The sequence below is a fragment of the Sus scrofa genome, chromosome 13 (assembly GCF_000003025.6).
Source record: "Sus scrofa isolate TJ Tabasco breed Duroc chromosome 13, Sscrofa11.1, whole genome shotgun sequence".
NCBI classification, from domain to species: Eukaryota; Metazoa; Chordata; class Mammalia; order Artiodactyla; family Suidae; genus Sus; species Sus scrofa.
This window is the reverse complement of record NC_010455.5, coordinates 101,805,913-101,878,001: the sequence shown is the minus strand read 5'-3', so window position 1 is coordinate 101,878,001 and position 72,089 is coordinate 101,805,913.

Sequence of the window (72,089 nt, the reverse complement as noted above, 5' to 3'; positions counted from 1 at the left end):
TGTTGCCTTAATGTAATTTTAAACCCCAACCTAGTTATTTTATATAGTAAGCAACAAACAGTGTTTACTAAATTACAATGATTTATCTCATTCTTCCTATTCTGTAAAAAGTTAATGGTACAATATTCTTACTCAAGTTTTCAACCTTTCTTCATTAGTAAGACTCACTTGTAGCCATTGATCACCATCATGCTGCAGTGAAACTAATAAAACAGTGATCCCAAAGCTACTGTTAGTTTTATGTATCAATAAGGAGATAGATACAAATTAGTTACTGATACTAATCAGCCTCTCTTTGACATTTACAAACCCACAATTGTGCCAGCACCAAAAATGTGTTTACTATGTAATTTTATCCCAAACCTCATGAGCCACTTAATTCTGTCCACATCTTGGACACCTTGCCTCTTTGGTCACTTGTTAGAATTTCAACCACTTTTATCTCTAAACTCTCTCTCTCTTTCTCTCATACCACATACATTTTCCTTTCTTTTCTGACATTTTCTATCCCCACCCCACCACTAATCTTGATTCAGAATATTCCTGTTTGTGTTTATAAAGGCAAAATTCTCCAACATCTTTCTTTCATTTCATAGAGTATCCTCCTTCTCACTGACAGGGAGTTCTGATTCTCCTCCAGGACCTAGTACCCCTTTACAGCATTGATTTTACTCCAAACTCAAGTTTCCGCTATGTCAGCACATGGAACAGAGAGGAAACAAAAGGAGAAAAAGCAGAATTCTTCTCACAATATCATTCTTCCTTCACAGTCTCATGAAAAACAAAACAAAACAAAACAAAACCATTTTGTCCATATATCAGTCTCGACCCACTGTTGACAAAAAGGTGAAAAATTCTGCTCTATGTCTTGGGACCATTTGCTCTTGGATCAAATTCTTCAGCTACATTTGAATTCTGTTCATTGTCATCAGTGACCTATCATTCATGATTTCCTCTATTTGCACTTTTAAATTCTAAACACAGCACATAAAAGATGAGGAGGTTCCACAAAAAATATCCATATGTTAAAAGATAGAGAGCAAGTTGCCCATCAGGTTCCTCTTAGGCTTTCTCTTGCCCTTTCTAATATTTTTTCAATTACTTCAATTATTTATGTGGTTTTTCTCTTGTATACTTTGTCTATATATTTATGAGCAATAGTCAAACTAGACCTAATATTCCAAAGATTTTTTTTTTCCCTTTTGCCCTCTCTTCCTTTCTTCCTGCCTTCCTTCCTCTCTCCCTGCCTCCCTCCGTGCCTTTCCTTGTTCTTCTTTCCCTAAACTATTGTAAAGGAGGATCTGAGGCAGTTAGTGATATTGTTTAATGATACAGGATAAAAGAAGTAAAGCATTTGTTGCAAAGGGAAAAATGAAGTAGAAGAATAAAAAAGAATTGTAATAGAGTAAAAGTTCCTCCATAAATTTATAAATTGAGGTCAAAATTTGTTTCTAAACTTACAGTGGTGAAAGCAAATGAAGCAGAATAATCTCAATGATATCATGAGGTAATTAATTTACTCAGAAGAAATGCATTTTTTGCGGGTACAAAAGTCTTGGGCCATTTTTTTTTTTGTGTATCTTTACTATGTATTGCTCATTGTTCTCAGTAACATCCTCGAATGCAATTATGATATGAAATCGAATACAGCTCCATCTTAAAACTTTGCTGGGTGAAAGCTGAGTTAAAAAAAAAAAAAAAACTATAGTGAAAGCAACAAGGCAGATATTCAGTATAAAATGATGAAGTCACAGAAATCTCTTTTGGTCAAGTTTGATTCAGGATAAATTTCAAACTGGTGAGAGCAAGAGTTTTCCTTTCAACCTACATAAAATAATAACCCAAGAAAATTATGAAAAATTTGTTTTATTTTCCACACTCAAAGCGGTTATCCTTGAACCCCAATTTGAATAACACTTATTTATAGTAACAAATAAGCTGTTTATCTCTCAAGATAACTTCCACAGTTATAACTTCCACATGCAGACTTGGATAAAAGCTTGCCTGAAGAGGGAGATCCCCTTGTGGCTCAGTAGTTAATGAACCTGACTAGTATCCACGATGGCAACGCAGGTTTGATTCCTGGCCTTGCTCAGTGGGTTAAGGATCTGGCATTGCCATGAGCTGTGGTGTAGGTCCCAGACACAGCTCAGACCCCACAATGCAGTGGCTGTGGTGGACGCTGGCAACTACAGCCCTGATTTGACCCTTAGCCTGGGAACCCTCATATAACATAGGTACAGACCTAAAAAATAAAAAAAAAGTTTGTCCAAAGAGAGTGTAAAATTAAAATTTGTGGTTAAGAACCCAGAGTACCAACATTCTGTGTTACTGATTAACAGTAAAATCAGTGGATAAGAATAAAGCTGTTTCTTTTCATTTAAAAAAAAAATACAGTTATGTACCTAATCAAAATTAATACCTGAGAAAAAGGAGGTTCTATAGGGGACAAAATTCTTTCTCAGAAAATAATTTGAATCTATCCCAAAACAAAAGCAGATGGGTGACTCTAAAAAAATCTATTAATTAAAAAAATGGATGAGTGATATTATAGAAGTCTCTAAATTTCAGCAGCTGTTTTGTAAAAATGTTTACCCCAGAAAACTCGTAGAAAAATTAATAGCCACCTATCAGGAACAATATATATACAAACTTCAAGCCACTACAGTATGCTGATAAAATCTCAAAAAAAAAAAAAAAAGGAAATCAACAAAAAGGAAACAATACCTGTTTCATTCTTCATCTTTAAAATAAATTGGCCTACTTATGCTATTGACTGTATCAGTTAAATGCTGAAGAATTTCAGTTATAGTCACCTTGGTTCTAAAGATGTTGTTGCTTATCACATACCAAACAACATTAACATTTCAACACCATTTGGAATTTGTTTTCTGTTTCCTTATTTTCCTTTTCTTCTCAGTCATCTTTTGGGTTTCTTACTGTAGGCAGGATTCCTCTTTTACTCTGGTCATCCAAACAAATGCTGAATATGTTTAATTCTTAGGTGCACCCAGCATAGCTACACTACCATTGTAACTGTCAAACCAGGTATGTTTAAGAGGAGCTAGCTCTGGTATCCATTGCCACATACAGACATCCTCAAGTTTAGTGAGCAACAATAACTATTATATTATGCTTCCAGGAATTCAAAGAGCACATAGTGGGGATGACTTGCTGCCTGAAGTCTGGAGCCTGCAGGTGGGACAGGAGTGGGAGAAGGGGAGGATGACTAGATGGAGGAGGGCAAGAATCAGAGCAGGCTTCTTCTCTCCTGTCTGGCACCGGGCTGGGGTGACCCGAAGTACCTACACATGGCTTATTTATAGCACAGTTACCTCTGAGTAGTTTGACTTCTTCCTGGGTAGCTCAGGGTGCAAACGAATAGTATTCACATAGTCCCTGTGACCTAACTCTACGACTTCACACAGTGTCATTTCTTTAAAATCACCACAGAATAAGGGACTTAACTGCCAGAAAAAAAAAAAAAAATCAGGACTAAAGATAGGGAGGGAGGTGGAAAAATTGGATACAATAGTCACAGTTGTTTCAATTATATTTCAAATAAGTAAAATGTGCCCTCTAAATGCATCATTTCACATAAAAAAAAACTGACAACTCTGGAGCCTTAAAATTATCATTCAAAATAACTGTCTGTGTACTTTAGAATTTATTTTTCTAAAGTATTTTAAATATATAGGCAAGTATGCATAATAATAAAATGAAAAGCCATGTACACAACATCCAGCCCTTTAAAATCTTAATGTATTCTTATATTTTCTTTAGAGATACTTTTTCAAACAATAAAAGAAAAGATAGATTTGAGGCACCCTGTGTAAACATCTTAATCCTATTTTCCACCTTACCTCCCTAGAATTAACAACAACAGTTGATTTGGAGTCTATTATTACATAAATTATATTATTACACATGCATACAGCCATAAAAATACACAGTAAGTCTAGGTAGTGTTTTCAACTTCGTGTACCCAGAAACAGATTGAGAACTTACACAATCCCAGATACTGTTCAAAACATTTCATATTTTTAGTTTAGGTAAGAAACAATGGTCTTATGAATAGAAAATATCACACACATACAACCCCCACTCCATCGCAGATGAGAAAAGTAAATTAGGCAAAGAGGCATTTGCAAAGAACTATAGAGGTATAAGATTCCACCCTACTTACAAGCTAACAAGTTAGCCTGCCAAAGAGTCTTGGATATTGTAGAAAACAGGAGACTCCTGGGTTAGATGAAAGACAATGTATTGCTCACAGTAATGCAGTAACCAGAGTACTAGTATTTCTTACATTGGCTCTCCAAACCCAGTTCCCACAGGCCTTCATGAGGAAGGTCAGATGATATCCGCACAGGCAGTGGATTGCATTTTAAAGAGGGGCAGTGAAGTGACAGAAAATTTAATACTGAGTTATAAGCATGCCTGCCCTTTGCTCCAGAGGGAGATACTATCTCTATCTTCAAAGGCTGTTCTCTATACAAATATCCTTGAAAATATAGTTCTAAGCCAAGTGATCACTCACAAGAGTGGTAGAAATGCATGAGACCCGTGGAGAGATGTCTCACACCAAGATGAAGTAGTTTGCTCAAGGCACATAATTGTAAGGGTTCTAAAAGGTTTGAAACAGAAGTGACTGATACCAGAACCCATGCTTTTCACTGCTGTGTTATCTCACCTCTTCACCAGCAAATACGACTTCTTGTTTTTCAAATACTGCCCAACATTGGGATGTCTTTTTTTTTTTTTTTTTCTTTTCTCTAATCTGATGGAACTAAAATGCTAACCTGATTAATGAGAATAGCAGTGAGTTTGAGCATGTTTGTTGGCCATTTAATTATCTTTTACTATGAACTGTCTGATTATATCCTTTGTTACTGCTACATACTTTTCTGTCTTCTTTTCTCCATTTATAGAAATTTTTATAAATTCTGGAATGCAAAACTTCATTGTTTGTGTGCTTTGGAAAAATCTTTTATGTAGCTTGTCTATAGCTTGTGCTTTTTTCTACAGGGTCTGTGTTGTATAAATATAAGGAAATGTAAAACATTTCATAGCAAGGAAATGCTTCAGTGTTTTCCTTTACAACCTGTACTTTCTCTTTTTAGAGAAATCATTTTAAGGAAATCTTTTCTTTCATCAAGTCTATAAACCTATATTTTTGTTGTTTCCAGTCATCAATAATCTTTGGTTAGGAATGACTGTTCTAATATGGTGTACCTCAAAATACCTAAATATTTACTTTAAATTATTCTCAATTGTATGTCATGAATGATAACCTACCTCTGTGGGCAGCTATCTGTCATGGCACAAAAATAGAAAAGAAGGAGAACCTGTAGGCCTCAGAATGAGTTTCTAAACACTGTTTTTCTGTGTCTGTGAGCTGTTACGATTTATATCTGAGGGGAGTAGTAAGCACAATTACACAATAAGAAAAGTAACTAGAAAGGTAGGTAAAGGTAAATAGTTACAACATTGAGTTTTATAATTCTTGTTATACCTACATAGCAATCTTCTAAAACAAATAAACAAAAAATAAGGCTAAATAGGAGTTCCCGTCGTGGTGCAGTGGTTAACAAATCCGACTAGGAACCATGAGGTTGTGGGTTCGGTCCCTGCCCTTGCTCAGTGGGTTAAGGATCCGGGGTTGCCATGAGCTGTGGTGTAGGTTGCAGAAGCAGCTGGGATCCTGTGTTGCTGTGGCTCTGGCGTGGGCTGGAGGCTACAGCTCCAATTCGACCCCTAGCCTGGGAATCTCCATATGCCTCGGGAGCGGCCCAAAGAAAAAGCAAAGAAAAAAAAAAAAAAGAATAGTATATAAAAAAAATAAAAATAAAAATAAAGCTAAATAATTAGAAGTCACATTTTAATATCAAAATTATTCTAAGAGTTCTAGTGTGATGTGCATAGGCAATTTCACTTTTTTGATACACTGTTTAATCTTTTCATCAAAAGACACTGATAATTAACAATAATTATATGTCTTAAAAATTTTAAATTGATCTATCACCAACTCACTTAGCTTTTTTCCTTCGCCTTTATCAGCTGGTGAGGTAATGTGGCACTGCTAACCTTTTCATTTTGATCTGTTTTGACTCAGCTCTTAAATCTAACATTTCAGGAATGCATGCCATTCCTTTTTTTTTCTTATAAGCTAACTACCCATATTGAATATGAATGTTTCTAAAATAGTGGACACCAGCTAAATATAGATTGATTTGGTTATATGTGACATAATTTCATTCATGTATATTTTTTTCCCTTATGGAATGTCACACTAACTTTAACTATTACTTTTTTGGAAGAAAAGAAAAATAGTGACCATTATATAAAGATAACCTAAAATTAGAACAATTATGTTGAAGGTGTTTCATCTTTTCAAATTTAAGAATGATATTAAAAATGTAAAACTCTATTATTTTCAATCTGTAAAAATAATTTATATATGGCTGTAGACATTACAAGTAACTTCATTTTTTGTTTTATTTTCGTACTTTTATCTGTATTTTTCTAGATTTGCTATGATTATGTATATTCTTTCAGTAATATTATTGATATTACTAAGAAAAATATATTTGGTTTGATAAATAAATGTTTATAAATTTATTTTTCATCTATGACATACATTAATATATCCTGCCACTCTTTGACTTGACAGGAAGGTTATAGAATCTATGATGTTTAAATTTAATTCTGATAAGGAAAAGTGCTACTAAGATAAAAGGAAAAACTCAAATAAAAAGCATAAAGAAATAATGGAAAAAATAAAAATCATTAGATAAAAAAGAAATATTTCAGTAATGGAGGGATACAGCATTCAATAGTGATATAATTTAACATGGAGAAAAAAAATAGTCATTGTCCCATGTTTATCTACAAATCCAGTGCTGTCACAAACTTGCAGCTGGAACACATATTGTTTCTTATAAAATACATGTGAAAATGTCTATAAAGGGCTAATTTAACTTAAAGTACAAAAATAATAACAGAGACACATTCTCCATGCCAAATACTAACCCATAATGCAGAGACCAAGTAATTAAGATGGTGTATAATGCCACATGAGGAAATAATTGGAATGGAATATAGAATTCTGATATGTAGTCAATATTGAAATTATGGTAACAATTTATAAAAGAGAGGAGTAGGAATTACAGATTGCTTAGTAGATTGATATATGTAGAACTAGCTTGTTTTGTGCAGATAATATTCTTTAATGTACATACTATACAAAGATAAATTGCACAAGGATTAAAACATATAAAACTTTTATAGAAAACAATAAACTGAGCAGTAGTAGAAGAACCTCATCTAGGAGTAGGAAGGTTTATGTTAAAAGATCCCCAAAGCACAAAATCTGGAGGGAAAAATAAGGATTCAAGTACCTCAAAATCAAGGATTTCTGTTCAACCACAAAGTTAAAAATTGATTAAAAATAAGATACAATATTTGTAATATCTAAAACTGATGATATTAATATCTAAAATACACCAGTACACACACACCCCACAAATACAAAAGATAATTATAGAAAATTCAGTAGAAAAGAAGAGTAAGAGAGATGAAGAATAATTTCAAAGAAAAACTAAACTGGAAGAATAGTAAAGAGATACTTAATCTCATCTGTCATCAGGGCAATAAAAATTGAGTGAAAAAGTTTTTTATGCCCAAAAAGTAGAAAAGGAATACCACTTAGTGTTAGCAACTGTATGGGGAACTCATGAATTTCTACACAGTAATTAGGGGTATGAATTGGTATAGCTATTCTGCAAGGCACTCTGGAACATTATACTGAAATTAAATATATGTGTATACTAAGACTTAGAGGATAGTATTGTGGGTATACAACCAAAAAAGTTCTTAACTACAACTGGGATCTGAACTTTACTGTAAGGATTTATTCTAGCAGGCCATCCCGCAGATATTGCCAAAGTAGTTTTATTAAGATGCCTGCATGGCATTAACCCCTGGTCAAGGCGTGAAACATGGCTTAGCAGTGTTACCTTGTGACCATGAGTCTGAAGACATTTGGAGCAATTTGTACCAATTTCCCAATATTGTTACCAATGATAGATTTAATGATTTGAACATTGTCTCAGTTAAGTGCTCCCCTAGGGAACTCTCTGGTTTAATTTTATTGGATTGTTTCCCTATTCATTTCTAACTAGCTGGATTTATATTACCCTAAGTTTTTGTTGTTGCTTTAAAGATCTCAAAATATGTATGTATGTATATATAGCAGAATATGTCCCCTGCCAAGAACTTTTATAGAATTTGTGCCACTGAATCCTCACACTGAATGCTGATGTAGATTCCCCCTTTTTATATGTAGAGTGAATTTTTTGGCCCAGATACTGCCACAGAAATATTTAATGTCCAGAAAGATCAACAAGGCATGAATCAGTTTTAAATGTACTTCAATCAATGTTTTTAAGACTATGAAGAAAGTTTTGTTTAGTAACCATTAATATACTTTCAAATCTTTCCTTCAGGGACCCCAGTTACATTTTCTTAAATCTCCTTTTACTTCCTTATCTATTATTTCCCTCATTTAATTTGTGTGTGTGTGTGTTTTGTTTTTCTCGTATCTAGACTATATGTCCCTGTTCTCAGCATTATCCATTCTTCTTCACTCTGATTCTAAAGTGACTTTACTACTCTGTTTTTTTCATTTATTCTAACATATTCCAGAGCATTTTTCATCTCTTTCTAGGATTTATCACCTCTTCTTTTAGTCCTTTTCACCAGATATGATGTTTTGGTAGCCCCTCCTAAACGTAAATGCAATTAGTTGATGTCCATCTGATAGGTCAGTGTTTTTGCAACCTCTAGTTGTTAATTCTTTCCCAGCCTTCTAATTTACTTTATTGTAAAATTATTCTGGTATGTGACTTTCATCTCTAATTTAGTTGTCATGTTCATTTCCTTTTATTATTTAATCATCTTTTCTCAAGTCTCTGGTTAGTTATTTTGTGGTTGTTGGTCGTTTTTAATGCAGTTTTTCTTTGCAAGCTATTTCTCTGTTGACAATACTGGAGAGAAGGTCCAAGGGAGTGAAATGGGTCAACAAGCCACTTGGATTTGTATTTTAGTCTCTTTACTTTTAACAAAAAACAACCTGCATTCAACCCAATGGGTGGGTCACTGTACCAAACCAGCTATAAGTGATCTATGAGTGAGATTCTGTACAACACAGGTCCTACGTATCATGATCTAGTATCTCCTTTTATTTAAATGACAAAACCTCATTATCAATGGAGCTAATATCAAACAGTTTTCCACCTTTCACTTGTCATGTTGGTAAGAAAGTGTGTTTCCATCTTGACTCTCTCCTTCCCTGCTGGTCTTTGATATGGAGGTGTTATTTGGGAAAATCCAACATGCTCACCAGGCAGAATGGAGAAAGCAACTCTTTTGGATCTGTCCACATTTTTTCTTATTTCGACTATGTTTTCATATCATGTTTAATTTTCTTTTTAATATCAAGAAGCATTATCTGAGAGGAAAGGGTAAAGGTCCCATTAGTGAGAGATATTTTTTCTGCCTAACTAGCATCCATTTCTCCTCCTTCTGAGCTTGTGTTCTGGGTTCAACTGTGCCTCTCCACCCCCTGCTGCCAACAAAAAATGTTAAAATCCAAACCTTTTGTACCTAACTTGATAATAGAGTCTTGAGAGCTGTAAAGGTAAAATGAGATTATATTGAATCAGGGTGTGCCTAATCCAATATGATCTATGTCCTTGTAAAATGAGGACAAGATACACAGACTGAGAAACACACAGAGAACACCATGTCATGACAGAAGCAGAGACTACAGTGATGTGTGCACAAGAAAAGGGACACCAGGGACTGCCAGACCTATCAGAAGTTAAGGGAAAGGCATAAGACACATTCTCCCATAGTGTATAGAGGGATTTTTGACTTCTAGCCTCAACAACTGTGAGATAATAAATTACTATTATTTGAAGTCATCTATTTTGGTAATTTTTAATGACTAACCTTAGGAAATTAATACAGAGGGCAACATGATAACTTTGTTTGGAGAACTATCAGCCTGCTGTCACATGTAATCTATTTTTATGGCTTGAAAAAGTATCTATGCTTTATTTGCTTATTAATTCCTCAAGAATAAAAATCAATTAATGAATTATTGTATAAATGATTAAAAAGAAATTTATATTACTTACATATATTAGATTGAACATAGTAGCCAAAATGTCTGTAGACATAAATTTGTCTTTCATTCATTATCTCTTAGTGGCTTTATGTTCTATTTTATTTCCATTTGCCTAAAATATTTAAATACAAATTTTAGAGGTATAATCCCTTTATTATAGAGGGCATTAAACATTTTCTTGCGCAAACAACATGCTATCACAGAAATCCATTCTAACTAAAGGGGGATTTAGGGAAAGTTTATAAGGATTTCACATAGAACCCAAGAACAAGAAATCAAACTGGGTCTTCCATAGGAAGAGACCACAGAAGCAAAGAAACAGTAACCACAGTATATATTTTCTCTTAGTTCCCCTTTCTTTTTCTCTGAGGTTGAATAGTCTGTCATTTCTGCTTAACTTCTCTACTTTTACAGATTAGAGTTCTCTGCTGATTCATCCATTTTCATGTTGTCCTTAATGGTCACCCCAAAACTGCCATCTCAGCTCCTGAATCTACTTGACCTTACAGATCCTGTTCCCAGAACTTGGAATTCAGTATCTATGCTCTAAATCAAAAATTTTAGTAGAGGGAAACTGGTGGATCTGCTTAAGTTAGACACTGATCTCTGATCCTATTAAACTGTGGCCAAAGGATTGAATTTACGTAAAACACAGAGCTGCAAACTTTAGGGTTATGGAAAAGGCAGAGTCTTTAAGAAAGGGTTGTAAAAACAAGAAAGAAGTACTCAGTGTTTCTAAAGCAAAACTCCAAAGCTTTATAGATTTCAAATTGTTACTGCTTTTTTAAAGTCTCATTAAGATATACTTGTTCTACTTTATTTTAAAATTTTATTTAGTTTTAAATTTGATTTAAGTGTGAAAATCTAGGAAATGCTCCATAACTATTTGAATGGATAACTATAGTTGCCTAACTTAGTGAGCGAAGTAAAGGAGATTTGAAATTAGAAAACCTGGAGACCAAGACCACTGCCACTCATAAGACATAAGATCCTGGCAAGGCTTGTAACCTCTCTCACCTTCACATTAGTAATCTATATGCAAGTGAAAATAAGAATACATACTGTAAGTGGTTAATGTGAAGAGAAAAAAAAAAAAGTTCATCTAGAGCAAAGGGTCTCAAAGTATATGAAGTGTTATAAACTGAATATAATGTCATATCCCTTTGTTGTAACCCCTCTAACAGCTTATGCATAGCTCTGCAATTGCCACATTATAAACACTTGGATGCCAGCTGTACATTGACCAATGTCCATTTGTATTGTAACCTTCTATTACTATTATATAATCAAGTTTCTTTTAGTTGCATGTAACAAAAAAACGACTCTTGCTCAAATAAGCATGGAAATAAACTGGATTAAGGGTCTAAGTCCTAACCAGGTATTGGAATGAACAAGAACCAAGATAGCACTAGGGACCTTGTCACATCCAGAGAGCCTCCAATAAACAGTATGTGGTAGGAATATAATTACATCTCTTCCGAGTATCACTCAGTTCAAATAGTTCCAAAGTTTCTTGAGAGAGTGGTATTTACCCATGGCTAAAATTTCTAAGTCTGGATCTATAAGCATCATACACTGAAAATATGGTTCCTGAGGACCACCCTTATTACTGGTGGTAGAGTCAAGAAGGCAAAATCAACATGAGACAGGTAATCTTCCCAAGAGATATCTTCTATAATTAAGCAGCAGGCTTTTTTATCACTCAATTATATAAATGCCATCTTTTCCATAACAAGTATTCTTTTCTTTTTTTCTTTTCTATCTCGAATGTGACTTATCATAGAAAATCTGTCTGCGGATGTATTTATCCATATCCTTTTCCCCTGATTCCTCATCTTCTCTCATCTTTGTATCTTTCTGTTCATGGATTGATTCTATTGTGTATTTACTGGTCACATTTCTCTATCTCAGGATACCTTATAACGAGCCCAATGCAAGTTCAATCAACAAACTCCTCAGCAAGAAATTTGTATGAAACCCAAATCCAAATTTCTGGGACAGATGGGAAAAATTCTTGTTACCCAACGTGAGCTGAGTGTCTATTCAGCTGTGGCTGAGAGGCAAGTCACAAATGCTAGATGCCTACTTAGCAGGGCTGCCAGAGTGATCTGAAAACTGAAGGAGGTATGTTAAGAGCTGTAGGTGTTTAATTTTCCTGAAGGGAAAGAGCATGAGCTGGGCTGGTATACAGAAGGTGTGGTTGATAAGCTCTAACCCATCCAAGGAACTCCAGAACAGTTTTAACAGACATGTCCATCTGTATATCCTGTGAGTACTTTAAATTCAGTCTTTCCAAAACTGAGCTCATCATCTTCAGTTAGGCCTCCAGCCTTTCATATTTCCATTGAATGCATCATCTCCCACACTGAAAATGCTATAGCCTAGGTGTTCCCATTGTGGCTCAGTAGAAGCAAATCTGACTAGCATCCATGAGGATGCAGTTTCGATCCCTGGCCTTGCCATTGGGTTAAGGATCCAGGGTTGCTGTGAGCTGTGGTGTAGGTCACAGATGTGGCTCAGATCTGGCATCGCTGTGGCAATGGCATAGGCCAGCGGCTGCAGCTCTGATTTGACCCTTAGCCTGGGAACCTTCATAAGCATTATACTTACAGTGCCTTCAGTTTTGTTTGTGCCTTCATTTACTTATTTCCATCACTCTTTCAGACTCTTATTACCTAACCAGTATAATATTTTCAAAGAAAAACATTTCCTAATCTCTAATATCTGTTCTTTAAATCCATTTTACAAATCGATGCCAGAAAAATTATTCTCCAAAGATCAGTATTCAGCTCAGGAAGCTTCAATACTTGGAAAACACTCAGTTCCAAATTCCAAAGCCTATATTTAAAACAATACCTGCAATATATTCCTATCTGATTTCTTTGTCTGATCTGGAGCTGGCCCCTCTATGTGGGAAAAATGTGACATTTAAAGTCTCTATTCTGATGATTTGTCAGTGCATGTAGGAATTCCTCTAGAGAAACTGAAACTCTTCTCTTTCTTGCCACCAAAGTTGTGCTAATACCATTATTTCACTGAGACACTTTGTTATCTAGACTGGCCAGAGTTTTATGCATCAGCTTAAGAGGAAAAAAAACAAAAAACAAAAAAACAAACAAACAAAAAACTCTTACAAGATATATTTTCTTGTACCCTCTTCACCACAAAATATGGCAAGCATCTCTTCTTAATGTAAGTAATCATTGCAAATTTTATGTGCCTGTTTTCTACTATGTTTCACATTCTGACATAGGTATGTTTTTAACAGTTTTCATCATATTTTCCTCTCTTCTCCATCAAAAGAGAAGAAGGAAAGAGGAAATGAAGGAAGAAAGAGAATGGGAGGAGGGAGGGAAAAAAAGTGGGTGTAAACTCCTTAGGAAACTCCATGAAGAGACTGTCTTAGTCATTTCTCTTCTCCTCAGGGCTATCCAAATACACAGAGCACAGAGGGTAAAACTAAGGGTTCTGGAATAGTTGTCAAGCTGGACCACAGGTTATTTGCACTTGGTTTGCCTGCTTTTCAGAAGGAATCCATACATACGATGTGCAATAAAGAAACCAAGTCCTTTCATTGTCTCCTCATGAAATCTTTTGCTCAAGGTTGGTTGCTATATGTATTTTTATATAAAAAACAATAAATTTCCTTCTTCAAAAGCAGACCCGAAAGATCATTCTCCTGAAAGATTCACTTAGAAGACAAGAATATATGATGACTGAAGCTGCATTAAGGCCAACACTTCAGCCCCTCAAAAACAGAAAAACACAGAGCTAGGGCTTTATTCTAAAACCAAATGACACTATACTAATAACTAGAAAGCAAGTCGATAACTATGACCCAATTTGTCCCCATTACTCTGATGAGTTATATTAGTAACTTCCCTTTATATATAAGCAGGGTGATGGGTAGATATAGAACAAAGAGATGGAGGTTGGCTGAGGTTCAAAAGTGCTCCCATCCCCACAGCCAGAGGACACTTCCACATTGGGCAGCAGCTTTATAAGTATGAATAGCTAAAAACTAATTTGGAATTTAGATTCTATAATTTGTAGCCTTCTAATGGTAATTATTCTAATATCATCTAATGTCTATGAACACCGTAAGAAATTTTTCAAAAATCAAGTCTTCTGACCATAGATTTTATCTTCAACATCCCACATGACATTCCTTGGATTCCTCACAAACTGAACTTCCTATCAGAAATACAATGGCATACATGGAAAATCGAAGATTTTATGGAAATTGATTTTTTTTTTTGTCTTTTATTGCTATTTCTTGGGCCGCTCCCGTGGCATATGGAGGTTCCCAGGCTAGGGGCTGAATCAGAGCTGCAGCTGCCAGCCTACACCATAGCCACAGCAATGTGGGATCCAAGCCGCATCTGTGACCTATACCACAGCTCATGGCAATGCGGGATCCTTAACTCACTGAGAGAGGCCAGGGATCAAACCAGCATCCTCGTGGATAATAGTCAGATTCATTTCCATTGTACCACAACTGGAACTCCCGAAAATGAATTTTTATTTTATTTTTAATTTATTTATTATTTATTTATTTTTGTCTTTTTAGGACTGCAACTGCGATATATGGAGGTTCTCAGGCTAGGGATCTAATGGGAGCCACAGCTGCCTGCCTACACCAGAACCACAGCAATGCGGGATCCAAGCTGCACCTGCAACCTACACCACAGCTCATGGCAACGCTGGATCCTTAACCCACTGAGCAGGCTAGGGATCCCACCTGCAACCTCACCGTTCCTAGTCAGATTAATTTCTGCTGCGCCATAACGAGAACTCCTGAATTTTTATTTTCTAATTGTAGTAGTATGAAAGACAGGGGACTCATAAAATTTATTCCTTTTATAGATAACTAAAAAATAATACAAAAAAATTAAATCAGAAGTTCACTAAGCTATTTAAATGCCCTAATTTCCCAAGAGACAAGCGGCAGCTTTCAACTTGTTCTATTTCTACTTTTAAGTGTTGTGTAAATTATATGAAAATAGCAAATTGCATGTTTTTTACTAGTTATGGATGAGAAAATAGCAGTTGCTTAGATAAATCCCTGGAGGCTTTCTGGGACCATTTCTCTACAATAGGGGAATAATTATTCTAATTTTGGCAGCCCCTGAGAAAGAGGGAACACACATACAGTAAAAATGAAACCCTATGAAGAATGGAATAGAAATATTGCTTCAGTATGTTCAATATTAAGATATTTTACCTTGAAACATTTGGAGTTTGAAGATATCATACAGTAACATCTTTTAAAACCCAACTTGCATAAGCACTATATTCTAAAGGACTATATAAAATCCCATTGCTAACCTGTAAGAGAAGGGTGGTTGAAAGTAATTTAGAAATATCCTCTTCAGATATCTGTAAGGTGAATCTTATTTCATGAATATCAATTCATTCTTTTATAGTTTAACTAAAATAGCAGCTTTGTGTACATTACTCTTGGTAAAAAAAAAAAAAAAAAAAAAAAAAAAAAAAAAAAAAAAGTCTGCCAAAGCAATGTCACCCTCAGCAATATGTTTGATCTATATTTTTTATTTTTATTTTATTGTAGTATAGTTGACTTACAATGTTGTATTAGTTTAAGGTGTACAGCAAAGTAGATCAGTCATACATATAAATATATCCATTAGCTTTTTCCGTATAGGTTATTTCAAACTATTGAGCAGATTTTTCCTGTGTTATACACTAAGTTCTTATTAATCATTTATTTTATAGTATTGAGTATATGCTATTCTCGCCCTGCCAATTCTCCCCACTCCCCCATGGTTTTGCCTATGGTAATTCTGTTTGATTTCAAAATCTGTGAGTTTGTTTCCGTTTTATAAATAAGTTCTTTTGTATTGTATTATTAGATTCCACATGTAAGTGATAGCATGTGATATTTGTCTTTCTATGTCTGACTTTCTTAGCATGATAACCTCTAAGTCCCTCCATGTTGCTGCAAATGCTTTATTTCTCATATTCTTGTGCCCAAAGATTTGGCACTAAGATAACTTATAAAGTCACTTTGTTATATTTTAATCCACTTATCCTGGTCTGCCGAGAAAATTAATGTATTCCTAAGGAAATAAAACCTCCCTACAAGCCTTGAAATTAAGTTTTGTTCAAATGTTTATAAAGTGAAAATCCTAAAGGATAGTTAAAAGTATGCAAGACAGCAGGTAAGAAAGATAACATAGGCTGTCTACATATAATGGTGACTAAGTTGTTTTGATCTAAACCTTTATTTTTGGCAAACGACCACCTACACAAGAAGAATAAATTAACAATCCTCCAGAGAGGAAGCAAATAACTTCTTACGTTTATCTAAGCGGGCACGTGGAGGAGATGTGAAAGGAAATTGTTCTGTGGAACAGAGGAAACAACCACAGATGAAAGGTCTTCACAAATTTGGAGACAGCCTCACACACTACAATGAACCTAGAAGATCATAATTCCCTGCCCTATATTCATATAAAACATTTATTCCAGAAACACAGACTTTTATAAGAGCATTTTGTGATAGCACTTTTATAGATGACATTAGAAGAGGCAGTTAGGAGAGTTACAGCTTCAGAATGTGTACAGACTTCTGAAATAGCAAATACACAAACAAGCCTGACAACCCATCACCACAACAAAAATAACACTTTCATAGCCATTCATGGTACCAATACATTAAAAGGAGACATACAAAATTAAATAATAGTAATAGTATTATATGATGATCTCATCACAAAACAAAGAGTTGTGAGATACTTGAGGATTATTTACTCAACACATTTATTAACCCCCTACTAAGTGCCAGGCACACTGGATACAGCAATGGGTAAGAGTTTTAAAATATCTCTGCCCTTAGTTCTCATAAAATATATGGAAGAAGATCAAATTACATAAATAAGTAATTAATTATATAATTTACAACTGTGAAACCCACTGTGAAAGAGTACAGGGTGCTCTCAAAGTATATTAGAATGGATTCTAAGTGTTAGAAAAATCATTTGGGGAAGGTCTGCAAAGAGGTTTCCAAAGACATTTCATCACCTCTTTGACCCTTTACCTGGCATCTGTCCTCACTGATCATCTATTCAAAACAGCGCTCCGTGTTCTGACTTCACTGTGGTGTCATGTGTGGTGGGGGGGGAGGAGGAACTTGTATAAGGGGGGAATGATTTAGAACATTGGATGGGGAGGTCTCATATCAAAAATTCTAGCGAAGCCTGCTATTGGTCTGTGACTCTCCACTAATTCACCTTGAGCCATCTTTATTTCCTGATACTCCTTCTCTACTGCCATATTCTCTCAAACCAGTAGTAATCACTTAATGAGTATTTTCCATCATTTCATTTAATCCTTTATGACACTGTTATTGAGTTAGATGCTATTTTTGGTACATTAACACAAGGATCCTAGGACTCAGAGAAGTTAAACCTCAATGAGTCACCATACAGGATGAGCAGATACTATGAAGTAAATACATACTGGGTTCTCCTCCCCTGGGTCCAAGCCAGAGAACAGTGATGGACACATATGCTGCATCCTTTGTTGTTTATTGCAATTTTGACAGTCAATTTTAAATGCCTAGGTATTATGCCTAAATCAGAGTTTTTGTGCATAAACATTGTGTTAGATATTGGAGGAAATAAACTATTTTAAAGCTTTCCTATGGACCAGGAATATGAGTAGACTTCAGATATTGCAGGATGTTTCAGAGAGACTAGTGAGCATTGAAAAGCAGATAAAAATAATAATCCTTTATCTGTTCCCTCCAGAATGCCAGTTTTGTTACCAGGGTTGATACCAGATTATGGTTAAGAAGATAGAAAATCACTTTGGGTGTTTTTACTTCGCTTGTCCATATTTTCCTAAGAATCTAGCATCTGATTAAGTCAGCTTTTCAGTGAATTGGACATAATGGCAGTGAATTGCTTCCATAATGTGGACTCACATTATAAACAAAAATTTTAGTTGACTTTGCAATACCTCAAGTTAAGGAAACTCTTTCAGTTTTTGAGAGCCATTCCCCAAGCAGGAGGATCCCATTTACTTGTGTTATGACAATGCTGGTGCCAAACTGAGTTGTCTAGCTGAGAACTTATTTTCCTATTCAGGTAAGTCACATCTTACAAACTGAGGAAAATCAGTGTTTCTCCAGCCTAGCTGCACATGGTCATCACAGGATAGGATTTAACAAGTACAGAATCTTGTTCTCACCTTCAGATATTATGATTTATTTGACTCATATGGAGCCATGACATTGGTTTTGATTTTCTCACCTTCAGATATTATGATTTATTTGACTCATATGGAGCCATGACATTGGTTTTGATTTTTGAAATCACTTCTAATACCTAATGAGAGCTAAAAATCAATGAGCTCTGTTGGCAGAATAAAAACAGGATTACCTCACCAAACTCAACTCTAAGTTGACTTGAGAAAGGGGAGAACCTCCTAACACTATTTGGTGGCTGTGGCAGAGTTGATGGTATGGCAGTGACAGATCTGTTGCATATCTGTTTGTATGTGTTTGGGGGGAGAGGTAGCTTAAAATTATGCATTTACACTGGCCGTGGGGACATAAGATGTGAGTCCACCATCAGCGAATAAATAGGAGTAGAAAAGCATTACTATGGAAAAAAAAAGTCAAAATTTTGAGCTTAAATAAGTCTGTGATGAGTTTCAGGAAAAAGACACAAAGGCCTGTTTGCTAAATCTGAGTATAAATTTTAGGAAGGCTAGTAGAACAAAAAATTAGACAGCTCCAGTAAGAGGGAAGGATGCGAAAAGTTATCTCATTAGGTTGGTACTTTTACTTTCTCTTCTGCTCTGCTACTGTGCTCCTCAAATTAATGATGATTTACTGACTAATCAAGTTATAGAGACCATTATTTGAATGGCATTCATTTTCTCAACAACTGTGGAAATGGGTACATTTCTCAACAACTATGGAAATAGGTATTTCTCTCAATGCTTGATTGTGAATGTTTGTGCTAGTAAATTATCACTGAAGGGACTGAACAAGATAGAATAATTAAAATTCTTCCCCAGCTTGCCTTAAATCTAAGGTCACAGTTGTGGAACAATCAGCTGAAGTGCTAGCATACTCTTTGTCTTTTGCTTTTCAGCTCATTTTTTTTCATTGATTTTGTGCTGAAGAGACTTTGTTTTGCAGTGTTTATTTACCTTTGGCTAGGATATTTAACCTCACACAACGCAGATTTTTCATAGCTACAAGCTGAATTTACACAGTGAAGATTTTCCATCACCTTTCACTAATTTATGCTCCAGAATACAACATTCATCTTATTTTCCATCCCACACAAATATATATAATTTTATTTTTATTTAAATCATATTCTGCTTTATTACCATCTAAATCACAGCATAAGACAGAATAAAGTGGAGAGTATAGAGAAAATGATATTTATGAAACTGGTTATATTATCATTGATGCAAGCAAATTCAAAGGATATAGTAGGCTTAAACAGCACTGGAATTATATGAATCAGTGGCTCTCAAACTTTAGCATGCATCAGAATCACCTGGAAGGCTTGTTAATACACAAATTGCTATGCCCCCTCCCAGGGTTTCTGAAGCAGTAGATATGAGATAGGCCATTGAAAAACAATGCTAAATAATTATCTGCTACTGCAGATCTACTCCCAACTCCGAGTTTAATAAGGTTGTTTTGGTAGATTGAAAATGGCCATGTTAGGAGTATTTATACCACAGAAATCCATTAACACTACAAGTTGAGGATTCTCTCCTCTATCTCCCTTCATCTTCCATGACTGAGTTTTTAAACATTTGCCAGCAGACCACTGGGAACATTGGTATTTTTTAAAGCCCCTTTCTGACACACATGTCTGATGAATATTGAAAACCAATGTTCTTTGGGGTGAATTTCCAGTAAGAAAAACAAACAAACAAAAATACATACATAGTACTTGGTGTGGGAATATATAATCATCACATATATTATTATTTACAAAAAGGGAACAAGAGTATGGGTGACTGGTTCTCTGGGAGATATTAACTAATGGAGGAACGCTGGTTTGAGCTTGGATTTGAATGCACTGAAGGTCTTAAGACAGAAAGCAGCAAAGAGTATTCGGAGAGAAAGAATATTTCTGTTGAGAACTATAACAAACTAGGGGACATATTTGAGGAACACATTAATTTCAGATTAATTCCATCAAAGTGAATATATTATTGAAATGATAACATTTGATTAATATCTTTCCCACCAGAACATAGGCTCCAGGAGGGCAAGTATTTTGTTTACCATGGTATATCCAAGCTCTAATACAATTTCTGATACTTAATAGGTGTACAATAAATGTTTGTGTATGAATAAATGAAGGTATATCCAAACAGCCTAACAGTGAAATAAAAGGGAACAGTATTTACAGGAACTGAATTTGTAATATGAAATTAGTACTTAATTTTTCTCAGCTGAACAAAAAACCTATAGTTACATTTGAGAAAAGAGCAGGGAATTAGAGGTGCCTAAAGGAACAAATATTTGCGGAAAAAAGAAAAAACATTGATCTTCAGGAAAAAAATATGAGCCAACATGTAAACTTAAGACATCATAAAATCTGGCAATTTTTCAGAAAAAAAAAATTTTGAAGAACAACGAAACAATATACTTCATTTTAAACCAATTTAAAATACTGGACCCTACCATTTAGAAGTAGGCATTACTAACCCAAGTTTAGAAAATGATAAATGTTATTTTATTTATAAAAATAATTGTCAGTCCTCTAATTTACCAAGAAGTGTCTTGGATATGTAATCTACTTAAATCAAGTATAGTCACAGACTCATAATTTTTTAAAAAATTACTTAATGTTTGTTCATGTACTCAAATCTTTCATAGGCCAATATCCAGAAAAACTTCAAACTCCATAGGTAAAATTCAGATGAATAGTATTATACAGGAAAAATTCTTAAAACTATTTAAGATTACATCTTTCCTAAAATAAATAAACTGGACTTAAGCCAAAAGGACTAGCTACAATCACAAAACTGTGAAGAGGTGGAGTTCTACTGATTGTTTAACAAATTGGAGAAAGATACTTGAAAAATCCAAAAATATGTGGAGAGTAAGCAACACATGTCCAAATAACATGAGTCAAAGAGAAAAAGTCAAGAGAAATTTAAGAATATTTCAAACTAAATGAAAATATAGATTATCAAAATTTATAGCATTGCAGAGTTTCCTGGTAGCCTAGTGGTAATGATTCAGTGTTGTCACTGCTGTGGCAAGGCCAAAAAAAAAAAAAAAGAAAGAAAGGTATAAAATCAATCATCTAAGTTTCTACTTTAGAAAAGAGCAAATAAATCCATAGTAGAAGATGAACAGAAATTGTAAGAATTATAGCAGAAATCAACAAAACTGAAAATAGAAAATCAATAGAGAAAATCAACAAAACCAAAGACTGGTTCTTTGAAAATACTAATAGAATTGAGACGTTTTTATCTGGATTAACAAAAAAAACAAAAAACAAAAACAACAACAACAAAAACAGGAAAAAGAAGAAAAAAGACAAATGATTAATATAAAAAATGAAAGGAGCGGTGAAGTTATTACAAATCCTATGGACATCAAGAGGATATAGTTTATAAATATTATGAAAAGCTCTCTCCCTACACATTGGATAACTAACTGAGATGGACCAATTCCCTTAAAGATAATCCACCAAAACTCACACAAGAACAAAGACAATATGAAAAGGTCTTCATCTACCAAAGAAACTGAATCAACAATTACATTTTATAAAACAGAAGCACTAGGCCCAGTTAGTTTACTGGTGAATTATACAAAATATTCAAAGAAGAAAGTATACCAGTTCTCTATAATCTCTTCCAGAATGTAGAAGTAGAAGGAATACTTTCAAACATATTCTGAGGCTAGCATTACCCTAATGCCAGGACCAAATTTTACATTTACTACAGACCAATATTTCTCATAAATATAGATATAAAAATTCTCAACATATTAGCAGAGTTAATCCAAAAATGTAAGAAAAGAATTAATAACATGACCTGTTATTACACAAGACTGGTTTAATGTTCAAAATCAATTAATCACATCGACAGCTGAAAAAGGAAGAAAAATTACATGATCAAATCAATAGATATAGAAAAAGCTCTTAAAATTCACTTATGTCAAAAATTCTCTGTAAACTAGTAATAGAAGAAAACTTCTTCAACTTATAAAGAAACTCTACAAAAAGCCTATAGCTAACATTATTCTTAATAGTCAGAAACCCATAGCATTTCCCAGTTAGATCAGAAGGCAAGGATGTCTCCTCCTACCACTGCTTTTCAACATTATATAGGAAGTTCGAGCCAATACAATAAGATAAGGAAATAAAAAGTTTAGCGATTGGGAAGGAAGAGATTAAACTCTCTTTGTTCACAGAGGACATAATTGTTTATGTAGAAAATCTGAAAAACAAACACCAAAAAAATCCACCTGTAACAAATAAGCGATCATAACAAAGCTGCAGAACATAATATATAAAAGTCAATCATATGCTATTTTTCAAGAAAAAAAACAAAATCTAACCTTAAATAATTGTTTTAGAGAATAAAAAAAGCATTTATTTTAATTTTACGCCAAAATTTAAGAAGAATTTTATGTAAACAGAAAATTATGGGCCAATCTCACTTTTGAAAATAAATGCAAAATTCAAAACATAATGATAATAATAACAAATTAAATTTAGGGATATATGCTTTACCAATAGTTATGTCATGGTTAAGTTAGCTTTACTTTAGAATTGTAATAATGATATAACATTAGATACTCAATTAGTCTAATTGATCATATTAAGTAATTATTGAAAATAACTTCATAATCAGCTCAAGATATTAAGTATTGAAAATCAGTTTCCATTTATAATTTTAAAAGGATTTTTAGCAACCTAAAAGTTGAGGATAATTTCTTTAAATAAAAAATGAACACCTACTAAAAAATCTATATATGTCATACTTACTGGTGAAATTTTAGAATTTATTTTAAAATCAGAAATACACAAGGATATTCCTTATCACTCATTTCTCTCAACATTGTACTAGAAACTTGACAAATGAGAGAGGTAGAACTGAAAAATCAGTCTGGTGTTCAATAAATGATGCTAGGGTAACTGGTTATCTAAAGGAAAAAATAAAATAGGATTACTGCTACCACAGATTCAAAAACTAAGTTCAAGTAAGTATTAGTAAACATAAAAATTAAAAAAGTATATAAATAATAAAATATTTCTTCAGAATTATGAATAGAATACAATAAAATATCTTTAAAAACTTATAATAGAAATAGACTTGTTAAACAAGTGATAAAAAGCATGTCATAAAGAAAGATTAATAAATTTGACTCACTTGCTATTAAATATATTCAGGACATAAATATACATACAAATAAAAGATGTCGTGACAACATAAGCTACATACTACTAGTGAGAAAGATATAAAACTAAAATTAGATAACTTTAAATATTTAACCAATTGGCAACAACTTAAAATTGTGTAATTCCTAAAATTTTTGAGAAAAAGAACTGCAATCCCCATTCACTGCTAATAGTACCACATACATTGTTAAAATCACTTTGGAGATGATGGAAACATTATCTAGTAAAACTGAGGTTAATTCTAGTCTTTGATCTATAAGTTTCACCTCTAGATGTATTACATAGAAAAAACTCCTACACAGGAGTTCCTGTTTTGGCACAGTGGAAACAAATCCAACTAGTATCCATGAGGAAGGGAGTTCAATCCATGGCCTTGCTCAGTCAGTGGGTTAAGGATCCAGCATTGCCATAAGCTGTGGTGTAGTTTGCAGACACGGCTCAGATCCCACGTTGCTGTGGCTCGGTGTTGGCCAGGCAGCTGTAGCTCCAATTTGATCCCTAACTCCATATGCCTCAGGTGTAGCCCTAAAAAGCAAAAAAAAATTCCTGTGCATAGTTGAGGGGAAAACCTTATTATGAAGTTCATAATAGCAAGAACATTTTGGGAAAATTGGAAATGATTTAAAGTTCCATCTTTCAACAGAATTATAGTCAAATAACAGGATATGATACAATGGTTTAAGTGAACGAACTAAAGTTACATATATATCGACATAAAAAAACCTCATTGATATTTTGAGCAAATAAGCGAACTGCAGAAATACATTGCTTAACCAAATTTTAAATGTGGCTAAATCATATTATTAGTGGCACACACATTTAAAAGTTAAAATAGAAAGGTCATCATAACAAACAAAAATACTAAATTCATCTGGAGAGAGAATAATGGAATTAAGGAGATAATTCATAAACTTATTTTTAATGTAGAAAAAAATTCTAAAATTGTCATTTTGCTTACATCCAGAGATGGATAAAACTGTTATCAAAACCATATATCTAAAAATCTTTCTGCACCCATCCTCACGTTATGCATGGCATTGCTAGTACTATAAGAATACTTAATATCCCTAAGCAAATTAAGTAAGGCCACAAATTCATTGGTCTTCCTATCATAGAGAATTAGAAACTTTGTCTCCTTCCTCTTTAATCTGGAGAAGCTCTGTATCTTTGGTCCAACAAGTTATGCTGGAAGTTTTGTTATTCTAGCTTCAGAGCTTCATTCTTAAAAAACTGGTAGCTTCCACTTCCTACCACTGGGATCCCTGAGCAGCCTTATAAAAAATCTGATTATGTTGAGACTACCATGTGAGAGAAAACACACACAGGTACTGTGGTAAAGAGTTCCTGTTGGGCCAAGCTTTCCAACTGCCTCTACCAAGAAAATAGACTTGTTAGAGAAGCCATCTGGGATCTTTCAAACCAGCCATTAACCCTAAATAACCAACTGACCTCACTAATTCCCATGAAGAGGAGAATAACTCACCTAATTCCTACTGGATTCCTGACCCCAAGAATTATGCTAAAATAAAATGGTTGTTTTAAGTAACAAAATTTGGGAGTACTTCAATAGATAACTGGAAAGATCCTTTGAAAATGCTTGTAAACTCTATGGCTAAGTATTAATTTGCCATAGTTATGGCATGGAAAAACAGTTTTCCAGCACCCTGTAGATGATCCTATCATGCCAAAAATAAAAACAAAAACAATATGCTATTTTGAATTCTTTTAACAGGAATTACCTGCTATAAAACATTATTTTCCCCTCTATTATGTTTTCTGTATATTCTATTCACAAGCCATTAACAATCATGCTAATTCTTCCTGCATTGGCCATATGGGTCCCATGAAACCTTTCAGTTATTTGTATTTTTCTGCTTAGCCTCATCTATTTCTTTTATTTACCATAGGCTGTACTAACTTCACGAATTCTTAAGGCATTGCAAAAACAAATGAGAACCATCCTAAGGTTGACATTCCATGCTAAGGGACTAGCAACTACAAAGCCCCTAAACAGAAACAACTTTAGGGTGAAGAAGAAATGAAATGGAAAAAGCACTAAAGTCTATGCTAAAAGAAGACAGAGACATAGGACAAAGTGGCATATTGAGCAGGTTAAAATGTTTGCATTTGAATAAAAGCAATGGAGAGTCTTTGGAGGATTTAAAGCACAGCTTGATATTGAAATGAGTTTCATAACTATCCCTCTGGCCTCTGGGGGGAGGGCACATTTTGAGGAGTGCTTTTCCACTTACTCACTTTCAAACCCAGTTCTGAGAGCTGAAATCTAGTTCTCATTTTGCCCAGCCATATTTTGGTTGGACCCTCTGATTAGCTCACCTTGCCTATAAAGCTCTAATCATCTTCCTTACACTTGCAAAGCTGTGTGCTCACACTGCTATTTTAGCATATTATGCTTGATTATAAATAGAGTTGGAATAGTTATACTCTGTGGTTCATTTGATCCCGCTCTGAAACACGACTTCAATATTCACCTGATGTTATGTTTTAATTCTTCCAACTGGGGGTAAATAATTTCCTAAATCTTCAAATTTAGCTGTCTACAAGCTTATCTTATAACTTTTCTCCATATAACTTACATTTGGTTCCTAAAACTATTATTCACTCTTGGCAAGGACAAATATGCCTTATAAGAGTTTTTCATTATATCCCAAACTTCTAGAAAATGATCGGGATTAACCAGAAGCCATGTATCCTGACCTTCATGTAGAGCCAAAGCATACAGGAGGTCTTCTTATTTAAGGGATTAATGAAATTTTTAGCTCTAAGGAAAAAAGCAAAATTTAAAGAATCTATAATTTTTGGAGATTAGCTCATCAGTTTCAATTAAAAATTAATTTTTAATATAAGCCTCTATTGATTTAAAACATTAAAATTTAAAAAACCAAATCCAAAGTTATAAATTCATAATGAGTAAAGTATGTTTTGACTTCTAAAAAACATTTTGCTTTTAAAAATTTTTTTCTCTTTACAACTGCACTTAGCAGCACCTGGAAGTTCCCGAGCCAGGGTCAAAACTGAGCTGCAGCTATGTTCTATACCACAGCCATGACAGCACCGGATCCAAGCCACTTCTACAGCTTGCGGCAACGCTGGATCCTTAACCCACTGAGCAAGGCCAGGGATTGAACCTGCATCCTCATAGAGATAATGTTGGGTCCTTAACCTGTTGAACCACAACAGAAATTCCTAAAAACATTTTATGATATACAAATGGGAACTAATTAAACTCAAAAGCTTTTGCACAATAAAGGAAACCATAAACAAAACAAAAGGACAACCTATGGAATGGGAGACAATATTTGCAAATGATATGACTGACAAGGGTTAATATGCAAAATATATAAACAGCTCATACACTGCATTATCAAAAACAAACTCATTCAAAAAATGGACAAAAACCGAATGGACATTTTTTCCAAAGAAGACATACAGATGACCAAAAGACTCAAGAAAAGATACTCAACATCACTAACTCTTAGAGAAATACAAATCCAAAAAACTACCTTACGCCATCATCAAAAAATCTACAAATAATGGGATTTCCTCTTGTGGCTCAGTGGGTTACCAATCTGACTAATTTCCATGAGGATGTAGGTTTGATACCTGGCCTACCTCAGTGGTTAAGGGTCCAGTGTTGCCATGAGCTGTGGTGTAGGCTGCAGATGCAGCTTATCCCACGTTGCTGCTGTGGCTGTGGCATAGCCTCCAGCTGAAGCTCCAATTTGACCTGCAGCCTGGGAACTTCCACATGCTACAGGGACATCCCTAAAAAGCAAAAAATAAAAATAAAAAAGTCTACAAATAAATGCTGGAGAGGATTTAGAGAAAACGGAATCCTCATACACTGCTCTTGGGAATGTAAAATGGTGCTGCTATTATAGAAACCAGTATATGAGCTTCCTAAAAAAATTAAAAGTGGAGCCACTACTATATAACCCAGAAATTCCACTCCTGGGTATATATCTGGGGGAAAAAATGAAAACACTAATTCAAAAAGATATATGGATCCTTATGTTCATAATGGCATTATTTACAATTGCTAAGACAAGTTAGCAACCCAAGTGCCCATCAATAGCTGAATGTATAAAGAAGAACTAGTGTGTAATATACAATGGAATATTACTCAGCCATAAAAATGAAATTCTGCCATTTGTAATTAACATAGATGGACCTAGAGACTATTATTCTGAGTGGAATAAGCCAGACATATAAAGACAATTATGTATGATTTCACTTGCATGTGGAATAGATATAATACAAACAAATACATAAGCAAAATAGAAACAGGCTCATAGAATATTGTAATAGAATAAATAAACTAATAGAATATTGTAAATCAACTGTACTCAATTAAAAAGTGTTTTGTGTGAATGTGCATACATATATATAGGAATAAATACATTAATTTAAAAATTATCTTTTATGTAGTGGAATAACTTGATGAAATACACAGACATGCGAGGCAATAAGGAGGTAATCTAAATTTTTTTGGAATCAATGAAGGCATATGCCCCATTGACAGAATGACTAAGCTGTATAGTTATCTGGGAATTGCATAAGCAGATAGGATAAATCATCTTGCAGCCACTTAAAGAAAGCACTGAGAAATGTCACAAGTAGTTCCCCATCTAGAAAATGATATAATGTGGCCTTATTTTATGAGATTATTAAGGGAACTTTGCCTCTAGAAACTGGGAATAGCCCTTTTCTGATGGCTGCAAGATGAAGATCTCAGTCCTACAAATATGGGAACTGAATTTTGATGATGGCAATCTGAATGGGTAGGAAATTAATTTTTCCTTAGAGACTCAAGAAAAGAAAGTAATTCTGCAGACATCTTGATTTTAGTCTGGTGAGATCCAATCTAGACTCCTGACCTGACCTGGACAGTATAAAGTAAATACACTCGAAAAACTACACTGCAACGAATGAAATCATTTTGTTTGAGTTTATTTTCTACCTAGTAAATAATTATTTGAGAAGGAAAAGCTGCTATTGAGAAACTCTCTTAATTTAGTATTTTATTCAACTCACAGTCTGTATTTATAATGTATTTACTATGTTCCAAATGAGAAGTTAAATCTTCACCCTAAAATAACTTAATATTCAGTGCAAATTCCAGTTACTAAGATGGAACATTTATAGATTTCCTAGGGAATAGCCAGTTATTCATTCAGATTGTTCCAAGTATAGGATGCAGAAAGAAGTAATGTATAAATTTAAGTATCTTGGTTAAATTTTGATTGTTAATAAATATGTATTTAACTAGGTAAGAAATGGAGATTCTGCTGTTTTTTGGAAAAGAAAGGGCTATGATGAAATCCTACTTCGGGAATAGTAATCAGGAAGTTGGTATAAAAGAATATATTGCCCAAATAAAAATAAATTAGAAGCATAAATCCCAGGAGTTTACTGAAATAGTTTAGGGCATTCGAGCAACAGAAATGAAAAAATGAATCCAATGACAATATAACACAGAAGTTAGATATTTTTTACCAAAATTTGGTAACAAATTTTATGTGAGAGTGAAGGGAATAGATAATTAAATAATTTCCTATTTACAAATGAATATGACTTAAATATTGGTGACATTTCCAACAGAAATTTCGAAGTCACAAGAAGAAGCCAAAAAAAATTTAATGTTGCTTTAGGCCCATCATCAAATATCTGAATGAGGATGAAAAAAAATTTACCTAAATATTGGCTGCTTTCTTTTTTCTAGATGTACACTTAGAGTATTTTTTTATATATGGTTATTTGATACAATGTTTTTATGACACTGATATTATGCTATAGTTACTTGACAACATGACCTTAACTAGTTCAAATTTATCCTCTAAATACTTAGCCAAGTAATTCTTTATCATGACTGAGACACTAAATGATTTTTCCAATTAAATCTGCAGATGCCTTAACATAGACATTACTGCTTAGTGTTTCTAACAGTGAATGTTTAAACTGTCTAGGAAAAACAGTTTTCTGAGATATTTTTAGGAAATTGATAGCTATAGAGATAGAGAATGCAGATATTGGTATGCAGTGTAACATTCCTTCACTCCAGCACTTCTAAATGTACAATGGTCTGGTTAACTATGAGTTGATCTAAATCTCTCTTAGACTGTTGGCTGCATGCCCATTGGCTTGGCTATTGAATTTGTGATTTGATGATCCAGAGAGTTATACAGTCTTGCAGAATTATTATAGTGGTCAAATCTCACATGTTAATGAGTTTGTCATTGCTTTATCTGATCACATGTAAATAATATTCTCTAGCTTTTAGGATTATTTTATAACATTTTATAGTGTTTTTGAAATACAGAATATCAGAAAACTGACATTTTAAATTAACTTTTTCTCCTTTTTCCTACTAATGTCATTTCTTTCTACTCCTAAAGTAAAAAAATGAAATTCAAAGTCCCAATATGTGAGAAATAAAAAGGCAGTATTTTCTATGGCTAATCTGTTTTCAATTTTGAAAGAACTGTCTCATGATAGAAAGAAGCATAAAGAGGCAGCAGGTAATCTTTCAGACATTACAAATTGCTTCTAAATTAGAATATTTTTATGATTGTTTCAATATATTATTTAATATTTGTTTGACCCCTGGGGTGGACATTTACTTGAGTGCCATAGAGATAACATTATCATCAACTAAAGTATGCTCCCTCAACAGGGGAAAGAAATCAAAGCCTTTCCTTTTCTTAATCATGAAATTCTAGTTTAGTTCTGCTGATGCTATTTATTTATATGAAAATATGAAAAAAAACATTGGAATTCAAATACTCATTATTTAGTAAGTGATTGATGTCAAAATGGATTGTTGACTATCCCTAATATCTCCAAGTAATGACTGACTCAAGTACTATCTAGTAAGGTTTAAATGATTAAGTCAACGTGAAACTTTTAAAATTTGAAAACACAACTATATGAAGACATTGGCTGCATGTATAAGTTGGTGCTAACTGAGAACAAAGCAGATTGCTTCTAAAACTATTTCTTCATTCTTCAGTATATCTCAAATCTATATCAAATTTGAGAATACACAAGCCACAACTAGGGAAATGATACCTAAAAAAATTGTCAGTCTATGGACTTATTTTCAATTGTAATTTATTGTTGCAAAAGAAAAATTCTATCTTTATGCTTTATAAATTAATTCAGCATTACTGAGGATGTAAAGAGTACAATTTGATTAATTTCCTATTAGGATAATGTTCCTGAACCCCAGCTTGAGAAAATAGTTTCATCACTGCCTGTAAACTTTGTGCCCATATGAATTTAAAGTGTAATCTCAAGGTCATTATTCTGCAAAGTGGATGTGAGAGAAATCAGCATGATATAAAGCCCATTGATATTCTAAAATCATTTTCATTGTCTTCCAGTCCATTCAAATTATGGCCTATTGCTTACTGTTGAAAAGGGCACTTCTCTAAATTACATGAAGGATTCAAACTGAAAGTGTGGAGCAGGACATGAGCTTCCAATGTGATCAATAATGGATATCTGTGAAAGAGGTATATATGGTTGATTTAATTTAGCATAGTCAATTCAGCAATAAAGATCAAAAGACTTAAAATTTGCATATCATTTGGCCTAGTAATTGCACTTCTGGGAATTTTTCTTGAAAACTTAAGTCTACAATTCAACAATAATTTAGTAAAAAAAGATTTTCATTGAAATGTTTCTTTCGGTTAATAACTTTTTAAAAAATTAAATATTTGGAGTACAGATTAAATATGTATGTTATATTCACAAAATGAAATAGTAATTATATAAAAAGAAAAAAGTACATCACATGGGGATGTTCAAAAGTATTAAATTGAAAACTTCAGGTTGTATACATTTAGATATAGATCTATTGATATATGTAGATAAGTATATATAGAGATAGATGAATGATAGGTGATAGGAAGATATATAAACATTAAAATATTAACAGTGAATATCCGAATAGTGATAATTTCTTTTTCTTCTGTGTTTTCTTTCGTGTCTGTGGCTTTAAAATTTTTTACCAGCAGTACATATTTAATTTTTCAATAAGAAAAATGTAATTCTTAAAAAAAAGAAAAAAAAAAATACAGATTCACAGACTTTGAAAACAAACTATGGTTACCAAAGGGGACAGATGGAGGGGAGGGATGGATTAAGGGTTTGGAATTGGTATATGCACATTGTAATGTATGGAATGATTGGTCAACAGGGACCTGCTGTATAGTACAGGGAACTCTAACCAACATTCTGTGATAATTTATGTGGGAAAAGAACCTGAAAGAGAATCAATGAGTGTATATATATATATATCAGTGTGTATATATATTTGTATATATCAATGAGTGTATATATTTATATCAGTTATATATAACTGATCATTTTGCTGTACAGCAGAGATTATCACATTATAAATCAACTATACTTCAATAAAACTTTAAAATAAAAGAAAAAGAAAAAACATAATTGAGTCAGCCTAAACAATATGTCAAAAAAACAAACATGGTATATTTTTATTTTTATTATTTTATTTTTTTTGTCTTTTTGCCTTTTCTAAGGCTGCTCCCATGGCATATGGAGGTTCCCAGGCTAGGGGTGTAATCGGAACTGTAGCCACGGGCCTATACCAGAGCCACAGCAACTTGGGATCCAAACCGTGTCTTTGATCTACACCACAGATCCTTAACCCACTGAGCAAGGCCAGAGATCGAACCTGCAACCTCATGGTTCCTAGTTGGATTTGTTAACCACTGAGCCATGATGGGAACTCCATGGTATATTTTTAAATAATTCAAAATGTGCTCATTTCCAAAAACCCCTGTACAAACACACACACAAACACACACCCCTGATGCCACAAATAGGAATAAATTTCAATTGCTCCTAAACATTCAGGGATAAAGGGATACTAAAATGGTGAAGGTTAGTCACAAATGACCAACACATAAAATTGAATCTGAAAAACTCTGTATATTTTAGGATCAGCTTGCATAAAGTATTTACATGAAAAATTACCAGATTAAATTAATTGTCAGAGTTTATTCAGAGAATAATTACATCAATAATTAGTGGATTTAAAATCCTATGTGAATGAATTTTAAAAAGAACTTATGAACCTACTTAGGATGATCAATGCCAGACAATGTCAAGGTGTTTCCTTTTTCTGAGCATAAGGCATGACCTCTGGGCTCATGTTAGATATTTTTGATGCTTGAGCTATAAACCACCAATGTTATGCTTTCTGTATGCTATATTTATTCACTATCGGACAAAGGCAAAGGTCAGACCTCTGAAGAATTATATTTTATAGAAGAATTTCTATCAAGTATTCATTTTGGTCTTACTGAAATATCTTATTTTTCTAGACTTTGATTAGAATCCTTTTGATTCTAAAGGGACTCTCTCAGAGACATTGTTTTGATGAATTCTATCTAGACCAAAAATAATGCATCTCTAGAAATACATAAAATATTGTGTAAACATATAATTGGACCATATTTATCCTTTGTATATACAATTATTTGAGATGACTGTTTTTAGAATGAAATTGTAATGTTTAGATTTCAATGTACTACTAAAGAAGTATCCTAAACAACCTCTTTGACCATTAATTATATGTTCTAATTTTCCTGATATTACATGTATATTTACTTATGTATTATACATGGAAGCAAAATGACACTGAAATTATAAGTTTCAAAATGGTAAATAAAATCTCAATTTACAAAAGTACATTTTCTATGAATTTGCCTATTCTGGGCACCTCATTCATCAAAACTGAAAGTATGATAGAGGCTACCAGGGCTTGGAGGAGAAAGATGGAGGTGTTATTGTTTAATGGGTACAGAATGTCTACTTACAATGATGAAAAAGTTTTGGAAGCAGATAGGGTAATGGCCACACAACATTGTGAATGTATTTAATGGCACTGAACTATACATTGACAATGGTTAAAATGGTAAGTCTTATGTTGAATGTATTTTGCCACAATAACAATTAAAAAAAAAAAAAGGATATGAAGTTCCCTCATGTATCAGTGGGTTATGGATCTGGTGTTACTGTTGTGGCTCTGGTTACAGCTGTGGCACAGGTTTGATCCCTGGCCCAGAATCTTCTGTATTCTGCAGGGGTGGCCAGAAAAGGGGGAAAAAAAAAAAAAAAAGTATGTTTTATGCTGAGCAAATTCTAGAAAAGTGCAAAGGTAAATTTGAAAAAAGAAAGAGATTTCAGGTATCATTTAGCTCCTTATTTAACAGATAAGCACCAAAGGTCTAAGCTGATCTTCAGAAATTCAGACAGTAGCAAAATTTGGTCTGAATTCAATTACACCTCAACTCACTTTCTATTTAATAGATTTAAATGATCACCCAACTGAGTATCCAAGAATACCACAAACAAAACACACTAAAAGATGAAGTAATCATTTCTCCTAATGAGCTCTTCATTTGGAGTTCTCCAGTTTGTCTAAAAGAAACATCCTCCCAAGCACACATAACTTCCTACAGCCAGTCTCCCATAAATTATATCCCTTGAATCTTCCCTGTTTCTCTTGAATTTGTGACTTTGGTTTCTTGTCCTGACCCTACTGAAAATAACAAGGCCCCAGTTGTTCCTTACCTCCTGACACTGTCAGGCCCACTGATATCCAGCCCTCCTGGATTGTATTGTGTGACATTACATGAAAATATATTTTATTTTCCTATTCCAATCCAAATTTGCCTATGACATCTTATACATCTCTAAACCTAGTTCCAACATTCCAAATACTATTTCTTCCTCATACTTTCATGCAAAAATTATTCATTAAATGCCAAGCATGGTACACTGTGTTAGGTTCCAAGAGATTGAATGGTAAGCCAGAGCTGATGCCAACCAATGCTTTCCTTAAGTAATTTACAGATATGTAAAACAGACTAATGTTAAACAATCATAAACTACTTGAGTGCTATTTCTTTCCCAATAAAGTCACAGTATCAGATGCTAAATTCCAAGGAGAAATCAATCCTGAGGATAAACCTGAGATTCTGGATCTTTATCTAGAGGGTAGAAATTGGTTTGCATTTGTACAGATTGAAAAAGCCTACAAACTCATTATCACCACAATGAACCACAAAGAAATGACCACTCCCTTAAGAGTGATTAGCAACAAGCCACAGGGCAGAACAATTTTATGTGGAGCTTCCTCTTTTGTAATCACCATTGGGCACTTAACAGCTGTGGACTGAAAGTTTGTATCCTCTGAAAGTTAATGTTGAGGCCTTAATCCCCAATATTTGGAGCAGAAACATTGGGGAATAATTACAGTTAGATTACATCAGGAGAGTAGGGTCCTCATGATAAAATTAATGTCCTAATAAAAAGAAAAAAAATGAAATATGAGAGTTCTCTTTGTACATAGGAAGATACAGGAAGAAGGAAGCCATCAACAAGCCAGGAAGAGGAATCTCACCACAAAATGAATCTGCCTCGCACTTTGATCTTGGACTTCACAACCTCCAGAACTGTGAGAAATAAATGTTTATTGTTTAAAGCCATGCAACGTATGATGATTTGTTATAGCAGTGTGAATGGACTAAGTGATCAAACAGACATTAAGAAACAAAATAAAGAAAACTCTATTATACACATTTTTTTATATAAAACTGAGAATCTTAAATAGACAAGTTGCAATAGCAAAAATTTATATTCATGCCTTAGGTGTTACAAAAATTTCCAGTTACTTGAATATGTGTACTTGAAGAAAAATGCATGCTGCTATATTTCATCACAGATATAAACTAGTTAAATGTGGTTCTCATCCTAGAAAACTGGGATATTTTATTTTATTTTGTCTTTTTAGGGTCACACATGCAGCATATGGAGGTTCCCAGGCTATGGGTCAAATTTGAGCTGTAGCCACTGGCCTATACCACAGCCACAGCAACCCTAGATCTGAGCTGCGTCTGCGACCTACACCAAGGCTCATGGCAGTTGGCCCTTAATTCACTGAGTGAGGCCAGGTATCAAACCTGCATCGTCATGGACACTAATCAGATTCATTTCCGCTGAGCAATGACAGGAATTCCAGGATCTTTTAATTTAATGAAACACAGGTAGTATGACTTTTTTTTCTTCATGTTTTGATATGCAAATTTGTTTCCTTGTGGAATGTGGCACTATGTCATATGTTTGTGCATGTTACCACCTAATTTAAGGAAATGATGGTGCCTGAATCTATTCCTTATATATTGTAAGAGTAACATTTGAAGTACAAACAAAAGATTCAAATTTCCTGTTATAAAATAAAGTTATAGGGATGTAGTTTACATCATGATGATAATAGCTAATAATACTGTATTACCCATCTGAAAGTTGCTAAAAGAGACCTTAAAATTCCTCATCACAAAAAGAATTTTAACTACATATATTGGTGAATGTTAACTAGGCTTATTGTGGTGATCATTTCACAATATATACAGATGTCAAATTGTTATGCTGTACACCTGAAACTAGTAGTAACGTTATATGTCAATTATACCTCAATTATATATATTAAATATATTAATATACATAATGACATTATACTCAAATATATATAATATATTACTCCTGCAACTGTATGCCTGAAACTAATTGCAATATTATATGTCAATTATACATTAATTATATATTATATAATATTGTATATTATGTTATATATAATATATATATTTATATTATATACATATTAATATACACTATGTACTCAATTATATATAATATATAGTATGTATATTATGTATGTATATCATATGCATATTAATATACATTTACATTATAAATATATAATATATTAATTATATAATTATACATTATATGTTTATATTATATATGTTTTACATATTTTATAATTTATGTATTTATATATTTATATGCTGTACATATAGTATATAATATATTTATATATTATATATATTAGTACATATAATAAATACATATGAATATACATTATATACTCAACTATATACATAAAATTTATATAACGTATATATTTTTATGGCATCAGCAGCAACATCTGGAAGTTCTCAGGCTAGGGACTGAATGGGAGTTAAAGCTGAGGCCTATGCTACAGCCAGACAACACAAGACCTGAATTACATGCGTCTGTATTCTACACTGCAGTCTGAAGCAATGCCAAATCCTTAACCCCGCAGTAAGGCCAGGGATCAAACCTGTCTCCTGAGAGACATGTGGGTTCTTAGCACACTGAGCCACAGCAGAAACTCCCTCAATAGTAATGTTTAAAGCATGATATTTGATATGAAACTTGAGGAGTCTTAACACACTGAAACCAGAATAAAATCTTAAAGCCATAGCTCAAATTTATTTTAGAGCATTTTAGAGTTCCCGTGATGGCTCAGTGGTAACAAACCTAATATCCATGAGAACACGGCTTCTATCCCTGGCCTTGCTCAGTTGGTTAAAGATCTGGCCTTGCCATGAGCTGCAGTGTAGGTCACAGATGCGGCTCAGACCCTACGTTCCTGTGTCTGTGGCATAGGCCAGCAGTGCCAGCTCTGATTAGATACCTAGCCTGGGAACTCCTAGCCTGGGTACTTCCATATGCCATGGGTTGGCCTTAAAAAAAAAAAAAAAAAAGAAAAGAAAAAAAAGAAAAAAATATTTTAGAAAGTTTATTTTCCCTAATAAAATTTGATTCATTCATTTCTTATATACTTAATATTTTTGAAATAGATTAATAATAAGTATCTTACTTATCAACAGTATGATGAAATGCTTTTTCCCCCTTTTCTAAGTAAAGCAGAAAGAATGTAATTATTAGGGAGATGAGAAAGAAAATTGAAAGATTCAATTCTCTGGTAAAGAAAGTCAAAGTAAGAAGAAAGTATAATTTCCAGAACCAGTTAAAATTCTTTAAAACCACCACCACGACAAAATTAATTGAACCTAAAGTTTCTAATCTTCTAGAAAGTTTCTTAAATTCCTTGGATGCTATGTTTGTTACCTGTGGCAGCTGCCTGAATATATTTACTGTTAATTCTAAAAAGGAAAAAGGATTGTAAGTGGGCTACGGGATAGATGACAATCCACACACTAATCCTTCCATGGCTTCCTCTACACAGCTAGTTCTGGAAGATCTCTGTCTGAACTTCTAACATGCACTTGCCTCCAAGGTTTCAATGATGTTCTGTTGATAAGAGACAGTAGCCAGAGAAAAGAGGGTAGAAGAAAAGATGCCATTTTCTCTTCTAATTCTTACAGTGGCTGCAAGGAGCAACTATAGGCATTGACTGAGAAATGCCTGTGAGCCCCTAACAGAATGGAAATGTCCAAGATAATGTCAGCAGTAGGTCACTGGGATTGGTCACAGAGGCCTGAAATTCCCAGCAGCAGCAGCAGCAGCAGCAAATACAGCCCTGCCAGTGGGACTGTGGACACCTGGTTCCCTGCTCTGCATCAGAGGTAGAAGTCCCAAAAGCAGCAGTGGCTGCAAAATAGCTACAGGAGCCTCAGTGACAAGTATATTGTAAACTGTGGATAACAGTACCCTCCCCTTCTTGCACTCTGCTTTACTAATCAATTCCCTATAATAAACATCTGCCTTTCCCAAAGTCCCTCGATGTAATGCGTTTGGTCCAGCTGCTAGGACTGGCCTTAACAATTATTGGTTAGTTGACTAGCAACTGGACTCAACTGTGATTTATACTAAATGAGCTTGAAATGTCAGAATATCCTGATTATAATACAGGAGAAAGATCCAAAGACATAATGAGATAAAAATATCGGTGTACACAACTGAATTATGTGCAACCCATCTACCAATTCCCCAAATATCTCTCAAATTTGAGAACTGCATTAATGAGGATGATGTGCCTGCCTTCTTAGAAAACTTCATATTTGTTCCCTGCAAGTTGGAGAATATGGTGGGAGATACTCCCATTGAAATATGAGTTTCTAGGCTGGCAGAGACCACATGCCAGCACCTCAGCTCCTGAGGCATCATGACCACAATTACTATAATGGAGAGCAAGTCCAGAGCAGTAGTCAGAACATTTTGACCCACAGACATCTTTGGCTCTGGCTAACTGATCACTAGAAATAAATTAGAGGTCATTCTTCTAAATGGTTTGTCAATACATAATCACAGAGAAACACCAGGGCTTGTGAGCAGAGGTTTGATTTCATAACCACAATGGAGAGTCTCATCCTTTCACCATTTCCATTCCAGAGCTAGATCATAGACCCTTTGAAGGAAAGAGAGGCCAGGTCCACCTAAAGAAGGGCCCTGAGATATCACACCAAGAATGGCCTACAGACCTTTCTGAAAGTTCCCTGATGGGACCACTTTGGCCACTTACCAGGGAAGCTAGATCACACTGGAAAAAAAGAAAAAAAAAAAAAAAAAAAAAAAAGCACAGCACCCTGCATTCAGAGATTGATGGACTGACACTGACTTGTTTTAAACTGGGGACCCAAAATACTATTAGGATAATTAGTAAAGTTGAGGCCTGTGGGAATTAGGTGATAAATGGAGTTATGGCCTGAGTCTTTACTTCAAAGGACCCAATGGATTTGCCAACCCAGCTTTGGGTAATTTCCCTCATTCCTGAAAGCCAAGCTGAAATAAACAAAGCCATAGAATTTTAGCCATTTTATTTTAGAGAGGGAGAGTACACTCCACAGAATATAACAGATTGTCAATCATATGGAGAAAGGAACACAAGTTGAATTAAGGGGACCTGTGAGAGAAAAGGTAAGCTCATTTTGCTGGTTAAAGACCAAGAAGTATACCTGGGAGTGTAGCTAGAAGCAGACCATGGGAGGCATTCCCACAGGTAGCCTACTTCATTTTTGGCTTCAAACATCAAAATACAGCATACACTCCATAGACAGGGCTCCAAATAACTACCTTAGCAATATTTGAAAAAAGTGATAGGTCTATTTTGCCAAAAGCCCCTCTCGGGCAATATTTTATTTCCATTAGCAGCCTGTTTTTTCCCTTGTTTTTCCTCAAGCTGCATTTAATTTCCTTGAATAAACTCATTGCGGTCACTGTGAAGACAATCCCATGACATTAACAGATGAAAATAGTATAAAAGGACATATGTCTTGTTAGCTATGTTCCCTCAAAAGACTTCAGGGCCTAAGATAGAACCCAAAGTGTTAGTGTGATTAAATGAAAACCACTCGGAGGAAACAAAACAATTTAAACATGTCACTCAAGCCATCCCTATCGGTTTCAATTGCCCAGGAATTCAGTTGTCGAAAGTTGTGGCATATGGCTTTTGCATGTCATGATGCTAATGGAGTATCAGTCAAGATGTCAGTTACCAAATAAAACACAACATTCCAATTATTCCAATGATAGGGGAGCAAAATTCATTGCCCCAAAATATGTCTCTTTGGTATGAAGATTAATTTAGGCTGATTACCTTTAAGGAACAAGACTCTGGGAAGTCTTTCTTTTTACCTCTCCCTTAGCTCCGTAAAAATTTAGGTAAAGAATCTGTTCTGAGAAGAGAGGTGTCACCAGAGATACCTGTGCAGGGAATCAGTTGGGTGCAGGAGAAACACTAAGCAGAGCCTGGAGATCAGAGTCCACTTTGTGTCCCCTTGCCTCTTCAGGGCCCAGCAAATACTTATTTACCAAACATATGCTTCTTTATTTCCATGTCAATTGCCTTCCTCCCATTTAATATCTCAAACCACTGCCCCCAATATCCTCTTTTGTCATTAGCTGATGATGGTATTTAAGGTGAGAGTTTCAGCCATGTTGGCAAGTTACTCAATTTTCCTGGCTCTCTTCCATGTGTTAATGTTATTAAACTTTTGTTTGATTTTCCCCTGTTAACTTGTTTATGTCAATTTAATTCTTGGACCAGCCAGAAGAACCTAGAAGAGTAGATGTACCTTTCTTCCTCCCCCAACAATATCAATAAATATTGTAAATAATAAATTATTACATCTAGAGCAAGACATTTAGTTATAATATGCTGTCTGAACTGCACCGACATTTAAACATTTTATTGATTATACTACTAATTACATCATATATATTGTAAGACTTTTATAAAAATCTTTGGCTGCATAATATTAAAAATTGAAATAAATTTTCTGTTGGATTTATGCAGAATCTTCAAAGAATAAAATATATAAATGAAAACCAGAAAGAAAATTATGAATTCAACCAACAACATAAAACATGAACTTCTTAGGTAATGATAATGAGACATTTCAGGAAGTTTAAGTTAAATATTATAATGTGTGTGTATATAGCCACTTCATTTCTGATGAATTTTTCTTGATGCTTAAAATTAAAATATATTACTGAAGAAGACATTTAACTCTGTGAAAATAATGAAATGTTTAATAAACTATTTTAAATATCCAATATGTACATTACACATTATTGTATATAAATATATATATACATATATTTATTTATGTATATACACAAATATTTGGGTACTAAGTTTTAAGCATCTTATAAAATTTTCTTATAAAATAGCCCATCTAATCTTAACAATCTATGAGGCAAGTATTATTTTTGTATTTTATAACTGATTGAATTAGGCCTGAAAAAATATAGTTGCTTAAGTAATTTGCTTGAAACAGAATTTTCCATTAACTAGATAATATATGAACTCAAGTTTCTTCAGAAAACCAGTGTTGTTTACATGGTGCTATTGCTTCCTTTTTGAAACTTTAAATTTTAAAACACACATACACACACAAGGTATTGCATAAAAACATTTTATATATTTCCACATACATATTTTTTAAAAACTCCTTTAAATGTATCTCATACAATTAATTACATCATTAACTATTCATATGCCAATAATATTTAGTTCAGATGGATATTTTTATAGGGATATTTCCCTAGCACAGTTATTAAAATAAGTTCACTAGCAGATTTAAATATACCACAAAATGCTTGCATTTTAACAGTTACTTGCTTGCTAAATAGAGCTATAAATATTCAATGAAATGTAGATACTGTATTGCCAGCTTTTCTTTCAGTGTATTCAAATACATTAATATTATTCTGAAACCTATTAGAATGGCAAGAGTGAGTTCTATGATATTTTGTGTATGATACTCCATTTCTTTTTTTTTTTTTTTTTTTTTTTTTTTTGTCTTTTTGCCATTTCTTGGGCTGCTCCTGCAGCATATGGAGGTTCCCAGGCTAGGGGGTCAAATCGGAGCTGTAGCCACCGTCCTACGCCAGAGCCACAGCAACACAGGATCCGAGCCGCGTCTGCAACCTATACATACCACAGCTCACGGCAACACCGGATCATTAACCCACTGAGCAAGGGCAGAGACCAAACCCGCAACCTCATGGTTCCTAGTTGGATTCGTTAACCACTGCGCCACGACAGGAACTCCCCTCCATTTCTTAAATACAGATCTCATTTTAAGAATTATGGCTCAAATGCATTATGGCCTCATGTCGTATAAAATGAGTTATCAACACAAATGTAAATCAAATCATTTTTAGCATTTTGTTCCATACTCAAAGGTAAAAGAAATCTTTTGTTCTATATGTAAACTTTTGCTAGGGATCAAGAAATATTTTCTTTACACGGACATGTGCTTTTGATAGCATTATTTTACATTTCTACACAAGACAAACATGGAATAATCAAATATTACATATTATATTGGCTTGTTAAATGTGTTTTTAGGTTTTGAAAGTTTATTTAGCAGCTATAAACTGGAACAAGAGCTTTAAATAAATCCATGCAGGTAAGCTATCCCTCTGTTGATCCCACTATCTCCCCTACTCCTTGTTTTCTCTCCATAACATGATTTTTTGTGTTAATCATTTCTGGGGAAAAAAAAGATAAGCAAAAAACTTCTGGATAGTAACTTTCAAATCAAATTGGAAACATTTTCATGATGTAAAAGAAGAACTGAAAATAAAATGAGAGGACAAGAGATTTAACAAAATCTCTTCTCTGAAATTTCATGCATACACATGGAATAGTCTAAAATGTTTATGATCTGTCAAATTGATGTAAGAAATGACATTTATGAAGTGTCAGGTATTTCCTTAACCCAACCTTTTTTCTGAGTCATTTAAAAAATTCTGTGTTTGCTCTCCTTTCCCTTCTTCTGCATCTTCCACAGTATAGAATAAGTAGAATTGGGTAATGTGGGTAATCAACCTACCACAAGCAATACTGATTTCAAAGTAGAATATTTTCATTATTTTATGAGAACAAATTTGATCAGGAAATAGATTAACTGAAAACATTTCCTTGAAACACGGCTAAGATGAGTTTAAAAAGAATATCATGGAGCTCCCATTACAACACAGCAGAAACGAATCTGACTGGGAACTATGAGGTTGCAGGTTTGATCCCTGGCCTGACTCAGTGGGTTAAGGATCTGGCATTGCCATGGGCTGTGGTGTAGGTCGCAGACATGGCTTGGATCTGGCATTGTTGTGGCTGAGGCATAGGCTCGAAGCTGTAGCTCCCATTAGATCCCTAGACTGGGAACCTCCATATGCCGTGGGTACAGCCCTAAAAAAGCAAAAATAAATAAATAAATAAATAAAAAAGAATATCGCATGTTTTGTTTCTTCCAGTCACTGTCCTGTTGAGAATAGATTTTAAAATCTCTTAAAAGATGATCTTATAATAAATAATTCATAATTTCAAAATGCATTTAAAATCACAGAAGCTCTGAACTCTATATATGACACAAAGTGTTATTATTTCACTAGAGGTGTATATAATAAATATCATCTGAACATATTAAATAAATATTAAATTACCATCGTAATAATAGGCTTATCAGATCTGAGTTGCTGCTTTGTTGCACATAAGCTGCTATTAATTGCTTTGATTGCTTTCCCAAAGATGATCTTCACACAAATGATAATAAAAAGTGCCTTTAGTTATAAGCATCACATAATAAATACTCATTATACTGCATTAATACCTGCCATTACCCTCTCTTAAGCTATTATTAGTGAAGATTCCCCAGTCACCAGAGTACATTCCTAATCTTCACCAAGGTGGCAGTTTCAAACTGTGCATTCTCAGTAGGTATCATGATACAAGAAGCTTCTCAGCTTTGCAGCAGGATAATGTTTACTGCTTTGTGGCAGGGAATGAAAGAAGGTTGGTTGGTCAAGATCTGCCCTTGCAGCTTGTCAGCTGTTATATTTGAATATAGGGTGCTTTGGATCAGGCACTGAGTGTCACAAGGGCTTGGGGGACTAACTAATGAAAAAAAAAATCAATGGTCTGTTGTTTTTAAAATGTCAGAGAGAACTAAGGAAATATCTCAAATGTCAAAATGCACTTGAAATAAGATATAGTGATCCAAAGGCACCGAAGTAATTTAGGGTTTCATACACAAAAGCCCTGAAGCAGGGCAGTGGAAGTCCTTCAGTAATCTGTAGGTCTGTATTGTCTGAAATACTGTACTTGGTTCAATTCTAAAAAGTTCTTAAGGAAATGGAAAGGCTTTAAAGAGGAGAGGCAGCAATAATTATAGTACAATGACCAACAGTCTGGAATAAAGCAATAAAAAAAGTAATTATGCCTGGAACCATAAAACTCCTAGAAGAAAACATAGGTAGTAAAATCCTTGACATTGATCTTGACAATGATTTTTCGGGTTTGACACTAAAAGCAAAAATAAACAAGTAGGACAACCTCAAACTAAAAAACTCTGCACAGCAAAGGAAACTATCAATAAACTAAAAGGGAACCTACTGAATTAGAGAAAATAGTTTGTAATCACAATTGTGATAAGGGGGTAATATCCCAAATATATAAGAAATTCATAAACTTAATAGCAAAAAGCAAATAATAATTCCATTAAAAATAGAGGATCTCAATAGACATTTTTCTAAAATAGACATGCAGATAACTAAAGGTTCATGGAAACATGCTCATCATCACTAATCATCAGAGAAATGTGAATCATAGACACAACCCTGCACATAGAAAACACCTGTGAGAATGGCTAATCTCAAAAAGACAATAGATAACAAGTGTTGGCAAGAATGAAGAAAAGAGAATCCTTGTGCACTCTTGGTGGGAATGTAAATTGGTACAGACACTACAGAAAACAGTATAGAGGTTCCTCAAAATTAAAAATAGAACTGCGATATGGTTTAATAATTCCACTTCTGAAATAGTCACCTGAAGAAAGTAAACTCAAACACATATATGCACCACCATGTTCACTGCACTATTATTTACAATAGCCAAGATATAGAAACAACATAAATGTCCATTGACAAATGAATGGGTAAAGATGTGACATATACATACATACATATGTACATACATAAATGCATGGAAATATTATTCAGCCATAAAAAAGAATGAAATCTTGATACTTGTCTTAACATGGATGGACCCTGAGGGCATTGTGCAAAGTGAAATAAGTCTGACAAGACAGAAGACAAAACTATGTGATATCACTTATATGTGGAATCTAAAAGAAAACAAAAAGCAAGCTCATCCATACAGAGAACAGACTGGTAATTGCTAGAGGAAAGGGATAGGAAGTATCGACATAGATGAAGGGAATCAACAGGTACAAAATGGCAATTGCAAAAGAAATTAGTCATGGGTAGGTAATGTACAGCCTAGCAAATATAATTAATAATACTGCATTGCATATGAGAATTCCTAGGAGAGTAAATCTTAAAATTCTCAGCAGAAAGAAAAAAAGTCTGTTAACTATGTATGGTGATAAACATTAACCAGAGAAATTGTGGTGATCATTTCATAATATATACAAACATCGAACGATTATGTTATGTCTGAAGCTAAGATAATGTTGTGTGTCAATTATACTCAAATTAAAAAAAATGATTATTAATCCTTCAACTCTTCTATCCAGCTCTCTTTTAAATCTAAGGAACACACAGAATCCAAATTAGAGGCAGGTTGCCTAGGAACTGGAAAAGACATGTTGCACAAACGAAGGATGTTCGTTAAGAAGGAGGTTCTTGATTCCCCTGCTCTGATTTTCTTCGTAAATCCAGTCTATTCTCCTTACCATTCAAGAGCTTCTCTGCTTGATCAACTTGAATGCATTTCAGCATTGCTAATCCAGCCCCAAAACTGTAAGTCCTTTCAGAGACATACTGTTAACTGATCACAGTATTTGAGCTATTTCCATGGTAGATAATCTGTTGAGTTTAGCATTCAAGAGGATGAATCCCTCTTGAATCAGCTGAAGCAGATAGGAGAATCCTTCATTTGTATCTGAGAATAAGCTTTGAGGAAAAAAAATAGAAAACATGCCCCTTGCAAGGTTGTTAAAGCAGCAGCATCTATGCCAGTATAGTCAGACTGTTCAACTTTGTGTGCAGCAATGTCTGAGAGTGTAGTACTCACTTCTGTACCATCTGTGTCAGGCACACACCCCTGTTCAATAAGATTTTCTGATTGTTAGAGTCTTTTATAATTTGCTTATATTTTATTCTTATATTAAAAGCCAAATCCAGATATGTATTTCCTGCCACTGTCTGTATTACAGCATCTGCCTAACTCAACTTAATTAACAGCCTTTGCTGGCTTGAGACGATGGAGTCTGTGGATTTGCAGCCTGGCAACCCCCACACACCAGTCATCCTAAGACTACCCAAGAAGAGATTCCCAACAATACAGGGTATCTTACTCACTCCAGATGCTCAACTGCAATGGCCAAAATGTTTTTCTTTGATTGTGTCCTTCAGTGAAAGCACTGATTTAACTTTAACATATTTGAGATAGTAACTTCGATTGGCAAGATCAGTTTTGTATCTAAATGACAATGGTTTCAGAGTGCCAGTAACCAGTAGAAAAGGCTTCATGCAGCAAGTTTATACAATTACTTTCATTTTTCATCATCAGCAGGCACTGCTAAACAGAAGTTTATCTGTGTTCTCAATGTTCTTAGAGCTGTAAGGAGTAACCAATAAACAACAATAAATATCACCAACCTGACCTTTTTCTAAACCCCTCAATTATTCTGAGTAGTTTTATAGGTGTTTAAAGTTTGTGTCCACTCAGTTCCCATTGTGGCTCAGCAGAAACAAATCTGAGTATCCATGAGGACACAGGTTTGATCCCTGGCCTCGCTAAATGGGTTAAGAGTCCTGCATTGCAATAAGTTGTGGTGTAGGCCAGCAGCTACAGTTCTGATTCAAACCCCTAGCCTGGGAACCACCATAGGCTATGGGTGTGGCCCTAAAAAGACAAAAAAAAAAAAAAAAAAAGAGTTTGTTTTAACTCTTTCTCTATCACAAATCCCATCAAATCCCGTGAATCGATAGTTCTCATCCTGGGTAAAGGATTCTGAATGACTTCCTCCCAGCCATGGCACTTTAACCAGTCTTGCTAATTGTTTAAATCCCATTGTTTACAACCATATTCCTAGCTCAAAAAACTTCTTTTCACTGCAGAATTAAAAAAAAAAAAAAAACTGAATATTGGTAAAGTGAAGTATGAGCTTTTTGTGTGAAGGCAGGATGAAGATAGTGCAAAGTATGGAAATTCCAAGTCAGCTGCAAACTGGAGTTAAAGAACAAGAATTTCACCAGGAAGTGAGACCACTCTTGTCTTCTATCAGAGAGCAGTCCACATGCTGTCTGTCACCTCAATCTGTGTCTGTGTTCATTTAGTCCATTCTCTCCTGCCTCTTGAACTAGCTTACTTAGCTTTTACATTTTTGCAAATGTTCAACATCACTGTCCTGTGGAAATTCTTCCTGTGGAAATTATTCCCGCTGAGTCTAGCTTTTCTGTCTTTAGCCTTTCTGTCTTTCTGTCTTTCTTATTGCCGAGGTCACATTGAGATTGTGAGACAAAACTGCTGGAAAAACAGGTTTTCTCAGGATAGTCCAAAAAAGAATGCCTCTTGTGTCACTTCTTCACTTTGAATCAATCTGATGATCAACAAATCTTTAATATTTTTTATTTTCAAAGGGTTTAGAAACTTAAAGAAGGGTGATATGTAAGATATTTATCCAGAAAGTGTTCCGGAAAGTCACTATCAAAGACTAGAAGATGAGAGAAGCCATATATCAGGACAGCTCTGGTTTATCCACTTTGCTCACCAAATTATAAAATATTTCATTTGAATGAAAAATTGTATAGCTAGAAAGAAATGTTTGAAAAGCTCACTCTATTCTCACCCTGATCCACTCAAGAGTGTTGTAAATAATGGTGCTTTGTGATACTTTGTAGAAAGACATGGCTGGCTTTATTTACTCTGGCAAACTATTATTGGTGCTCATTCATAAATCTAATTTCTTCTTAAATCTATTTTACATGTTTAGTGTATATCATTTAGGTAAATACTTGATAATATTATTCTCAGTTTACTTTCTTTCCAGCAAGGTAATCCAAGCTAGACATACTAGTGAGTTCCCAAAGGGAATTTTCTACTTGGTTTCCAATTTTGTTACAGATGATAGAGAACTAGCCTTTATATTGGGTGTTTTATTTTATTTATTTATTTAGCTTCACTATCTTCTTGCTAGCCTTTTAAAAGAGGAACTTAAAGAGAATTTTCTCTTACTCTAACTTATTGGTAAAATGCACTTAGGTAGAATTACAGTATTCACATTTTAAATTCTGCTATGATATGTGTGATAGTTAATTTTATATGTCAAGTCAATTGCATCATAGGGTGTCTAGATATTCGTCTAAACATAATTCGGTAGGTGTCTGTGATGGTATTTCTGAAAAAGATTAGCATCTGAATGGGCAAACTCAGTAAAGCAGATGGCCCTCCCCAAGTGGATGGGTATCAATCAACCCACTGAAGCCCTGAATAGAAAAAAAGAAAAGGTGGGAGAAAGAAGTACTAGACCCTTTCTGTCTGAATGATTGAGCGGGGACATTGGTCGTCTCCTGAACTCACACTAGGATTGACCCCATTAGCAAACCTGCTCCTTAGACCTTTAGATTCAGACCGAATCACACCACTGGTTTCTTGGGTCTCCAGCTTGCAGATAGCAGATCATGAGATTTCTGATCCTCCATAATGATGTAAGCTAATTTAAACACACACTCACACACACACACATACACACACACGCACACACAATCTCCTCTTGGATTCTGTTTCTCCGGAAAACTCTTTACTAATACAATAGTATTATAAGCAAAATACAATGGTAGCATGGAGAAATTAAAACCAAAGGGAGTTGTGGAGACTCTATGAAAAAAATAATTTGGTGTTGGGGATGTGGAGGGCTTTAAGGGAGAGGAAAAGTGGAGAATGGGCCTCTCAGACATAAGAGATAATATAATGAATGGATGTAAAGTAACTGAATGTAAGTCTAATGTGTTTGGAGAACACGAAATAGTCTAGTTTGTCAAATGAAAGAATATATGAAAATGCTAGAGGAGTACACACCAAACAAGAAAAATAAAGTACTTGTCAATAAGGTATTTAAACCCTAATTGCAAAGAAAATAAAAATAATTGTCATTTATTAGTTAACTGCTATGTTATTTGCTCTCTGATTGATATCTAAGTTTCTTTTAATCTTCAGATATAAGAATATAGATATTATTACCTCTGCTTTGCAGATGAGGAAACTGAGGGCCTTATAGTAAGTGGCAGATTTGGGATGTTAACTCAGGCCAATCTGGTTTTAAAACACAGCTAATTGCTACAGTTTTTATAAGAGTAATTTTAATTATTCTACTTGCAAAGTAATATTCATATTTCATGTGCATTTTAATTTTTCTTTCACTATACACTTAACCTCAAGAGAGCTTCTTAAATACCCCAGAAAGGAAATAATTCATAATCTAATCTTTATGAACCTCTGAAAAAAACAAAAAAAATGAGTCCTCGAAATGAAGGCAGCTAATAAAAAATTCAACTCAATATTTAGGACTTTGAGATTGGAAAGTTATCACTGTGATTTTTAGCATATATTCCTAGCAGGAGTTTGCAAAGGGACTAAATATAGCCTTCATTTCCTAACATCAAGAGCCTGAGTGTGGCATAGACATGGGATGCAGATAAGGGAAAGGACCAGGACCATTCCTGGGGGCCATGCCCACAAGGGCAGTGTTAAGGGATTTGTGCCAAGTCAGTTCTGTGACACCCAGAATGCACACACCACCACTGCCTTCACCCAAAGAAGTGACAGGAGGATGGGCCATTCAGTTCATCACTGCAAAGGGGTACAGGAGCTGATGAAATAAAGAAAATATTCTAGAAAGAGTTCAGGAAGAAACATTGAGTTACAGAACTTTTTTTAAATGCACATGAATTTTACCCTGTCAGCCCACTTTTTATAATTCAAGAACAAACACATTATAGCAACAAACCACCTCATTCAGAATGAATTGAGACCATTCCATCATACTGGAATAAGTTGTCTGATGACTTGTCAGTAAAACTTCTCTTTTAATACTGGCTCAGGAAGAAAGTCAAAGATTATGGGATTTGTGATTAAATGGAGGAAAGAACATCACTAAGAAACAATGGTTTCGTTTAGGGAATCAATTTTCTATTTATCTGTTATCACAATTATATTTAAATTATCATTATTTAAGCATAGACTCACTCAGCTTATCTTCCGTTATAATCTAAGAACCATACAATATACAATTTTTTACTATATTTTGAATATTAACATTCAAAACTTAGCCTCTATTGTATATGCTAAAGCTCTATATGATTCTCAAATGATAATAATTCTATTTTTTTCTAGAAAAATATTACTTTGTTTTAGTGGACAAATGCTGATTTTTTTTCTAGCCCAGTATCCCTAATTCCTCTGGGAAGATTTTCTTCCCCATATTTCTCTAATCCCAGAAATGAACCTTCCCCCATCTCAGATGTAAGCTCTATCCAAGGGTGAGCTAATTGGAAAAAAACTTTTCACCTTGGCAACATTTTCTTGCTCCACGTGGGGAATCAATATAGTGTTTTTGTTGGAATGGGATTGCTCTACTCTCATCCTGGCCCTGTCACTCATTGAGTAAGTGATTTTAACCTCTCTGTGTCTCAACTCCCTCATGGGTAGAAGAGTGATAATAATAATGCATCCCTTTTAGAGTCTTTATAAGGATTAATGAGTTTGGAGTTACAGTTGTGGCACAGCAGAAACGAATCTGAATATGAACAATGAGGTTGCGGGTTCGATCCCTGTCCTCACTCAGTGGGTTAAGGATCTGGCGTTGCCTTGAGCTGTGGTGCAGGTCACAGAAATGGCTTGGATCTGGCATGGCTGTGGCTGTGGTGTAGGCCAGCAGCAACAGCTCCAATTACACCCCTAGCCTGGGAAACTCCATATGCTGCAGATGCAGCCATTTAAAAAAAAAAAAGGATTAATGAGTTACTGTTTCCAACACTTAGAAGAGGGCTTGGAACATAATATGTAATGTATAAATATTTTTTAAATAAGTGCATTTGTTTAAAATCATGTGCAATTACTCAGTAGTCTACTCAGGGCTGACATGTGGAAAGAAAGTGATCTTTTTCACTGTGGTTGCTGAGGTGAGTTGGGTCATTGCAATGAATCAAATAGAGAGGTGTATTATTCCACTCAGGCTACTATAACAAAACAACACAGAGTAGGTACCTTAAAAAACAGCAGGCATTTACATCTCACATTTTTGGGGTCTGGAAATCACATGTGAGGGTGGTCACATGCTGAGGCTTCATGTCCGGTGAGACACACTTCCTGGTTCTTAGATGACATTTTTTGTCATGTCCTCACATGGAGAAGAGGCAAGGAGCTTTCTCATGAAGCTCTTATTAGGGAACTCATTCCATTTATGAGGACTCTGCTCTGATGACCCACTCATCTCCCAAAGGCCCCAACCTCCTACTATCACCTCGGAGGTTAAGTGAATTCAGCGTACAAATTTGGAAGAGATGCATTTGCGATAAGTCAACGTAAGGAGTAGGTAACCTTCCTTGTTACCACACAGAGAAACTAAACAATGAACTCAGCAATACAATTTGCAGTGGAATCAAACTACAGAGAGAGAGAAAACTCAAAAACCTTGTGGCTCCTTGTACCCATCTGTAGGAAATGGGCTTAGAGTCCTCAGATACAGAAGACAATGAATTCCTCTTTTATTTTTTTTTCTTTGCTAAAGCTCTTTTGAAATGGGTGTCTGTTACTTGCCACCAAAATACTTCTGACCAAAAAAAAAATAATATATCTTTAAGGGAATTTCAACAAGTCTATACTTAAAGAATCATCTCACACATTGAGTAATATATATATAAAAAAAAGAATTGTCTCAACTTGAGACTGTCAAAAGAAGAAATATTTGACTTTTAGCTATTCAAAAATTCCCCCCTCCCACCTACTAATATACATTCAGTATTTCATTGAACTGAACATCAAGCTACTTCAGTTTTTCAGAGCTTAATTTTATTTCTTTTTAAATATTTACTGATCAAGAATTTCCTTCTGCTAATTAGTTTTCTGCCATGTTTTCTTGTCACCATAGCTCAATTCACAATATGTTACATTAAAGAGGTGTTAATTATCTATTGCCATTAGAAGTTTCACCACACCTGATATGCCAAGAAAATGAGTGATTTGATTAGACTACAGAAAGGATATCTAAAGGAATTTGGAATTGTCAATGTTAGTAATACAAGTTTATATAAACAATATTACTTGGGAAAATGATCTTAAATGAGAATGATCTCAATGAAATTTTAAAAAAAAATGTCTCCATGGATGATCTTTTATAAGAAGAAACAGGACATATTTAAAGGGTAAAGGACTTCAAATCAGAAAAATATAGGTTCAAATCCTGGCTCATAAGGTACCCACTGGTTTTGGAAATGTAATCTTTTCAATCCATATTTTTTCATTTCTAAAACTAGAGAAAATAATATCCATCATTCAGGTTTGTAATGAAGATTGCATATTATATGAAAGCATATAGTATTATGCCAGCTACAAAACAGTAAGAGAAATAATATTAGCAACAAAAAAGTTACAAACATATGAGGAAAGCATATAAAGAGTCTCAACACTATTATATCAGTCAATTATCAGTCAGTCAGACATAGTACACTACAGATATTCTTGAATTTTTTTTTTCTTTTTTAAGGATGCACTTGTGGCATATGAAAGTTCCTAGACTAGAGGTTGAATCAGAGCTACAGCTGCTGGCCTACATGACAGCCACACTGACATGGGATCCAAACTGCATCTGTGACCTATCCACAGGTCATGGCAATGCCAGATCCTTAATCCACTGAGTGAGGCCAGGGATTGAACACACATCCTCATGGATACCAGTAGGATTCATTTCACTAAGCCACATGGGAACTCCCAAGAAGAATGTATTTTTTGTGAGTTACTCACAAAACTGTGGGAAAAGGCAAGAGAATCAAGGACCAAAGAATGTTTTCAGGAGAAAAGGAATTTTCAACAATTTCAGTAAAGCACCCTGAAAATTCAGCCTTCTGCCTCAAAAGCAGGAATGCCACCACTAGCTCATCTGACCCTTGTTAATAGAAAAATGATTCTATTTCTTCAAGTCAGTGTAATTACCATAATACAAATACTTTGTTAGAATAACTTTACATCTGTTAATTACAAGTTATAATAAAAAGCATGTCCATCTACAATGTGAAGTTTGGGCCCTTAGATGAAATGCCCTTGTGCAGTGCACGACCAAATACTTATAACTGGCTTAACTTAGTTTCCTCTGTATGAGACTCTAAACAAAGCTTTTACTTCTCTATTTCTCAAAATTAAGCTTTTACTAGCTCTACATGAAAGCTATTATATGATATTAGTAGTACCAAATATCAAGACGACCTACTTCTTCACTGTTTCATCCAACTAATAAAATTTAGCAAGAATTTATGATTTTGCTTAAGATGTTAAGTTCAAATTCTGCATTTTGCATAGATGAATTCACAAGGGCTCATAATATTTTTCCTCCACTCATTTATTTATTCCTATACTGAAATGTATGTTCTAATTCATATTTTTGCCTGGGTAGATTCCTTTTTTCAAGAATTGTTTATGTGATATGTTCTCCGAATTGTTCTATATCTACAAATATATATTCACATCCCAAACAGCTGGATGTTATCTTGGCTAATATTTGATTGTCAGTTTTCAATAATCCATATATGATACAGATGAATGTTCTAAGACTAGCATGATTACATTCTTCTTTCTTTTAAATTTAATTATTTATTGCATAAACTAGTATGAATTCTGTTTATTCCAATAGTTTAATATTATTTTAGGATATGCCTTTGTATTGCTTTTCTAATCCAGTCTTGCCTAAAATTTGATATACATTTTCAAGTTGCTTTCTCAGTATGTTAAATTTTTATTATCTTTCAACTGTCTCCTCAAACTCAATTATTCCTATTTACCTTCTGTTAGCAAGTAATTTCCACACTAATTCTCCTGGATCTTCCAATTCCCTCACAATTTCCATCATTGTATTTTTGCTTTGTGCTTTAAGACAATTTTCCCATTTCTTAGGCCGGCTATTCAAATCTTAAGAGTAAATATCCCCATTATTTTATCTACTGGATTTTTTTAAAATTTGAAAATCAAATTTTCCATTCCAGAAAGTAGTTTTTATGCTATAATCAAATCTATTTATGTGTATTTATTAATTTTTTGTTGTTATTCGTTACCTTCAGAAATATCATTTCACTAAGATGCACCTGTTTAGGTTATTCTGCTAATATGTGAAATTCTAATTCTCTCTCTCCTTTCCTCCCACCCTCACATTTTCTAGGACCCACAGGTTAGTGCTGTATTTCTTCTGTTGATTAGTCATTACCCTGTTTAATTTAGGGATATAGGACCAATAACTGTGCTGGCTTATATGGTAGCAATATTATTAGTATATTAGTATCATTAGTAATATTCATGGAAGTATATCCCAGAGTGTCGTTGATAGGCATGTTTCTAGGCCTCAACCAAGTTATAAACAAGAAAGTTTCAGTTTGTCCCTTGGAACCTCATAACAATATCAAGGGATCCTTACCAGAACACATCCAGTGTCACTTTTTCTTATAATTCTCTTTTTCATAGGACAACTCCCCTCCAGGAATCCCTGATAAAAACTTCTGATAGCAATCAGAATAATGGTGGCTAATAGGAGGGGCAGACAGACCTGAAGGAGATGTGAAATAACTTTATGATTTGAAGGAAATGTTCTATATCTTGATTATAGGGTGTATGCATTTCTTCCAATTCACGGAATTTTATACCTAGTATCTGTAGGGAGCACTGTATATAAAATTATACCTCAAAAGAACACAATTCTTTAAAGGTTTAGAAAAACAGTAGAAAATGCTAGAAAAATAGTAGCAAATACACTATCAGATATTTACGAAGATATATATCTAGCTATCCTAACCATCCCTCTATGTATACACATAGGGAGGTCTTGAATGTTGTTTTGTCATAAACACTTGGGATTTTTAAAAACTTATTTTCTGTAGTTGTGTGTGATTGTTAATGTGTGAAAGAGATACAAGTACAAAGTCAAAACAAAGGAGAGAATCATAAAATCAACATATTTTCCAGATTGGGATGAATTGACAACTTTTGTATGGTATCTTATGGTTGAGGGTCTTTACTTGGTGAGTCATAGCTCTCATTCCCCTGACTGCAGATAGGCTTTTGTTTACATCTTCCTATTGTTTTTCTTCTCTGAAATTTTCTTTTTTTTTTTCTCCTCAGTACCCTAAAATCTTCATTGTCAATGCAAAGAGAAGTGGCTTTTCAGATACTCTCTTAAGAATTGCTTCTGAATTTTGCTGCCTCGTATTTTTCCTGGCATTTTATAGAAATCATTAACAACTTGGTTGCCTCATTATGTCAATCCAGCTTATAATTATAGACATAGCTTGTAGCCCTTTTGTGGATGAAGTTGTATTTTAAATAAGGAAAATAAATGTACAAAGAAAATGAGTTTTAGTTAATTGCCAGAGAAACTGTTTAGCTAACATGACTATTTGCTCTAAATCTATTTTTTTAAGGTTGACTTGTTAGGACGTTAGATAAAATAACAGTAATAAAATTTAAGGGCAGGAGTTCCCACAGCGGCCGAGTGGAAACCAATAATATCCATAAGGATAGGTTTAGGATGAGATTTAGGATCCCATGTTGCAATGAGCGTGGTGTAGGTCACAGAGGTGGATAGGATCTGGAGTTTCTGTGGCTGGGGCTGTAGGCTAGTGGCTACAGCTCTGATTCGACCCCAAGCCTGGGAACCTCCATATGCCAGAGGTGCAGCCCTAAAAAAATAAAAAAATAAATATTAATAAAATATAATTTATTGGCTTATGTTTGTTTTCGTTTGTTTTATAATTATCTTGAATTTGGAAAGAAGTACTTTTTCTTTGTGGCCATGCCCATGGCATACAGAAGTTCTCGGGCCAGGGACCGAACCTATCCCATAGTACTGACAACACTGGATCCTAAACTCTCTGTGCCACCAAGGAACTCCAAGCAGTACTTCTTAATGTTGCTTTGAATGTGAATGAATTTTAAGTTTTGAAAGACATACTTCTGCTCATGGTCACTAATGCTTTTTCAAAATGGTAATCATTCAAAAGACCCTCCTAGACTCATACCTTTGGCATGAATTACTCATTTTTTATTGGAAATTAAATACAGTTTAAAGGATTTAAATCAATGAAAATAGAATACACCCTTACACCGTGCACAAAAATAAACTTAAAATGGCTTAAAGACTTAAACATAAGACAAGACACCATAAAATTCCTAGAAGAGAACATAGGCAAAACATTCTCTGATGTCAACCATATAAATATTTTTTTTAGGTCAGTCTCCCAAACAATAGAAATAAAAAGAAAAATAAACCAATGGGACCTAATCAAACTTACAAGCTTTTGCACAGCAAAGGAAAGCATTAAAAAAAAAAAAAGACAACCTACAGAATGGGAGAAAATAGTTTCTAAATTTCTAATATATGCAAACAACTTTTGCAACTCAACAGCAAAAAAAAAAAAAAAAAAAAAAAAAAAAAAATTCCAATCAAAAAATGGGCAGAAGACCTGAATAGACATTTCTTCAAAGAAGATATACAGATGGCCAACAGGCGCATGAAAAAAAAAAAAAAATCAAAGCCACTGATTATTAGAGAAATGCAAATCAAAACTACAATGAGGTACCACCTCACACCTGTCAGAATGGCCATCATTAATAAGTTAACGAATGATAGAGAGGATGTGGAGAAATTGTACCCTCCTACACTGTGGGTGGGAATGTAAATTGGTATAGCCACTATGGAAAACAGTATGGAGATACCTCAGAAAACTAAGTATGGGCCTACCATATGACCCAGCAATCCCAATCTTGGGCATATATCCGGACAAAACATTCATTGAAAAATATACATGCACGCCTATGTTCATTGAAGCGCTATTCACAGTAGCCAAGACATGGAAACAACTTATGTCCATTGACAGATGAATGGATTAAGGAGATATGGTATATATACACAATAGAATACTATTCCGCCATAGGAAAGAACAAAATAATCCCATGTGAAGCAACATGGATGGAGGTAGAGACTCTCACACTATGTGAGGTAAGTCAGAAAGATAAAGACAAATACTATATATCACATATCTGGAATCTAATATATGGCACAAATGAACCTATGTACAGAAAAGAAATGAACTCATGGACTTAGAGAACAGACTTGTGGTTGCCAGGAGGGAAGGGGAAGGAGTGGGATGGACTGGGAATTTTGGGTAAAACAAAAAAGTGGAGTTCCATCATGGCTTAGAAGAAACAAATCTGACTAGCATCCATTAGGAAGCAGGTTTGATTACTGGCCTTGATCAGTAGGTTAAGGATCTGGTGTTGCTATGAGATGTGGTATAGGTCACAGACGTGGCTCAGATCTAGTGTTGCTGTGGTTGTGGCACAGGCCAGAGACTATAGCTTGAATTCGACCCCTAGTATGGGAACCTCCGTATGCTGCTGATAAGGCCCTAAGAAAGAAAGAAAGAAAGAAGAGAGAGAGAGAGAGAGAGAGAGAGAGAGAGAGAAAGAAAGAAAGAAAGAAAGAAAGAAAGAAAGAAAGAAAGAAAGAAAGAAAGAAAGAAAAGAAAGAGAGAGTTACCTGTGAGGGATCTGCTGTAGCACACAGTGAGCTCCCCAAATATTCTATGATCATCTATGTGGGAAAAAAAAGTCCGAAAGAGAATGGATGTGTGTACATATATGACTGAGTCACTTCATTGTACAGTGTAAATTATCACAAACTTGTAAATCTTTTTTAAAATAAAAAAAAAATTAAAAAAGAATCCTTTTTTTTTTTTTTTTTTTTTTTTGCTTTTTAGGGCCACAGGTGTGGCATATGGAAGTTCCATATGGGGGATCAAACTGGAGCTATAGCTATAGCTGCTGACCTATACCACAGCCATAGCAATCCAGGATCCAACCCACATCTGCTATCTACACTACAAATCACCACAATGCCAGACCATTAACCCATTGAGTAAGGCCAGGGATCAAACCCACATCCTTGTGGATACTTGCTGGGTTTGTTGCCACTGAGCCATGGTGGGAACTCACAAAGTAATCTATTTTTATGTCAATATTTCCATATTAAAGTTCCACTTTAGCCACAGCATTTTTATTGGAAACTTTTACATAAAAAAGGCTGAGGAAGGGATTGGCAAATGATGCCTATAAGTTTTCAAATATTATTTCATCTATTTATCCACAAACTTTTCCTACTCAAAGGGATGAAAGAAGAAAGTCTCACAGACTGCAAAACATTTCTCTAGCTTCTATTGGTAAAATATTATTGTCCTAAGCAAATACTGGATAGCACCAATGCCCAGAACTAAGATTATTAAAGTATTACTATAGAAAAGCTGATGCTATAATTATCACAGAGTATACTGATATCAAGTGTGGTGTTAAGTCTAAAAAGATTTTTTAAATTTTGTTTTTCACTTCTCTATTATCATTACAATGCTACAAGGAAAAAAAGAATCTGACAGCTACATTATGGATTTATGCAAATTACCACAAAGTAAGCAAAATAGCAGACACCTTTATACAAGAGGAAAATGTTCCAAAGCAGGTGCACTAGAATCTTTTCATGACTGTCAAAAACTGTACCCTGTGAACTATTTCTTGAATTAATTTAGAATAATTTTCTCCAAATATAGAAATCTTCATTCAGAGTATCAATTTGCAGTGGCCTTCCAAATGCCAAGCAAATAGTCTTTAATATATTCTCTGAGTCGATGCAAACAATTAAATGAAAAGAAATTCCTTCTATAGAGGTTCAAGGATTTTTAGTATTATTTAATGGATATTTAGGTTTTAGTGATTTTATTCCCTTTGGTCACTATTTGGCTATCTAACATTCTGTGTATGAAAAGTTAGTATCTACTTCCATCTACTTCTAATTTATTGACTTCCACTTCAGAATGCTCAGTGACTTATATGATACAGAATAAATTAGACCTCATTGATTTCCGCTATAATCATACCTATTGTGTAGCCTTCATTTATTATATCTATCATTTGCTTTCTTTTCTCTCCCAGGTAAATAATTTTTTTTTATTTTTAGTAAGTTCTGAGCAAAGGGCAACCTTGTCCTTTTTATTTGTCTCATTCTCCTCTCAACTTGTTTAATCAGCCTTTAAAAGTTACTGTAAATCAACTTGACTGTTGCATTCAAGATAAAAACACACTTTGATGCAGAACTTTAATTGATTTTTCATTCTAGTTGTGGGATTAAAAGAGATTGATCACTGTCAGTTAGAAACTTGTTTAAAAACTAATTATATAAATAAGAATATTTGAGATAATGCTATACATATTTCTACCCTTAAAGATTAAAGCCCCCCAAATATCAAATAGCATCAAAAAGAAACTTTAATTATAAAGTAAGTATTGAGAAAGCTTAATTCATGGGTGAAAGATCTAAATAATACAATTATTAAATAAATTACATTTATATTCTCATATATATAATGTAACTGTAAAAAGTTTTAACTTTCTATCAAATATATTTAAATTAACAAAATTGTTATTTAAAAATTCAACTGCTAAATCTTTTTTTCTTTTTTTTTTTTTTTTGCTTTTTAGGGCTGTATCTGCAGCATATGTAGGTATGTAAGTTCCCAGGCTAGGGGTCAAAACAGAGCTACATCTGGCAGCCTATGCCACAGCCACAGCAATGTGGGATCCAAGCCATGTCTGTGACCTACACCTCAGCTTACGGCAACCCACTGAGCGAGGCCATGGATCGAACCTGCATCCTCATGTATCCTAGTCAGGTTCATTAACTTCTGAGCCATGAAGGGAACCCCCCCTAAATCTTAAACATGTCAAATTTTAGAAAATTGAGTCCAAGTTTTAAAAGGTCCTATGAATGTCCCCTTACTGTATAAGATTTTCTATTTATAGCTCCTAAAAACTTCTCACTATAAGTTTTGTAGAAAAAATCTATTATTTACACTAATATTAGAATATAGTAGTACCATGCCCATCATTCCTTAATAGTAAGAAATTCTGAGTAAATTAGTGAATAAAGCTAGATACATGTAAACTAATTTGGATAAATTGGTGTACCTTTTATTCCATTATCATTAATTGACACTGGTGTTTTAACACCTTTTTTTTGTAGTCATGACCTTATTTTATAATAGTTGCTGGTAAAGACTTTGAGGTAAACGAAGAAATAGTCTCAAAAGACAAAATATAAATGACTAAGAAATATATTTTTAAATGTTCAACACCAATAGTATCAAAGATATTAAATAAGGCAATAACTTTAATTCACTTTTGTCTTACCAAATTAATAAAGTATTGTAAATACCCATTTCCTGAGCTCAAACAATGTTGGAGAATTACATTGTTAAAACTGTTAAAGATCTGGAGGAAAGTACAGGCTGCCACATAATTACATCAAAACCCTTTGCAATGTACCTATGTAGAAATCTCATTTCTTGGGATTTACACTAAGGAAAGTAATTTTAAAATTCTTTGCATTTTTGTTTATTACACTCAAATATGAACCCACATTTAGAAATCTACCAATAGACTTGGAGTTCCCGTCGTGGCGCAGTGGTTAACGAATCCGACTAGGAACCATGAGGTTGCAGGTTAGATCCATGCCCTTGCTCAGTGGGTTAAGGATCTGGCCTTGCTGTGAGCTGTGTGTAGGTCGCAGACGCGGCTCAGATCCTGCGTTGCTGTGGCTCTGGCGTAGGCCTGCAGCTACACCTCCGATTAGACCCCTAGCCTGGGAACCTCCATATGCCCCGAGAGCGGCCCAAGAAATGGCAAAAAGACAAAAAAAAAAAAAAAAAAAAAAAAAAAAAAAAAAACTACCAATAGACTTGTTAAATAAACAATGCATAAAACTAGAAATATCATAGCCATTAAATGTAAGAGAATGATATTTCTTGCTACTGAAAGATGTTCACATATTAAAAATTAAATAGAAAACAAACACCACCACAATATGAAACTGTGAGAAAAGAGTTAACACAGCTGGCCTACCTGCTATAATGTCTATTTATAAAGTTGGCTCTTGGCTAGAATCTGGGAACACCGATTTTAGGAAGGTTCCTAAAACCATTAACTGAGACGAGTGGTTCTGCATAACTCAACTATGAAAAAATAATCATGATTTAGACTAAAAACCTTCTTTTCTTTTGATAATCCAGAATCTGATTATATGTCAGGCAGAGGGTGCCTACTTGATCAACACCCAATAAAAACCTGAGCACTAAACTAAATCTCTTATTTCACATGTATGTCACAATTAAGTATTGAAAGAATTAAACATGTCTTGTGACTCAACTAGAGAAGAACTTTGAAGCTTGCAACTGTTTTCCCCAAACTTTGCCCGTGTGCCTTTTCTCTTTGCTTATTGTTATTTTCTTTCTTTCATCAAAATGTATCATTATGATTATACTGAGTCTGCAAAGACCTCCTGAGACATTAAATCTTGGGGTCCTTGGTGAGCTTTGACATGGAAATATTTTTGAATGTAATAAATATGTGAAAATGAATAAGGGAAAAAACTATCATTATTAAGATTATTAGTGGTAAATTATACAAACTTTTCTTAATTTTAGTCATCAGTACTCCTACCCTATCTATGAGTTTTGTAATTAATAAAAATAAATACCACCATTCAATAGTTGACCTATTGAATGATTTCCTCTTGTTCCTGATAATGTGCGAATAAAGAATGTATACATGTATATGTAAATGGGTCACCATGCTGTACAGTATAAAATTGACAGAACACTGTAAACCAGCTATAATGTAAAAAAATTAAAATCATATTAAAAATAATAAAATAAAAATTTAAAAAGATAAAATAAGAACCCTAGAACAAGTCTAATGCTTACAAAAGCTACATTTGGAATTGGTGAAACAGATGATCAACTTTAAATATACAGAAAGTATACAGTAATTGTCATTATCATGACAAACATTCAAAATATTATTAATTTCCACACTGCTTTCAAAACATTTTATTAATTTGCTTGTATATATGTAATTATCCTGTTATTCGTTTCTTAACACCATACCAAATTAAATCTGAAGCCAAAGCCAATCTATTTTTGTGTTTGACATTAAAAAATTGTTTCATGTGACACAGATTTGAACATTTTTATATTTCATTTCTGCATGTACTAATTTTCTCAGCAGTAATTTCTATTGATTCCTGAAGTGTCATTGATTTGTCTACTTACACATATTTATTTACACATATTCATGTACTTAAGGGAGATAATTTGGGGAAAACTTTAGGGAAAAATTAGCAAATGAATACACAAACTAACAAATATAAATACTGGTTAATTTGTTTCTAATGTAAAGAAAATTGCACAAATAAAAAAATTTAAATAGAAGTTTTAATCTATTTACAACCAACTCTTAATCTCATGTGTATTAATTTCTAAGTTATGTCACCTAACAACAAAATAAACCTTTTTCCACTTCAAATAGATTACTGTGGTAGGTATAACTTTTTTTCTTTGGCCAAGAATCCATAAGTGTTGAGGGATTTAAATATTTCACCTACAAAATATTTTATTTTTATGTATCAAAAATACAGAACCTAAAAAATAGATTTAAATTTAATGTAATTTGGCTTTTGGTACAAATAGGAATAGAGCTTAATATATATGCTCAGAGATTTAGAAAGAGTATGATTCTCAAAAATTTAGGAACTCAAATTTTTAAAGTTCCATTAATGTAGATCTATTTTATTGTAAAAGGATATGTGATACTTCACTTGTCATAAAGCAGAAACAGGAAATAGAAAAGTCTAGTTAAGCGTATTTTGTAATTTTTTAAAAATCTTAAATAAAATCAGACCTTATTCATTCTTTGAAGCTAGAGGATCACATTCTCTTTCAAATATATTTATATTAGTCCAGGTGAACCTTATTACATTTCAAAGTACAAGTTTTTGCATGTTAAAATAGAGTTCTTATCAGATATATGTTTTTCATTTTTATTGTTACTTATTTGGCCTTATTAAGATTTTTTGGGTTTCGTAGGGAACACTGAGGAAAAATTACAGATAATATTTTCCTTCTTTGTTTAAAGCTGTCATTGAATGTTCCTACACATTTTGTAATTAATAGAAATTTTCTGGGCCACCCTATTGTTTAAGACCTCTGGTGAAATCACACGCTTCAGTGTTTGACTATTTATTTGGTTTGGCTGCCACTCTGGGAACAATTTAGATTGCTTGAAGAATGTGCACAAAATAATGAGACTGATTGACAGCTGAAGTGAGGTAAAAAATCCCATAAAAGTAAAAGTGAAACTTTTTTTATTCCTTTAGGCTTTTTCTTCCTTTTTTATAAAAATATTTTGAAATGTTATATATTGAATTATCATTTAGTCTTTAATCAGCTGGATTCTTATTTTATGTGAGTGTACAATGAAATACAGAGAGAACAAAAGCCAAATTTCTAAGAAGTATTTATGCCTTCTTATCTTTGTTTTAATGGTAAAGTACTGACTTTTATTCTAACTTACCAAATAGTTTTTATTTCATTTTGTTAAAAACGTCTCACCATTTATGCATTTTACAAAGTAAATTTCATGATTTTTAGCTGATTTATTCCTTTCTAACATTCTTTATTTCTCAATTGGTAACTGAGGATTTCAAAACCGAGTCTTCTAAAGTTGTAATATTATCATTAATCTATGTTAAAGAAGAATCCAGAGGCTCCCTCTCACTTCTACAGAAATTCCACCCCCTCAATGACAGAATGAATCAATTTATTCACTAATTCAGAGGATTCCTTTCCAAACTTCAAGGTCAAGTATATTTTTGTAAATCAAAAATACGTTTCTTATGCTGAATCACTTTGGATTAGTAGGAATACAATATTCAAGAAAAGAATGTTTTCCCTTGCTTGTTGAAAAAGTGATCAACTAAAAAGTATCTGAAAGAGAATAGATGTGTGTATATGCATGACTGGTCACTTTATTGTACAGCAGAAATTATCACAACCTTTTATATCAACTATACTTTAATAAAACAAAAAAATTAAAAAAAAGAAAATGTCAGTGTAGACAAAATGTTAAAGCTAAATAGCATAAAATTTGTTTGGGCATATATCCAGACAAAACTTTCCTTGAAGAAGATGCATGCATCCATATGTTCATTGCAGCACTATTCACAATAGCCAAGACATGGAAACAACCTAAATGTCCATTGACAGATGAATTGATTAAGAAGATGTGGTATATATACACAACCGAATACCACTCAGCCATAAAAAAGAACAAAATAATGCCATTTGCAGCAACATGGATGGGACTAGAGACTCTTATACTAAGTGCAGTAAGTCAGAAAGAGAAAGACAAATACAATATGATATCACATATCTGGAATCTAATGTATGCCACAAATGAACCTTTCCACAGAAAAGAAACACATGGACTTGGAGAAAAGACATGTGGTTGTAAAGTGGAGGGGGAGGGAGTGGGATGGACTGGGAGTCTGGAGTTAATAGATGCAAATTATTGTTTTTGGAGTGGATAAGCAATGAGATCCTGCTGTATGGCACAGGGAACTCTATCCAGTCACTTGTGATGGAACATGATAGAGGATAATGTGAGAAAAAAAAATTATATATATGTACATATACATACACACACACACACACACACACACACACACATATATATGAATGACTGGGTCACTTTGCTGCACAGTAGAAATTGACAGAATACTATAAATCAACTATAATGGAAAAATAAAAATCATAAAATACAAAAAAAGAAAATGTGTATAAAGATTGTTTGATGGCATTCACAATCCTATTTCCTACTCTGTTAGAACTTCTTGCTGCCTGTGTTCCATGAGATTCAATTTTAAGCAATGAGAAGCCTGCCAAGTGATTTCTAGGACTGTTTTTGCTTTCCTGCTAAATGATAACAGCTCTGGCATTGACTTTTCTCTTCACGTTTGGAGATGCCATCCTGAGGACAAGAAGCAAAATGCCAGTCTGTTATGATGATGGAATAGAAAGCCAGAAAGATGAATCCTTAAGTTACTTATCAGTGCCTACAACCAACCAAACTCCCCCTAGTTTTATTACTGTAAATTTAAAAAAAAAATTGCTAAATTTGTGAGAGATACTGTAAGTAGCATTTCCTGCTACCCGTAAGTAGATATAAACAAATGCACTTTTTAGAAGATATAAAAGATGGAATGAATGACTTGATATTACACGAAAGTAAGCCTGAAATCATAAAAGATAAAATCAATGAGAATCTAATATGGAGCTGGACAGAAAACAGAAAATGCACAAGTATTTTCATGTGAGTAAGAAGAGATGGTTCAAAATAAAAGATTGTTCCTTATTAAACTATTGCCTTTTCTGACTTGATTAAATCTATGAATTGCTTTAACTTAGAACAGATATAGCCTTCAAATAAAGCTCAGAGTCCCTTACATAATTAAATTCTCTGATAATAACAACTATGCACCTACAAAAATAAATCCACTCACTCGCCCTGTGCCACAAAATAAGATGCTCAAAAGGACAGAGAAATAAATATAAAGAAAGTAAAACCTTCTCAATGCTCTGAAACTTTATCTTTCCTTTCTTTTTAGGGATCTGGTGTTTATATTGCTGATTTATAAGAATTATTTTATCAAATTAGTCTTTTTTCATAATTTATATTAATTATATTTTATTATTCTACTTTATTTTTATTTAATATTTTGCTATGCAGAAGACTTTATTTTTTATGTAATAAACTGTGTTATGTGTTATGTTTTACCTCTTGACTTCCAGTTCTGTTAAATAATATGGTGAAATAAATATCTTGATAACTTGATATTTTTTAACTTTCTTTTATCACTGTCATGTCTAAGACCTTATTCCTATTTATTCATGATGCAGATAAATAAGATCTTTTGGGGTTTTTTTTTTGGATTTTGGATTTTTTTTTTTTACTCTTTTAATTTATTAGAGTTGATTTACAATGTTGTCCCAAGTTGGATTTTTGAATAGAAAAAGAAAGAAAGATTAATGTTCAGGGTATCGCCTACCCCTTTCCCCCCCAAAAAAATGAATTCTTCAGCATTGAAAAGGAAGAAGCAAAGGGAAACTAGAGGTAGAGCTTGTGCCACTATAGTGAATTAAAGAGGAAATGAAGAAAGATAGACACTGCCTGCCCCTAACATGGTCTTAAGGAGACAGAGACATTAGCAAATTTAACTTAAAATGGATTGCAGGTCAAATGTAAAGTGCAAAATATAAAGCTCTTAGAAGATGACATAGGAAATGACCTAGATGACCCTGAGTATGGTGATAACCTTTTCAGATGCAACACCAAAAACATGTCCCATGAAAAAAATAATTGATAAACCAGATTTAAGATAAATTAAAACCTTCTTGGAGAAAATATTTGCAAAAGACACATATGATAAAAGACTGGTATTTGAAAGACACAAAGAACTCTCAAAACTCAACAATAAGAATCAAACAACCTAATTAAATAATAGCCAAAGATCTTAACAGATATCTCACCTAAGAAAATATACAGACGGCAAATATGCATATGAGCATATGCTCCAAACAATATCTTATCAGGGAAATGTAAATTAAAAAAACAATGGGACACCACTATATATACCTATTAGAATGGCCCAAAAGCCAGAGTACTTGTAACCCAAAGATGTGGCACTTACAAAGATGTGGAGCAATAAGAATTTTCATTCATTATTGATGGGAATACCAAAAAAAAAAAAAAAAAAAAAGTGCAGCCATTTGGAAGACAGTTTGGTGGTTTCTTTAAAACCTAAATATACTTTTATCATATGATTCAGCAGCCATGCTCCTTGGTATTTGCCCAAGGGAAATGAATACTTATATCCACAGAAAACTCTGCATATTGATGTTTGGAACAGCTTTAATCATAATCATTAAAATTTGAAAGCAACCAAGATGTTTCTCAGTAGGTGATGGATAAACTGTAGTACATCTAGACAGTGAAATAATTTCAGTGCTAAAAAGTGATGAGCTATTAAGCCATGCGAAAACACAGAGGAATGCATATTAAATGCATATTAAATGCATATTACTAAGTGAAAGAAGCAAATCTGAAAATGCTACACTATGTATGATTTCAACTATATAACCTGAAGAAAAAGGAAAAACTATGTAGACAATAGAAAGATCAGTGGTTGCCAGGGTTTGGGGTGAGGGGGTATGCATGAATAGACTGAAGCACAGAGTATTTTTAGGGCAATGAAAATATTCTGTATAATATTACAATAATGGACGTGTGTTATACATTTGTTCAGACACATAAATTCTATAGCATCAATAGGGAATCTTAATGTAAACTGCATTGTGGGTGATTATGATGTGTCAATGTAAATTTATTCTTGGTAAAAAAAAAAAAAAGTACCATTTTGGTGAATGACATTGATATACAAGTGTTGGGGCAGGGAGTCTACTGAAAATCTCTGTGCCTTCTTCTCAATTTTGTTGCAAACATAGAACTACTCTAAAAAAGTAAAGTCTTTTAAAAAAGAATCAGAAGAGGAATGCAATGGGGGAAGACAGAGACTGGGGCATGAGAAATATTCAATACACTGTTGCTGGCCTTATAGACAGAGGGTCCAGTCCATATATAAGGGCTACTTAAGAGCTAATAATGAAAAGATGACCTCTGGTCAAAGCCAGCAAGGAAGCAGAGACTTCAGTCCTACAAGTTCAAGCAACTTAACTCTCCTAATAAGCTAAATGAATTTAGAAGTGGAATCTTTTTTACAGCCACCAGTAAAAACCCAGCCTAGCCAACATTTAGGCTTCATAAGACCCCAAACAGAAAATTCAGACACACTATTCCAACCTTTAAATAAATGAGTGTTGATGTCAGCACCAAATTTGTGGTAATCTGTTATTTAGTAGTAAAAAACTAATACAGAGTTCTTGTATATGAGTATAAAGCTGATAAACACAATACATGTACATACAATATATACATAAATGATCCTTCCAATATAATAATTTAATAGTTCCTTGACCTTCTTTCTTTCAATGATCTTGATCTCCACTTCCCCTTAGCCACTCGTACTTATGGTCAAACCCTATACATTGCCATTACTAATATTTTTTACAAATTCAATTTAACAATCACACTTTTCAAATGTGACCTACTATTTTATCGGCTTACTGTCCTTAAAGCCTTGATTATAACAATCATTTAATTGTACCTTGTCAGCAGTCTATTAATACCACCATACTTCATTCATGCACATCTTCCTCTTATACTTACAGCCAGCCCTCAGTACCTATAGGGGATTAATTCTAGGACACTTTGATGATAACAAAATCTGCGGATGCTCAAATTTCATAGTCAGCCTTCCATATCTGAGGTTCGGCCTCCACAGATTCAACCAACTGCACATGGTATAGTACCATAGGATGCATGTATTGAAAAAAAAAATCTGTATAAATGGACCTGTGTAGTTCACACCTGTGCTGTTCAAGGGTCGACTGTGCTTTCCTTCTAAAACATTCAGTTCCTTGAGGAAGCATTATCATCACTCTTTAAAACACATATTCAAGTCAATCTCATATTTTGCTTCTGTGCTCACTTAATTGGGAACCATAGGTTAAATATGACTCTCCACCTCTGTTTAGCTAGAAACTGGCATCTAAGCACAGTTGGATAAAACACCACCATGATATTGCTTTTGGTCCCTGATTATTTGCCTCAAGTGGACAATATTACCTATAATTCCACTGTATTTCTTACTCCAGCCACTCTCACTCTCAAAGGCTCCTAGACAAATGGTCTTTGTTCTTATTTAAATTCTAAAGAATGCTTTAAAATACCAATGTCCCACTCAAATATTTTTAAGGTTGCATCTAAAACTTCTCACAATTTTAAATTTGTTTATATGTCTTTAATAAGAAAGTAAAATATTAAATAATTTGTGAGATAAATGAGAAATGCCATTACTTGGAATAAACATTTTGTATATTTTACAATAGATGTTAAGTATCTCATTCAATAAAGCACATAAACACTGAAAAAATATCACAGAAAATTTTACCTATGGATTTCATCAAATGTATCCCTTTTTCCAAAATGGGATAAAATATTCCCATTTCTAATAATGTTAAACTTCATGCCTTTTCTACTCAAATAATCAATATCTTGTTTTCTAGTCTCACTCAGCTCCATCATTTAGTAACTGACAATTCCATCTACACAGGTTTCAAACCAAAACCCTTACACTCATCCTTGCCTTCTTTTTCTCATATTCTACATTAAACTCAGCAATATTTCCAACTGATTCTGCCTTTAAAATATATCCAGATTTAGATTATGTACCCTTCCCTCTGTTACTACAACCCTTATTCAAGACATCATCTCTCCCCTGGATTTTTGCAGGCCTTAAACTTGGTCTCCATATCTCTGTGCTTGGCTACCTCCATCTACTTTTAACATAGCAGCCAGTGAAGCCACTAAAATTAAGTTGAACCATTTCACTGCATGTTCAAACACCTCCAATGACTTTCTACCTCAGTGAGAGTAGAAGCCAAACATGTTTTTATAATGAATTAGGCTCAAACACTCTCTATCCTCCCTTCTATTACCATTCTCATCTTATTTCCTAACCTTCTTCTCATTCTCTTTCTACTCTAAACCCAAGTTCATATTTACTGTTTCTCAAATATGCCAATCTTGCCTTGAGGCTTGGGACAGTGCATTTGCCTTTTTATTTTCTGCCTGGACTGCTCTTGGTCCTAGATACCCACAATATGCAAAACTTCATCTCCTACCATCTTATTCAAATGATACTATACAACACAACTGTTTTAAATATGATAACTGTACAGGAAAAACAACATTCCTTCATGGTTCTCCTTTACTCACACACTCACAATACTTCACTTCTGACACTTCTGGTCACTAAATGTATAGAGGTTTTCCATACCTAACAGTTCCCTCTGACAGTGACAGTGAGTCCTACAGTTTAACTCAATTCTGACACAGTTCCACAAGACTGGTCCTCTCTCTTTCAGATACCAATCGAAAGTCACAGGTTGTCATCTTTACTTCTCCCCAACTGACTGTAAATCAGGATTCCCATGATTCCTTCCTTGAGTTTGATAATTTGCCAGAATAGCTACTAGAATTGAGGGAAACACTTGATATTTACTAGTTTATTATAAAAGCATACGATAAAGGATATAGATGACAATCCAGATGGAAGAAATGCAAAGGGTGAATCAGGGGAGAAGGAATGCTGTTTCCATGCCCTTACCAGGCACCCTGCCCTCTATACTTCCTGTGTACAGCAAGCCAGAAGCTCTCCAAATCCTGCCTTTGGGGATTTTTATGGAGACTTCATTACATATGTGTATTTAATCATTAACTCCATTTCCAACCCCCCTCCCCTTTCTAGAGGGTGAGGAGTGGGGCTGAAAATTCCAAACTTCTAATTATGGCATGGTCTTTCTGGTGACCAGTTCCATTTAGAAGCTATTTAGGAGTTGCTTCGTTAGAACAAAAGATACTCCTGTGATCCTCCAAATCTCAAGGAATTTAGTAATTCTGTGTCAGGAACTGGGGTCAAAGAACAAATATTAGAACAAAAGATGTTCCCAGTACACATCACTTAGGGAAATATAGGAGTTTAAGGAGCTCTGTGACCAGAACTGAGGAAAGAGACCTATATGTATATGTATGTGTGTGTGTGTATATGTATATGTATATTTCAAGTATTTCACAGTAACATATTTTAACATTTGGTAAAACTAGACTCATCGTTCTTTTATATAATAGTAGATGTTTATTTATTTATCGTATTCACTTTAGAACCCTATTGTTACTTTCACAGGTATCACCGTGGGTCTCAAGATTAATTGATGAATTAAAAATGCAGTGCTCTCCATTACAGAATAAGGTTTTTATTTCTATGTATTCAAGTTCTTTTATTGTCCTTCAGTCAAGTTTTACCATGAGAGTCACATAGATTTGGTTGATGTCTTGTTCAATTTATTTCTAGGGATTTTAATTTTGTGGTTCTGCTGAAAAGAGGATTATTTCTTCTACCATATAATCTCCAGTATTGCATAGTCTGGCCAATAATAGTTTAGAGCTAAGAAACCTTTTTTTTTTTGGTTGCTTTATTTTAGTTCTATGGCCATTATCTTATGGACTTTTTTCTTATTTTGATTGCATATTTTACAGCTTCAAGTTAGACAGTTATGAAATCTGCTATTAGTATTTTCTGCTCTTTCAAATAAAGTTTAAAACCTCTTGTTTCTATTCTCCTAACTTCACTGACTAGTACTTCAAGAACAATGTTAAGTAAACAAAGTAGTAAGACTCCTCCTAGCTAATTATTGCTTATAGTGGGAATGCCACTTGTGTTTCACAACTAACTTGATTGTGTCTTTGGCTGGGTGCACAGTCTCATTATGTTAAGGATATGGAGATATTTAAAAGACCTATTATTACTATTAGATATGAATATAAAATTGTATAAAATGACTTTTCAACATACATAGTAGGAACATACTTTTTTTCTACTTAAACTATACATATGTTGAATTATATGCTCCTAATATGCATCCAACTATGCATTATTGGAATGAGTTTAAGTGAACTAAACTGCCTTGTATTTTATATCCAATAATAAATATTAATTTAATAGCTAATTTGGGGGTTAATTATATTTATTTCTTCATTTTTCTTGTTTTAATGATTTTGTAGGTTATTAAATGTTTTATTAAATCATTTCTATTTTGTACATCCATTGATTATTTCTACAATTTTCAACAAGTTATGTGATGTTTTCTAAATTCAGTAAAAACTATGAAGTAGCTTTTCCAGTTATGAACTACTTTCCACACAAATGTTCATTCAAAGCTCCTAACGAAGATGTCTCTTAATAAAGTAGAAACATGGCACACTTCCTGGTTTTAGGCAGCCTCCTCCTCATCTAACACTGTACTTA